General features: G+C 45.2%; 2 protein-coding genes across 2 annotated transcripts; one reads left to right on the top strand and one right to left on the bottom strand.

Moving 5' to 3' along the window:
- The first annotated feature begins 31,891 nt into the window (after positions 1-31,891).
- LOC109773654 (uncharacterized) lies at positions 31,892-35,823 on the top strand. The gene is made up of 6 exons (XM_020332364.2): positions 31,892-32,183; positions 32,601-32,815; positions 33,214-33,309; positions 33,389-33,460; positions 33,533-33,649; positions 34,885-35,823. Exons 1-6 carry the CDS (start codon positions 31,892-31,894, stop codon positions 35,491-35,493), a joined length of 1,401 nt encoding a protein of 466 aa, XP_020187953.1. The 3' UTR covers positions 35,494-35,823.
- Positions 35,824-37,416: 1,593 nt separating this feature from the next.
- LOC109773645 (heat stress transcription factor A-2b) lies at positions 37,417-41,528 on the bottom strand. The gene is given in 3 exon segments (XM_073510970.1): positions 37,417-38,527; positions 38,530-38,725; positions 40,923-41,528. Coding segments are annotated over 3 exon segments (1,287 nt in total). The 5' UTR covers positions 41,223-41,528; the 3' UTR covers positions 37,417-37,736.
- Between the last annotated feature and the right edge of the window lie 30,561 nt (positions 41,529-72,089).

The following is a 72,089-nucleotide window of genomic DNA, read 5'->3' as shown; positions in this document are numbered from 1 at the left end:
AGTGATTTTCCTTTTCTCTCCATATCAACCATTTTATATTGCGTACGTGTCATTGAAGAGTGAAATGATGGTTGCTTCTTCCGACTAACTTACTGTGTGATTTGACTGCCCCTTTAGTGCCCCCTACACGTACTCCCCCTACGTGTATGCAATAGTCACACGTACACATGGACGCAAAAACGCGTGCGACGCCCTAATGCATGCATGTCCGAGCACACGACGGAACACACACGGTGACGCTCAAGTGCTCAACCTACACGTGCATGCACACACATACTCAGCCAGGGTGAGCTAGTGACCGTATAAACACCGGAAAATGTATATATTGAGCGCAATGAGCATATTATGAAGTCCACTGACCGTATTTTTACTAATATACAGTGAAAAACAGTGTATTTATCTTGTTTGAAATTAAGCCATATTAACCGGAGAGGAGGCAGTATGGACTAGCATTACTTTGCTGTGTCCCGTCAACTTGCCGAATGAGGAGAAGCTTGCAGGATGGGAGAAGCTTGCACGCGATTGCTCACAGGACAAGGAGAAACTTTTGACTAATGCAAGCTGTCCTTCGCTCAGGCGGTGGACGTGCAACAGTTAATTCGGTGTCAGATTGCCAGAAGCATACACTATACTAGTACTATTATTGTTGCACTTCCCGAAGAGGCGAACAACCAAGCGCAAAGTTTACTAGTACTAATACTATAGTCTATAGAGGTACTATACTAGTACTAGGAACTGGATGGAGGAGCGTCTGCACTCTTATTATATTTTTAAAATGTGATAAAGCAATCTTCAACACATTTGGTTCTCTTCGAGGGTTCTCGCATGTGATAATGGAAGTTGATTGCATGGAACACTCGCCACAATTCTCGCTTAATTCTGGCTCATATCCTGTTACAAATAGGAGCGCTCGGTAATATTTCCTCTCTTTTTTGTTATTCAGCATGTAAACAGGTCAGCAAACCTTGCGGCGCATCTTTGTGCGAACCGTGCTTGCTGCACTTTGAATGTGGCCGAGAGCTGGCTTGATGAAACACCTCGCTTCCTACTTATTTTTTTGCGGGGTACCTCGCTTCCTAGTGACCAGTGTCTTGGCTGATCGTCCTAAGAATGCTTATATATGAACAAAGCTCTCTCATTTACCCGCAAAAAAGATTAAGCCATATTAACCGGAAAGGAGGGAGTATGGACTAGCACTACTTGTTGGTGTGTCCCGTCAACTCGCAGAACGAGGAGAAACTTGCAGGATAAGGTGAAGCTCGCTTACGCCTTTTGACTAATGCAACGTACCCTCGCCCAGGTGGTGGACATGCATCAATTCATTCGGTGTCAGATTGCCAGAGGCATACACTGTAGTACCGAACATGCGGAGTACCATCATTGTTCGACTTCACGAAGAGGCGAAGAGCCAAGTGCAAGGTTTAGTAGTACGAGTAGTACTACTACTAGAACCGCATGGTGGAGCCTCTGTACTCTTATTTTTCTTAATCTTTGATAAAGTACACATTTATTCCGGAGAAGGGCGGAAAACGGCAGCCCAACATGTAATGATGACATCGATCAATCATGGTCGAATATATCTTGGCCTCCGTGCGAGCCCGTCTGTGTGTTCTCGCTCCTCGTCTCTCTCAAGGAACGGCGGGTTGGCCATTTTGCCGTCAATTGAGATCGGTTTGCTCACACTCCGGTCCTACATGTCAGTGATATGCCAAGAGAAGGTGCGTTGACCGACTGTCCATACGCGTACTTGGTTTTGCACCTTCATCCTACTCCTCCCTTCGTCACAGTTTACAGGGCGCGCTTCATTATGATGTATTTCTCTCGATGCATTTCCACCACCAGAGAGACTTTAGACGCGTTTGGTTTAATGCTCAATTAATTAGGGCGTGGTAACTGCAATTTTCTCTCGATGTAGTACTACGGAGTGGAATAAGTGCATGCATGTGTCTACCCGGGGTGGAAGCACTGCATGCATGTGTGTACGCATTATTTCCTCTAGTAATAGACGCCGTGCTATAACTACCAATGCTATTTTTCAGGCCGATCGCTAGTCGCCTTGGTCCCAGAGATTTTCTCTTTTTCTGAAGCGCGCTCTATAAACAGTGACGGATGGAGTAGTATGAGCGGATTCAAAGAAGAGCATATTGATGGTTGCTTCTTCCGAGAAACTTACAGTGGGAAAGGTGGGGCTTATGATTTGACTGCTCATTACTCACTATTAATGTGGCGCAACGACCAGTCTGAGTCTCCCATGCGGCTGTGCACTACCCCCTCGGTTCTTAAATATACTCTGGAGTATTTGTCTTTCTAGAGATTTCAACGAGTGACTACTTAAATATTTGTCTTTTTAGAGATTCAAATGGACTACTACATGCGGATGTATATAGACATATTTTAGAGTGTAGATTCACTCATTTTGCTCTGTATGTATTCACTTGTTGAAATCTCTAGAAAGACAAATATTTAGGAACAGAGGGAGTACACATACGAAGCAAAATGAGTGAATCTACACTCTAAAATATGCCCATTTGAAATTTGTAAAAAGAAAAATATTTAGGAACGAAGGAGTATAATTTTGTGCATGGCACATGGACCCGGATGCCAAAGAGGCTTCTGGCAATGCTACCAAGCTTCCAGCATTTGTTTACATAATTGACGTACTATACAAATAATTTTCCAGCGAGATGAAATTGTACAATGGTGTGAGCTTTCAGGTTTTGTTTCGTGTGTCTTGCCATCGATGCACTTTCAGAAACAATAAAAAACTAACTTCCTTGCTAATCAGAGCTAATATTTACATCACAACTGAAGACAAAGTTGTGAGAAGGTGTTAAATTAAAATTGATCCATGCTTTCATTGGCAGCAACGTCCCCCCAGCTCTGTCTAAATCAACAAGGCATGTTGGGAAAAAAGTAGCTGTCTGGAGAATGCAACATTCCGATCATTTTGTGCAGTTCCACTAAAATAGAGCTGAGCGTCCCTGTTCCAAAGATATTAAGTGTGATTACGATAATAGAGGACTGCTGATGAAACAATAATCACACAAATAGAAGCCGGTCACCTTTGCGGTCTCTCTTAAGACTAACTAGTTGGAGAAGATTAGGCTCGGAGTTGGATGAGGAGGATAGAGCAAAACCAATCTCCCTTTGTGCAGTCGCAATGAAATGTAGAGACGTTGCCCGTGTGACATTTTGGCAGAACTGCACAAAACACTCTTAAGAAAAAAGTGATTTGTGCAGTTCACCAAAAGGTCGCAATAGCAACGAGGTGAAATGGATAGCCCTGTTTGCAAAAAAGAGGTAGAAAGGAAACAATTACTGGCCAATAACAGTTGATGACACATGCGATGACAAAAAACAAGCATATTCCTTGTCCTAAGGGAAGATAACAACACGGTTGTGTTTGTCTAAAACGGTGTGAGGACGAGATTGCAATATGGAAAGTACGCCGGACGAGCTACGTTTTGGGCAAAGAACTATGAAAGATCCACATGCAGCGATGTGGGAAGACGAGCAGTGGAGCAAGGCCGGAGGAGATACCTGGAGGTCATCGGGATGTAATTAGGTGAGCGGCGGCGGGCGGAATCTGCCCATACTGCGGCATGGAGCAGGTGGCGTAGGCCCTACCACGCCGGAGCTTGGTCAGAGAGAACGGCGTGTACCGCAGATCGGGACGTGCTGCCTCGGCGCCGTCGAACGGAGAAACGATGCACATCCTCCCTTTCCGCCGACAGACGGGATGCGGCCGGATCAGTGACCAACGGTGAGAGAGAAAGAGGCCACCGCAGCCTTGTGTGAGATACTCTGAAGAGAGACAAACCAGGCAGGCAGGCTCCATTGTATATAGTGGAGCGGACTACCTTTTTCTCCATCAAAATCGTTTTATATTCTGTGTACGTGCCATTGAGCGATATAACTTTATTTAAAAATAACGCGCCAACGCATCAAGTCGAACTTTATTTCGTGCACGCGTGGTACACGACCTCTGTAGGTAAACAACCGCTACACGCGTTCAAATTAGCACGTGGGCTGCCATTTCGTACAGAACTGAGCTCCACCGTGTACCCGCGCGGGTGTGGCTGGGCACGAAGCGTGACTACGTGCACGGTGCACCTATTCTCTTCTTGTATACGTACACCACCTACGTGGGGTTGTGTGAGAGAGATACAAACGTAGAGAGATATAGTGTGTGGGTTCGTGAGATTTTTTGGGGGGGGGGGTGGGGTCAATAAAAAAATGTAACATATGCAATGTGTGTGAAATAAAGTCCTGGATATATCATATATATAGAGGGGGCGATCCACGAGAAGAGAGTGGAGGTATCATCGGCTTGAGGTGTCCATAGAATCGAAGAGAGGGATGATGTGTGTGTGCGCGCGCGCGCGATCGATAAAGAGTGCCATCGAATTTGTGTGTGCCCACGTCAAAGATATAGAGTGGCTGGCCTACTGGAACGTGAGAGGGGACAGGTGCAGTTTGTCTCTGTGGCATGGATACCTACCTACAACGCTCGACTATCGGTGTGTGGTGGGGGGGAGGGAGGCCTAATTAACTATAGAGGTACAATGGCTGGTATATCTGTGGAGGAGGAGAGAGGCCTACCTCATGTATTAAGGGAGATCGATCTACCTCATGTATTAAGGGAGATCGATCGGCATCCATGCATATGTGTAGGAGAGGAATAAGGTTGGGAGAGAGACAGAGCTAGAGTGTTGGAGGGGGTGGTAGTGGAGTTGCTTCTAACAAATGGTGGGGTAGGCTTGCTAGACAACCGGAGGGCACGCCTGCAATATCAATAAGAGAGGGGATGGTTGCCTGTCTGTGCACGTGCGTGTGAGAGACGGGTCAGGAGGCATGCACGAATGATGAGGGGGGCGATATGGATGTGGTAAGCAGACATAACTACATAGGAAGATCAATCGTCCTTTGTCAGAGAAAGGAGAGACATAACTTGTGAGGTACGTCGATCGATGGGCGGGGGAATAGTTAAAGTCGACCTAGGTATATGTTGGGAGATCGATCAGTATACATGCATGTGTGTGTTAGAAGCAAATGAGGCACGGGGAGAAGGATAGAGAGAGAGGGATGCATCTAGGAGGTGGTGCGAGAGTCATACTATATCGAGGGGGAGAAGTGTGCGAGTACGAGATCGATGAAAAGAGTGGTGGGAGTGAGGCATGGACAGTGATAAGAGAAGAGGGGAAGCTTGTGTTTTGTGCTAGGCACACCTGGCTAGAGAGGCATATCGATCGATGTGTGCCGTAAAGAAGGAGCTGGGGGGCCTACACACACCGTGGGTGAACGACCTAAAGTGAAAAGATGAATTTGCGCGATGGAGCTAGAGAATGCTGAGGGAGGGTTAGAGGGATGCGGGCGTCTGCATGCACGAGAGAAAGTTAGCGCTAGCTAGCTACAAAGATAAGAGGATTGTGTGGGTGTAAAAGACGAACAGAGATCATACTTCATTATAAAAAGCGAATTCGGATATTTGAAGAATTTATCATAGTGTTTTAAACCAACGCATGTGTGAATATATATAACGGTGATACACATGGTGTGGTTATGAACATGTTATACTGCATAAAATATATTTTATCTCTACTCTTATAAAAAAACGGAGTTGTTGATGATGGTGCTATCCTGCAATATAGGCCGTCCGATTTATATCTGACGGATAGGAAGGAAACTATGGCAATTTTGAAAAAAATATACCCACACCCCTCTCCATATTTGCAAATTAGGCCTCCCCTTGATCATGTTGATGTTATGTGGAACGCATGGGCATCTTGCTAGTACTACGTATAACATGTAGAACATTGATCATAATTTGGGCTAATGTGTGGCTTTTGCAGCTGAGGTCTAAATACTTGTCATAATGTAGGGGGCGGGGCACTATACTATGTGTGATAAACACGGTGTACACGTATGGAACATGGTTTAGATTATGAATATATAGTTGGTACATCAAATGTACTATTATTTGGAATCAACATCAAGTGTATTCAAAAAATAGAATTCGAGTTCATGTAGTACACATAGTTCATATCTATCTCTATAGTAATCATGTGGTGTGTTATTAAGGTAATACACGAATGATGGTTGAAGTTGGCAACAATCATGATTGTAGATTTGTTATTGAAATAGAGAAATGAATTCAAATTCAGTTCGAATTGCAGCGGTAGTATAGACATTTGGAATGCACTAAAATGTTGGTATGAGTAGGTTACATGCATTATACAGCAAGCGAAAAAATTTAATTGGACATAACATGGATTCATACTACCGAATAGCATTTAATTGCACTAAATTGTTGGTATGAGTAGCTTTAAATAGCATTTTTATAGTAAAACGGGGCAAGACTCTCTCTTTGTGTGGTGTGAATAGTTTTATTTTTTTCGTTTTCTTTTTGGTTGAGGGAAGTGCGAATTGATTTGGTACGTACAAGTACAATATTACACGTTAGGCTTGTCCCTAAAATTCAACCCGCGCCTTGTTATATCCCGAAAATTCAGATATCGTGCTCCCAAAAATGGCGCCTTCACAACCCGCGCCTTGCTATCCCGAAATTACAACGCGCGTGAAAACTCCCTCCAGCTGCCAAATCCCGACACGCGAAATCCCCCTTCTAACCCTGAGCCGAAAGGGCCGCTAGTCCAAATCGGTGCGGGGTACTTTTGTAACACACCCTACATTTTGGACAAGCGCGTCCCTAAGTCATGGTTCACCCCCTCTCATCGCCTCCTTTTTGCCATTCGAAATCCCATGCCGCCATAACCTCTCCGCTCCAGCCGCGAAACCCCGCCCTCCTCCGCCCGCCACCTCACAGCTGCCCAGCCGGAGCCTCTTCCCCGACGACGTCGTCCACCGCAACAGCTCGACGTCCCTCGTCCGCCTCCCCGGATGAGGATCCATCGTCCATCTCGTCGTCCCGCCGGTTCAGCCGCCCCGTCCTCCACCTCCAAGGAGCTGCTCCGATGATCGCCTCGTCTATCGCGGCTGCTCCATCCCCACAGCGCCGCCTTAACCTGCTCCACCGAAACCGCAGCATCCTCACCGACTCCTCGGACGAAGCCGAGGCCTACTCGGCGCCACCAAAGAGGTTGTACACTCATCGCATCGCACCTTCTCCTTAGCTCGACCTTCCGGCGCCGACCGTGCTCCATCCCGCACCCCCATGGAGCGGCTACCTTGAAGCCGGCGCCGCGGGCGACATCTCCACGGCGGCTCTCCCCCAGTGCGAGGCCCCTTCGGCGGCGGCGGCCATACCAGCTGGATCTGCTGCTACTGCTCCGGCTCTCGCTCGCTCGCTCGCGCTGCTGCTGCTGCTCCGTCTCTCGCTCGATCGCTCGCTCACCCAGCTGCTGCTGCTCCGGCTCTCGCTCGCTCGCTCACTCGCGATGCTGCTGCTGCTCTCCCCCTCGCTCGTGCTGCTGCTCTGCTCCAATTTAGCTACACTTCAGTCAACTGAATCGACTTTTGGGTCAGTCGATTTTCAAGGGGTGGGGGGGGGGGCTCGCCGGAGTTAAGGAAGAACCACCCGCAGCGGGGACGGGGGCTCGCCGGAGAGGTACCCCACTATCTATCTTAGGGTTCAGGGTGGGGGCGGGGGGCCTATAGGGCTGGCCGGGGCGGCGGTGGGCCGGCGGTGGGGAGTTGTTTCGGGGCGGCGAGGCGGCGCTGGGGCCGGCGGTTCGGCTGGTGGTGGCTGGCGGCTCAGGGGGTGTAGGTTGAAGATGAACTGCAGGCCCTCCCTAAACTACATGTCAAGTGCCTCTCTGCTACCATTGCGTTCAGTTTCGACAGTAACATTCAGATTCCACAGTAAATTTCAGTTTCGACAGTAAGTTCAGAGTCAACAGTTTTTACCTCATCTGTTGTAGTCAGGTGGTTTTTGGTGATGTAAATTTTACATTTATTTTACATCATCTATTGGAGATGCTATTAGAATCCCACTTGAGATTGACGATGTCTGTCTTGTGCTGCTTTAGCCTTGACGTCTTACGGCCACCGGGGCTGCTTCAGCCTTGATGTCTTACGGCACATATCGAGGAAGCAATGAATAGTATCTATGTCTAATATCTGGTTCACCTAGGGTATGCCTATGTTGTTCATCTTGGGTGGGAAACAAATAGTAAAGCAATCATCATCTGTCTTTTTATTAAATTAAAGCATGCTATCATTATTTTTGGATCCATCCACTGGTTGTTACCATCACTCTAAATTTCTGCATGCTCTCCTTACATAATCTCACCATATTTTTTTCATATGCATGTCAGATATTGTACAGAGTCATGCTGAACATGTAGAGAAAAAGAGAAGAGTTTTGCGCGGCAATACAATGTCATGCAGACATCGCTTCATGGTGGGTTCAATGGCAAACCCTCCCCACCCCTCTCCAGATTGTAATCCAGAGGAAGATATCTGTTCTGAGGCGGATTCAGACGCCGGTGACCACTCCTATTTACCCCCCAAGGTGTTTGCTCTACCTTGGCATGATGATGTTAGTCATATCATGCATATGTTGCCTTGCAGTGCCTACTTTTGACATCATATATGTCATCTGCTTAGTTTAGACATGTTCTGTAATGCCACCTGTTTAGTTTCTATATCATATATGAGAATTGTGCAGTCTCATGTCTTTTAGCCAGCCATAATATACGTGAAATGTGCAATGCCATCCTGTTTAACCAGGCATCATATATTTGAATGATATCTTGCCCATCCTTTTCTTCATTACATTTTCATTTGTCGATAATGTTTGTACATTAAACTACTCTTCCTGTGAATCAGCCATTTGGGTGGGAGATTGAAAAATCTGGAGTGAAAACAAGGCCTTCAGCGCAGACAATGCTACCTGCCGAAGCAGATCTCTTGTTGGGTCCCGATAGCTCCTCAGAGATGGATTCAGAGACAGATGACCAGCCCTATTCCACCACCGAGGTGTATGCTCTAACTTGGCACGGCGTTTTAGTTATTCATCATATCTTTGAATTATTTTATGCTATGCTATCCAGTTTAGATAGACATCATATATGTGAAATTATGTCATGCTATCTGTTTTAGTTAAACAATATACATGTCAACTATTTCATGTCCTCCTTTTCCACACTATCTATTGCATCTGTCTCTCATACAATGTTTGTACATTCAACTATGTTTCCTGTTTATCAGCCATTTGAATTGGAGCGGGTGATGCCAGCATCTAGCGGACTAAAAACACGGTCTTCAAATAAAACAGTGCTACCTCTTGGTGGAGATAGCACCCCGGTTGTACATGCACGAGAACCAGCCCTACCACACATAACCCAAACTCTCGCAGATTGTACCCCTACCGCGATGGACAGAGAACCAGCTTCACCCAATCTAACCCCAACCCCAGCAGATAGTAACCCAGTTCCTGTTGACACAGCACCATCTCCACCACAGAGCTCCCAAACTAGAGCAGTTAGTAAGGCAGCTCCAGTGCCCAAAGGGCCAGTACTACCACAGCGTACCCCAACTCCACCAGTTAGTACGCCTATTCCTGTGGAGGAAGCACAACCAGCTTGTCGTAGTTTAGCATCTATCGCATTTGATGTTGTTAAATTGTATGTGGGTATCTTCCCATCTTGGAAATATTATACTGAAGATGAAGGAAAATGCCAGTTGCTGGTGTTTGTCCAGGAGTTATGTGTAAGTAATGTTATTCATGGCAATTACTTTGCTTTGTCCCATACATCCTACCTCCATGATGGTTATAATACAGCAAATTTTCCCATTTTTCTCTATAGAGAAGGATCGATTTGGAAACTCGGGATGAGGTAACCTGTGCTAATACCTCTGCTATCTTCAAGAATGCTTGGTGGCAGTATCAGAATTACCTGAAGAAAACGTACTTCACCGGCAAAGAAACTGACCAAATTCCCTTACGTTCTCCCAAGACACATTTACTGGACGATGACTAGGAACCCCTTGTTCTGTACTGGTCCCGAACCAAGAATGTGGTAAGGTCTATGAGCTCATTTTCTATTTTAAGTACTATATTCTTGCGTCTTACTGTACTCTATTCATGTAGAACAACTGCCTAAACCTGAAGAACAACTGTTCTAATTTAAGATTCCATTGCTATCATAGTTCAAAAATGCGCTAGGCGTTAATTGTGCGTTTTGCCAACGCCTTGCGCTTTACTGACCAAAGCGCATGCTTATGCGCAGTTATGCACAGATTAAGCGTAGTTATGCGCAATGCGTTTCGCCAACGCCTAGAGCCTAGGCGCGCTTAAGCGTTCGCTTAGGCGCGCCTTTTTTTAACTATGATTGCTATCGTGGATACTGCTTTGCTCTTGTATCACTGTATTTACTCATACAAACTTATTTTTAAATTGAAGGATCCAATCGAAACTCCAATGGCACAGCAGGTATGTTCACGCATGTTTCTCTAATAGGCTTGCTCTTATCAATAGCTCTGTTGATTTCAATTTCAATTGTGTGTACAGTTGACTTCTCATGTCATGCACATTACTAGCATCACAACAAAGAAAATAGTGTTGTTGTACATGTAGACTCGTGGTACCCATCTGAAATCTTGTTGTGCCGTGTAGTTTCCCACACTTTGTATTCTTTCACTGCTGCTTTGTCTTGAACTGATATGATTTGAACCGTGTCTCTATTTTGATTTGGCAAGACAATGCAGTGACCATAGGACATAGATATATGTTTGTTTGATGCTTTTATTATGTACTAGTACTTGGCAATAGAAGACTTGGTAGTTTAATCCTGTCCACCTTACTAATGAACTGGTTCACCGAAATGAGTTTCATATACTAGTACATGCTAAACTGTTATGTGTCTGCTTGTTTCTTCTTTTAGAATGCTGACAGAATATTGGGGAAGGGTGCCTTATTAAGCAATGGTAAAGGAAGTAATGCAGATAAGGTTCAGGATAGTGACAAATCCTTGTTGGTCTCCAACAAAGCTGATAAAACAGCTAAGGAAGACTATCTCGAAGACAGTGAAACAACCCCAAAGTTCTGTCTTGGTTTAGTGTTGGAGTTACTGGCCACTACCGCTTGCACAAGCTATTCAAACTCACTGTCTGAATCAGTTTGGTTTCTTGAGTCTCAACTACAAGGTGAAAGACATCGATCAGCTGTGCTGCGACAATAAGCGGAAGGACTGCGGAAGTCCCTGGAGCATTCAGATGCATACTTTCTCGTGCAACAACAAGCGTTGGAGGATTTTAGCGCCAAATAGGAAAAAGCTAATAAGCTTGCTAAGCTTATTGCCAGCATGGTGGATACCACGTTTCTTGAGCTCTTCTGAAGTTGTTTCAGTTATGCTCTTGTTTTGCTGCCGCGTTTTGCTGCTTTGTTCCCTATTTTTGCACTGGTGGCGAACTTTGATGCCCAGTGGATGTAATATGTGTAATAGCGGTAATAGGCTAGCGTTAATTGCTTGCTTATTTATTTCCTTATTGTCTTGTTTAGTTGTTTGCTTGTAGTCACTGTAGTTCTTTTTCTGTGTTTTTCTAGTGGCCACGATAACCTATCTTTGGAAAGTAGGCCAGAATAATCATGGCAACACACAGACTGTTGTAACCATGGGCCTCCTGCGGGCCGTATGATCCATGTGCCTTCTACGGGCCGTAGGATCCATTGGCCTTCTATACGGGCCGTAGGATCCATGGGCCTTCTACGAGCCGTACGATTCATGGGCCTTTTACGGGTCGTAGGATCCATGGGCCTTCTACGGGGCGTATCATCATTTCGCCAATCATGGGTCGTACTATTCATGGACAATAACGGGCCGTTAATAGGCCGTATTTGATAACTCTATGAAAACAGCCCAACGGGTTTTTTTACATGAAAACGGCCCAACGTATTATCGGGCCACAAACGGGCCGACTGTAACCACGGGCTGAATTTGGCCCACAAGCACAAAATGACAGTAACAGACCGTAAGTAAACGAATGTGGAAATGAGCCCAAGAATAAATGGGCCCCGAGAAGGCCTAAAGATAACATGGGCTGGAAACGGCCCAATGGAATAATGGGCCGTTAATGGGTATAAAGTGATACACTATTCATTATGGCCCAGTTTCACCACGTGCCGTTAATGGGTATAAAGTGATACACTGTTCATTACGGGCTAGTTTTACCATGGGCCGTTAATGGGCCGAGAGTAATAAGGGCCTCATATGGGCTGAAAGACGTCATGGGCCATACATGGGCCGGAAGTTAAAACATGCTGGAATTATATTGGACGGCCCAGATGACGCTACTGGGCCTAATTCGGATAGGCCATAAATGGGCCCTGGGTTAGCGGGCTGTAAATGGGCTATATGCGAACAGGCCGTTCACAGGCTTGCCGTGGGCCGGCCCGCCGCCTTTTGACCAAGTCAAACGGGCCGGCCTTTTCACAGGAATGGGCCTCTGTTGGGCCGTGCCACGTGTCGACGTATCATAGGCGCTTTGGGTCCAATGAGTGGATGACATCTGTCCCAACGTTGATCCGACACGTGTTTCCTCTAGCCAATGATGATTTTACACGTGGAAAATCCCCATTGGTCGGGGCTATTAACGGGTTATCGGATCCAAAACCAGACCCGATAGCTTAACGGCGTTCCGTTACGGTGGATGCCACGTGTCGGTCACCCTTGACGAAAGCACTTCTGTGATGCGCGATTTATCGTCATGGAAGTGGACACTTCCGTGATGATAATTTTGGTAATGTCATGGAACACTTCTACGACAGCACAGGTATGACTATCTTGATTCTGTCATAAATTTGTCATGGATGTACATGCATGACAGAAAACGTGACCTACTGTGACAAACACGTATCATCACGGAAGTGTATTTTTTTGTAGTGGTTTTACTTATTTGGAGCCGGCGATAACTTTTTGCCTCATCTATGTCGGTGCAACAAACCTGGGTCTATTGCCCAGACAGTGCACAGGCACGGGAACAAGATTGGAGCACCAGCCCAAGTCAGAGTGCAAGGAATCAAGAGATTCAAAGGACCAACATGCAGATCAGAGAGACCAAGATCGAGCCAGAGAAGCAGGATATCGCCAGGAGAAAGGCCTCCTTTGCTGGGCAGGCGAGCCCGGCAAAGGGCGAGGCCACCCCTAGAAGCAAGCAACCGAAGCGCCCCGGCAGGGCCTGCCGGGCCACACGAAGGCAAAACCACTTCACCACCCACTCAGCCACGACCCACGTCGTCAATCAGTGTGGTGTCAAGCCGCAAAGTTATTGAGTGGCAGTCATTCGCCACATGGCTGCCTCTCCTTACAGAAGAAACCCATAGATGACAGCCGTCCTGTAGCGTGTCAAGAGAACAGGCGCAGAGCTGGCAAGATAGCCCGGCATGCCTTGCCGGGCAACCAGTGATGTGACACTAAGCGGTGCATTTAATGCGCCCTGTCAGCCCATAGAGTTAGGTATGATAGCACTGTTTGCTATCATATCAGTGCATAATGACTACTTTGCCATTGTGGTGACCCCTTGATCTATAAAAGGAGGCCCATGGCAACCGTAGAAAGGGTTAGAAGGTTGGATAACTCACACCCCCATACACACATAGTCGATGCTGCCACAAGGCAACCCTGCCGGGCAAGTGTACTACGCCCACCACCACCTTTTCCACCATCAATCCACCAAAGGAGGAGTAGGGTTTTACGCCTCACGGCGGCCCGAACCTGGGTAAATTGCTTGTGTGATCTCTGCCGTGCTGCCCCACGGCCCCTCTGCTCTTTGTGCAACACGTCGGCCCCCTGCCAAACCAGCAAGGGGCCTCCTGGTCCCATAGGTGGCCGTGGTTTCCCGCGACATCTTTGGCGTGCCAGGTAGGGGGCTCGTTTGTGCGAACCCGAAGGCGTGCGCATCGCGTCATCTTCATCACAATTGCCATCTTTGACGACGCCATCGACCATGGCACCCAAGAAGAAGTCCAGTCCTGCAGCTCACCCATCCACCTCAAAGGCTCCGCCACCCGCGGCCTCAATGCTGCGGGGGGTGCGGAGGCGCACGAGGACGCGGACGCTGCTGGGGAAGTGGTCGGAGCAGGCGGCGCCACCACCACTTCTCCCGCCGCCGAAGCAGGAGCAAGAGGCACTGGAGGAGAGCAGCATCAGCAACACCATGACGGTCACGCTCCCCAAGGTAAGGGTGAGGGGGGTACTCCATCTATGCCCCTCTCCCCCGTCGACGGGCACAGCCATAGCTACGGCGCTCGGGCCGGGGGCGAACCGCCGCCCTCCGGCCGCCCCACCACGGGTGCGGTCGTCGCGCGTGCACCTCCCCCGGGACGGGCCGACCAAGCCGCTGGCCCTCAAGCGCCTTTGCAGCACCACGCCCAGGTGGTTGCCCCGCAGCGATAGCGGGGGTGCAGTACTACCGCTGCTGGCACTGTCAGGAGCCGCGCGACGGTACGATCGACTTCATCGACATCCATGCCAAGCACTGCTTCGGAGGCCATGGCGCGAGCTCAGCTGCTGCTGAGGTTTCCGCCAGCGGCCGAGCAGATGGCCGAATGGCATGCTACCATCCAGAGTCTGCTCGGTTGCACCAAAGCTGGGGGCTCGCGGCGAGCTGGCCTGCCTCAACCTCCCCAAGCGACAGCAATAGCTCGTGCTGCTGACCGTACGGAGGGGGCCATCCCCACGGTGCATTCCCCACCACGGCAGCCAGCGCGAGCGCAACAAAATCAAGATCACGACAACGTCTCAATGGCATCTTCTGACCCTCGAGTACGTCCAGGCCGACGTCGAGCCCCGGAGGATGGGTGGAGAGGAGACGCGCGCGTCGTCATCGAGCAGTGCCGCGACGACCTCCGCCGGACCGACGGGTGCGACGGCCTCAACGCCTATGAGCCTGCACTCGATGTTGGCGGGATCCTCCCTTTCGAGGTTGGTTGCCCTGCCTTTACACGAGAGCTGCGGCAAGTCCGTTGGCCGTCCGTTCGCACGTTCAAGCCAGAGATACCTGAGAAGTATGACGGGAGGTTGAACCTGACAGAGTTCCTGAGCATCTAAACCATCACTGTTCAGGCTGTCGGGGGAAGAGATGAGAAGGTGTTCGCCAACTACTTCCCTTTGGTCGTCAAATCCAATGTGAGGTCTTGGCTGATGCACCTACCAGAGAACTCCATTTCATCGTGGGCCAACCTATGCCACGAGTTCATTGGCGCCTTCACTGGCGGTCATCAAGAACCCGTCAAGCCCATCGATTTGCAGCTTCTCCAGCAGAAGGAAGGAGAAGCCCTCCGTAAGTATTTACAAAGATTCAGCAAAGCTCATAGAAATATCCCAAATATCCATCCGGTAGCCGTAATAGCTGCCTTCTAGTCCAATGTGCGCAACCGTCGTATTCGTTCCAAGATGAACGTGCGGTTGCCCAAGACTGTGAATGAGCTTTACACATTAGTGGATAAGTGCGCTCGGATGGAGGAGGGAAGGAGGTTGCCCGGAGAGGAAGATTGCACCAATGTTGATTCAGAGGATGAGGATGAATCAACTAGTCAGAAGAAGAGCAAGAAGCACAGTAAGAAGCGGGGAGATAAGGCAGTGATGACTGTTGAAGGATCTGGTACACCTAGTACCGGCAAGAAGGCCAAAGCTAAGGCCCCCGGCAAGGAAGTTGCCATGTGCATTGACTGCCGGGAGGCTGCGACTGCCGAGAAAGCTGGGAAAGGTGATGGGCCGTACTGCAAGATTCATCGGACCAAGGGCCACGACCTTCAAGAGTGTTACCAAGTTGAGCAACTTGTCAAGAAGCAGAAAGCAGAATACGAGAAGCGTGACAAGGAAAAAGGTCAGAATGTTACTGGCGGTAAGGGCCGAGGTGGTGAAGTAAACCACCCCGGCAAGCCCTTTTGGAACCATGGAAAGCCCGCCAGAGGTCGAGAAAAGGAAACCTGTGATGATGAGAGTGATGGGGGGATGAAGAGGAGACCAGTGAGCAAGAGTTTTAGAAGGCCACGGACGCACTGTGCATTGACGGAGGTGCATCTTTGCACACTTCTCACCGTCAGGTCAAATGGTGGGCACGAGAAGTCAATGCCGTGGAACCAGCGCTAGAGGCCCAGAAGCCGCTCAAATGGTCCCATACGCCCATCGTCTTTGACGAGGAGGACCATCCTAGCCGTACCACTGCGGTAGGACGTTTGTCGTTGTTGATCTTCCCAATAATTCGCAACCTCAAGGTCACAAAGATGTTGGTGGACGGTGGGGACGGTTTGAATCCGATTTCCCCAGCAGTCATCAACAAGCTTCAGATAGGAGAAGATGAGCTAGAGGTTACCGACACATTTCAAGGAGTTAATCCCGGCAGGAGCCATCCTAAGGGAAAGATCACGTTGCCGGTAACGTTTGGGGGAGAAGTGAACTACCGGACTGAGAGGATTGTGTTTGATGTGGTTGATTTCCCCCTGTGGTACAATGGGATTCTTGGACGCCCGGCCCTGGCTAAGTTCATGGTAGCATCCCACTATGCCTACAACACCTTGAAGATGCCCGGGCCACTGGGAGTCATCACCATCCCATCAGATGAGAAGGATGCAATTATTTGTGTGGACAAGATGTACCAGGACGATGTCATGGCAGAGGCAGCGGCAGCAGCAATTCCCGCCAAGGAAAGCAAAGGAAATAAGAGAGGTTGTAAGGCCTCTGGCAAAGAGTCCGGGAAGCGTGCCCCCACCGAGTGTACGGTACCCATTGATGACGTGCCAGAGTGTTCTAACAGCAAGAGATCCAAGGTTGCTGCACCCCAAGTGAAGAAGGTCCCAGCAGGGCTGGCTGGCGTTGATGGTACTTTCACTAGCAGCGCCACCCTCGATGACAAATAGGAAAGCGCGCTCGTTGCCTTCCTGCGGGCGAATATCGATGTGTTTGCCTGGCAACCATCTGATATCCCCGGTGTTCCTAGGGAGGTAATCGAGCACCACCTTGCTATCTGCCCACATGCCTGACCTGTCAAGCAGAAAGTCCGGAAGCAGGCCTTGGAGAGGTAACAATTCATTGCAGAAGAGATCAAGAAACTTGAGGAAGCTGGTTTGGTCAGAGGAGTATTGCACCCCACGTGGTTGGTGAATCCAGTGGTAGTCCGGAAGGCTAATGGGAAATGGACGCTTTGCATAGATTTCACAGATCTCAACAAGGCTTGCCCGAAGGACCCATTTCCCTTGCCGCGCATCGACCAGATTGTGGACTCCACTTCAGGTTGTGATTTGCTCTCCTTTCTGGACGCTTACTCTGGGTATCACCAAATCTTTATGTCCAAGGAAGATGAAGAGAAGATGTCGTTCATCACTCCGTGTGGTACATATTGCTTTGTCCACATGCCATTCGAATTAAAGAGTGCCGAGTCCACTTTTGCAAGGGCAATCTAGATTGGTTTTGAGCCACAGCTACACAGAAACTTAGAGGCCTATATGGATGATATTGTGGTCAAGACCAAGGATAAGGCCACCCTTGTTCAAGATTTGGAGGAAACGTTTGATAATCTGCGCAAGATCAATCTGAAGCTCAACCCGGAGAAGTGTGTATTTGGTGTTCCCTCCGGCAAGCTGCTTGGGTTCTTTGTATCCCACCACGGGATCGAAGCCAACCCTGACAAGATTAAAGCCATTGAGCAGATCCAAGTGCCAAGGAAAGTTAAGGATGTGAGGCACCTGACAGGTTGCCACGCTTAGCAGATTCATCTCTAAGTCTGCCGAGCGCGCCTTGCCGTTCTTCAAGATCTTCAAGAAGGCCGGCCCTATGAAGTGGACCCCAGAAGCAAATGCAGCTTTGCAGGAGTTGAAGGCCTACTTGTCCTCTGTGCCTACCTTGGTTGCTCCCAAACCCCAGGAGTCGTTGCTGCTATACTTGGCGGCAACCAACCAGGTGGTTAGTGCGGCCTTGGTAGCACAGAGAGAAGTGGATGAGGTAGAAAGTGAGCAGAGATCGGCAGAGTCAGAGAAGGATCAGGACAGCAGTGAGCACGGCAACAAGAGCAACCCCAAGGACGCGGCAAGGAAGAAAGTGGTGCAGCGCCCTAGTGTACTTCGTCAGCTCCCTATTACAGGGGGCTAGATCGAGGTACTCTGGTGTGCAGAAGTTGATCTTTGGCCTCGTTATGGCCTCAAGAAAACTTTGTCACTACTTCCAAGCCCATGAGATCACAGTTGTTACTCGTTTCCTGTTGCAAAGGATACTCCAAAACCCAGAGGCTGCCAGCAGAATAGTGGAGTGGGCTTTGGAATTATCCAGCTTTGGTTTGAAGTTTGAGAACACATCAACTATTCAGAGCAGGGCGTTGGCAGAGTTTATTGCAGAATGGACGCCAACCCCTGATGAGGAAGCAACAAAGATAGCTATCCTCGGCAAGGAATCGCCCCAAGAATGGATTATGTATTTTGATGGTGCCTTTTCCCTGCAAGGTGCGGGAGCTAGCGTGCTTCTTGTCTCCCCCTCCGGGGAGCACTTGAAGTATGTCGTCCAAATGCATTTTGCCCGGGAAGAGGCAACCAACAATACAACTGAGTATGAAGGACTCCTTGTCGGGCTCAAAATTGCAGTTGAAGTGGGAATTAAGAAGTTGATCATTCGAGGGGATTCACAACTTGTGGTGAGACAAGTCAACAAGGATTACCAAAGTCCATTGATGGAGGCATACGTCGAGGAAGTGAGGAGATTGGAGGAGCATTTTGACGGATTGCAAACAGAGCACGTACCCCGTGCGGAAAACAGCATTGTTGATCATCCGTCAAAGTGTGTTGCGCAGAAGCTTCCTGTGGAACCAGGAACTTTTGTTCTCCATCTCACTCAGCCCTCCGTATCCCCAGCAACAGTGGCCCGGAAGAGGAGAAAGTTGGACACCGGAAAGCCTCTCCCGGTAGAGACGTCTGCTCCCGGCAGATTCCCTGGCGGAAACAACTCCTCACAGCCTACCGGACCACCCCCTCCAGCCGGGTCCACGAACCCCGCGAACGAGGCTGGTGCTCCCGCCGTAGAGGAGGTGCCGCTAGTCCTCGTTGTCGAGCCCCAGGCTCCAACTTGGGCAAGGGACATTGTCCACTTTCTCCAAACCGGAGAGCTTCCCGGTGAGCAAAGATGAAGTTGAAAAAGTAGCCCGGAGGGCCAGTATGTATCAGTTTGTCGATGACACTCTGTACAAAAGGCGGCCCAGCGGTGTGAAATTGAAGTGTGTCTGCCGGGAAGAAGGAAAGGAACTGCTGGCTAAGATTCACAGAGGAATGTGCGGCTCCCACATTGGATCAAGGGCATTAGTTGGGAAAGCATTCCGGCAAGGATTCTATTGGCCCACAGCCCTCCAAGATGCGGTCGAGCTAGTCACGACATGTGAAGCCTGCCAGTTCCATTCCAAGAAAACACACCTGCCTGCCCAAGCTCTTCAAACAATCCCTTTATCATGGCCATTTTCGGTCTGGGGGCTCGATATCCTCGGCCCCTTCCCCCAAGCAATCGGGGGCTTTGAATTCTTGTTCGTTGCCATCGACAAGTTTACAAAGTGGCCGAAAGTGACTGCCGTGAGAAAGGTGGCTGCTCAGTCAGCTATCAAGTTCTTGAAAGAATTGGTGTGTCATTTTGGAGTTCCGGCAAGGATCATCACTGACAACGGCACCCAGTTCACGAGTTGCGCCTTCATGCAATATGTTCATGCCCTTGGATGCAAGATCTCATTCACCTCTGTGGCACACCCCCGGAGCAATGGACAAGCTGAGAGGGCGAACGCTGAAGTGCTGCGTGGACTCAAGATGAGAACTTTTGATACGCTGCAGAAGCACAGCAGGCGGTGGATCGAGGAGCTGTCGGTGGTTCTCTGGTCCCTCAGAACAACACCAAACCGAGCTACCGGACAGACTCCCTTCTCCCTGGTCTACGGGGCAGAAGCAGTTATCCCCACGAAACTCATTTATGGGTCGCCTCGAGTGCTTGCCTACGATGATGTAGCGCAAGATTAGCACCGGCGTGATGACGTTGTGCTACTCGAGGAGAACCGTCTCCAGGCTGCTACGCGTGTTGCACGCTATCAGCAAGCCCTGTGTCGCTATCACAGCCGCAGGGTTCACACCTGGTGTTTTGAGGAAGGTGACCTTGTCCCTAGGCGCGTTCAGTCTGCCAAGGGTACACACAAGTTGTCACCAAAGTGGGAAGGCCCTTACCGGGTAGTACGAGTCACCAGACCTGGCGCAGTCCATCTGGAGACCGGAGATGGCACTCAGTTGCAAAACTCATGGAATATTGAACATCTCCGCAAGTTCTACCCGTAAGGCGCGGTTGTCGGGCCCTGCCCGGCAGCCACCCTTTTGTATAGGCCTTGCCTCAGCTGCATGTAACCCCTTGTACAAAGTCGGGGCGATGACCCCGTGAAAGAGAAAAAAGAAGCGCTGTAGGGGGCCCCCAACTAAGATTGCATGCATGCATGAGCACACTGATAATCCACAAGTATAGGGGATCGCAACAGTTTTTGAGGGTAGAGTATTCAGCCCAAATTTATTGATTCGACACAAGGGGAGCCAAAGAATATTCTCAAGTATTAGCAGTTGAGTTGTCAATTCAACCACACCTAGATAACTTAATATCTGCAGCAAAGTATTTGGTAGCAAAGTAGTATGGAAGTAACGGTAACGGTAGCAAAAGTAACAGTAGCAGTTTTGTAGTAATTGTAACAGTGGCAACGGAAAATTAACTAAGCAAAGAGCAATATGTGAAAAGCTTGTAGGCATTGGATCGGTGATGGAGAATTATGTCGGATGCGATTCCTCATGCAATAGTTATAACATAGGGTGACACAGAACTAGCTCCAATTCATCAATGTAATGTAGGCATGTATTCCGAATATAGTCATACATGCTTATGGAAAAGAACTTGCATGACATCTTTTGTCCTACCCTCCCGTGGCAGCGGGGTCCTATCGGAAACTAAGGGATATTAAGGCCTCCTTTTAATAGAGTACCGGACCAAAGCATTAACACTTGGTGAATACATGAACTCCTCAAACTACGGTCATCACCGGGAGTGGTCCCGATTATTGTCACTTCGGGGTTGCCGGATCATAACACATAGTAGGTGACTATTGACTTGCAAGATAGGATCAAGAACTCACATACATTCATGAAAACATAGTAGGTTCAGATCTGAAATCATGGCACTCGGGCCCTAGTGACAAGCATTAAGCATAGCAAAGTCATAGCAACATCAATCTCAGAACATAGTGGATACTAGGGATCAAACCCTAACAAAACTAACTCGATTACATGGTAAATCTCATCCAACCCATCACCGTCCAGCAAGCCTACCATGGAATTACTCACGCACGGCGGTGAGCATCATGAAATTGTTGATGGAGGAAGGTTGATGATGACGACGGCGACGGATTCCCCTCTCTGGAGCCCCGAACGGACTCCAGACCAGCCCCCCCGAGAGAGATTAGGGCTTGGCGGCGGCTCCGTATCGTAAAACATGATGAATCTTTCTCTCTGATTTTTTCTCCCCGAACGTGAATATATAGAGTTGGAGTTGAGGTCGGTGGAGCACCAGGGGGCCCATGAGGCAGGGGGGCGTGCCCAGGGGGGTAGGCGTGCCCCCACCCTCGTGGACAGGGTGTGGGCCCCCTGGCCTTGATTCTTTCGCCAGTATTTTTATTAATTCCAAAAATATTCTCCGTGAAGTTTCAGGTCACTCCGAGAACTTTTATTTCTGCACAAAAATAACACCATGGCAATTCTGCTGAAAACAGCGTCAGTCCGGGTTAGTTTCATTCAAATCATGCAAGTTAGAGTCCAAAACAAGGGCAAAAGTGTTTGGAAAAGTAGATACGATGGAGACGTATCAACTCCCCCAAGCTTAAACCTTTGCTTGTCCTCAAGCAATTCAGTTGACAAACTGAAAGTGATAAAGAAAAAAAATTACAAACTCTGTTTGCTCTTGTTGTTGTAAATATGTAAAGCCAGCATTCAAGTCTTCAGCAAAGATTATGAACTAACCATATTCACAATAACACTTAGGTCCCATATTTACTCATATCAATGGCATAATCAACTAGCGAGCAATAATAATAAATCTCGGATGACAACACTTTCTCAAAATAATCATAATATGATATAACAAGATGGTATCTCGCTAGCCCTTTCTGAGACCGCAAAACATAAATGCAGAGCACCTTTGAAGATCAAGGACTGACTAAACATTGTAATTCATGGTAAAAGAGATCCAGTCATAGTCATACCCAATATAAATTAATAGTAATGGATGCAAATGACAGCGGTGCTCTCCAACTGGTGCTTTTTAATAAGAGGATGATGACTCAACATAAAAGTAAATAGATAGGCCCTTCGCAGAGGGAAGCAAGGATTTGTAGAGGTGCTAGAGCTCGATTTTGAAATAGAGATAAATAATATTTTAAGCGGCATACTTTCATTGTCAACATAACAACCGAGAGATCTCGATATCTTCCATGCTACACACATTATAGGCGGTTCCCAAGCAGAATGGTAAAGTTTATACTCCCCCACCACCAACAAGCATCAATCCATGGCTTGCTCGAAACAACGAGTGCCTCCAACTAGCAACAGCCCTGGGGGAGTTTTATTTGCAATTATTTCGATTTGATTTGTTTAGAGCATGGGACTGGGCATCCCGATGACCAGCCATTTTCTCGTGAGTGAGGAGCGGAGTCCACTCCTCTTGAGAATAACCCGCCTAGCATGGAAGATACAGACAACCCTAGTTGATACATGAGCTATTCGAGCATGCAAAACAGAATTTCATTTGAAGGTTTAGAGTTTGGCACATACAAATTTACTTGGAACGACAGGTAGATACCGCATATAGGAAGGTATAGTGGACTCATATGGAATAACTTTGGGGTTTATGGAAGTGGATGCACAAGCAATATTCCCACTTAGTACAAGTGAAGGCTAGAAATAGACTGGGAAGCGACCAACTAGAGAGCGACAACAGTAATGAACATGCATTAAAATTAATAAACATGGAGTGCAAGCATGAGTAGGATATAATCCACCATGAACATAAATATCGTGAAGGATATGTTGATTTTATTTCAACTACATCCGTGAACATGTGCCAAGTCAAGTCACTCGAATCGTTCAAAGGAGGATATCACCCTATCATACCACATCACAACCATTTTAATAGCATGTTGGCACGCAAGGTAAACCATTATAAACTCCTAGCAAATTAAGCATGGCATGAGCAACTATAATCTCTAATTGTCATTGCAAACATGTTTCATTCATAATAGGCTGAATCAGGAACGATGAACTAATCATATTTACAAAAACAAGAGAGGTCGAGTTCATACTAGCTTCTCTCATCTCAATCAGTCCATCATATATCGTCATTATTGCCTTTCACGTGCACGACCGAACGGTATGAATAATAATAATAGTGCACGTGCATTGGACTAAGCTGGAATCTGCAAGCATCTGATACAAAGGAGAAGACAAGGTAATATTGGCTCTTTGTTAAATCAACAATAATGCATATATATAAGAACCATTTCAACATTTTCATCATGGTCTTCTCCTCTCGACCCCCAAAGAAAAGAAAGGAAATAAAACTATTTACACGGGAAAGCTCCCAACAAGCAAAAGAAGAACAAGAAATCTTTTTGGATTTTCTTTTAATTATTACTAATACAAGCATGGAAAGTAAACTAACTAAAAGCTACAACTAATTTTTGTTTTGTTTTTCTTATGGTTTTTCAAACACACAAGAAGAAGGCTAGAAAAAGGAAAATAAACTAGCATGGATATTACAATGGAAAAGTATGAGCACCGACAACTAGCATGAGTGTGTGAACATGAATGTAATGTTGGTGAGAAATACGTACTCCCCCAAGCTTAGGCTTTTGGCCTAAGTTGGTTTATGCCCATGGATCAAAGTTGTAGTTGGGGTCGTACTAAGATGCAGCAGCTATTGCCTCATGAGCTGCCTCTTGGAGGCGAGCCGCCTCCGTCCTCCTCTTATACTCGTTCGCCTCCTCCTTGGTTATAGTATATCTCCCTTTTCCTAAAAGTCAAAGAAAGTAGGAGCAGGGAGAGCAACATGGAAAGTGCGGCGCCTGTCAAACATTAGTCGGTATTGGAGAGGCTGTTCATTCCTCTCAATAAACTGATGGCGAACCATAACATCATAATCTAGATAAGCGGGAGGCAATTCCATATCATTTTCATGTATGGGTATCTCAGGAAAATTGCATAAATCCCACCAAACAAGTCTCCACTTAAACCATTATTATGCAACCTTCGTGCAACAATGGCCCCCCCAAGTTATATTGTTTATCTCCTAAAACAGCACTCTTGAGAACATTAAGATCTGGAACACACATGTGACATGCCTCATCCTTACCGTTTATACATCTACCTATAAAGAGAGCAAAATAATGTATAGCAGGAAAATGAATGCTCCCTATGGTAGCTTGTGTTATTTCCCTAGATTCCCCCACAGTGATACTAGCAAGAAAATCCTTAAACTCAGATTTGCGAGGTTCACTAACACTACCCCACTGCGGAAGTTTACAAGCAGTATTAAAATCTTCTAAGTCCATAACACATAGTAGGTGACTATTGACTTGCAAGATAGGATCAAGAACTCACATATATTCATGAAAACATGATAGGTTCAGATCTGAAATCATGGCACTCGGGCCCTAGTGACAAGCATTAAGCATAGCAAAGTCATAGCAACATCAATCTCAGAACATAGTGGATACTAGGGATCAAACCCTAACAAAACTGACTCGATTACATGGTAAATCTCATCCAACCCATCACCGTCCAGCAAGCCTACGATGGAATTACTCACGCACGATGGTGAGCATCATGAAATTGGTGATGGAGGAAGGTTGATGACGACGACGACGACTGATTCCTCTCTCCGGAGCCCCGAACGGACTCCAGATCAGCCCTCCCAAGAGAGATTAGGGCTTGGCGGCGGCTCCGTCGTAAAACGCGATGAATCCTTCTCTCTGATTTTTTTCTCTCCCCGAACATGAATATATAGAGTTGGAGTTGAGGTCGGTGGTGCACCAGGGGGCCCACGAGGCAGGGCGCGCGCCCCCACCCTCGTGGACAGGGTGTGGGCCCCCTGGCCTTGATTCTTTTGCCAGTATTTTTTATTAATGCCAAAAATATTCTCCGTGAAGTTTTAGGTCATTCCGAGAACTTTTATTTTTGCACAAAAATAACACCATGGCAATTCTGCTAAAAACATCGTCAGTCCGGGTTAGTTCCATTCAAATCATGCAAGTTAGAGTCCAAAACAAGGGCAAAAGTGTTTGGATAAGTAGATACGATGGAGACGTATCACACACCAAGATCACTGCATAAGCATTTCATGAGCATTTGCATATGCATATAGATATGATCGCATCTTGCATTCATTCTCATCTATATGAAGGTGCAGGTTCCTACCGTGAACTTGGCTTCGACAAGGAGTTGAGAAGATTGCCCGGCACAGCGATCCCCGGCAAGCCAAACAGATAAGTTTTACCTCCTGTCCATTAGTGTTCTGTAAGGCTATAACTTAAGCATGAGAAAGCCCCGCCACTCTTTTGAGACTTAGGTGCTCCCATCCACGATTCGAACGTTGCTTCGGTCAGAATGGTCGCGGTAGCCTTTGGGAAAAAGAAGTTGGCGGGGGGCTGGTCCCTCTGTCTGTTCCTCGGCAGACGATGCTCTCCAGCAGACAAAGGGGGCGCCGGTAGGATAGCCTACCGGGGAAAACTCGTTTATTTACATTAAAGAGGCATTTCGCCTCTGCATGGACGTACACATGCACGAGTTCCCGGCAAGGTTCATCTTTTTCATTCATATGCTAATACAAGTACAAGCATTACAGAACACAAAGATGGACATGAAAGATTACATTATTTGAATTAAAATTTGGCGATTGCCTACAAGTTTAAGATTGAAAAAAGATAAGTGCTCTGTAATGCCCTTTCTTGTCCCTCTCCTCCTAGGCACGACCGTCGAAGGCGAGGAGGGCAAAAGGAGCGCCTGAGCGGGAACCCAGCCCGCTCCCATCGGGATCCAGGAGAGGTAGCCCGGCGGGAGCGGGAGTGCGAGGGAACGCCTCGATGGAGAGCATGGCGGAAGGCGGCCGCGTCAACCACCGTTACCAGGGCCAGCAGGACTCGGCAGGGCTAACGGAGCTGCAGCCCGAGAGGAAGCCTGCCGGAGTCCAACTGGAAGACTGCTGGAGGAGCCCGGCAGCACCATCCGCACCTCTACATCCAACTCCCCGGCAAATCGCACTGTCGGGGAGGAGACGCAGATGCAGATGATGGTGTTGCCGCCTGATGAAGATGGTGCGGGCGACGATCAGCCGGAGTCAGAGTCGTCGCTCCCCCGCCCGCTGCCGTTGTCATCGCCGTCACTGTCCTCCTCGTCGCTTTCGCTCCAGGAGGAGCTTTCGTCGTCGGTCGAGCTCTTCGTGCAGCACCCTAAGCGACCTCCCGAGCGCCCGAAAATCTTGACGGAGAGCAGGCCATTCTCCATTAATTTGACTGGAGAACGTGCCCCTCTGAGAAGCCGTGGGCACGGGCAAAGGTCTTCCAGCCACGACGGAGATACATCACATGAGGGGCGGGGAAGTCGACGTCAACCCTCATACCTCCGTTCCCACAGCCCCTAATGTGCAGCCGCAGAGCGCGCGGTTTCTCGAGCTCCATCTCCCGCGCAAAGGGAGTTGGGAGGCGAAGATGACCACACAAAGGCTTGTATAGCCTGATGATGAACTCCCGAGGTTGGTCACTGACGTGGCCTTCCATCGGGGGAGGAGCCGCCGGCGGGGGCGCCACCAAGGCACCGCCACACCCTCCTCCTCGAGCGCCATGGTGACCGCGGCCTCGTCCCCTTCCTCCCCTCCTCACGGGCAATTCCGCTGCCTCAGGATCCAGGGGAGGAGGGGCGCACTGTCGAGTAGAAGCCCTCGTCGCCGCCACCGGGGCACTGCCACGCCCTCGCCCTCGCACCATGACGAGAAGAGAAGGATAACAGAGAGGAAGGAGAAGTGTGTGCATGGAAGCACTGCCCCGACTCCTTTTTTTAGGGAAATGTGGCCGGGGCTGGCTCCTAATACAGGAAACGGCCGCCCCTCTCCTCCAATGCGGCCTCTCTGCACCCGCTGTGACTCAAGGACCGAGGCCGATCCTCTGCTCCAACCATCGGCGCTCGGTTTTCAGCCATGGCACTCCTTCCGTGACCTCCGCATCCACCACCTACCACGCCTACTGCATGCGGAACATGTGGCAGGTGCGTGCGGAACAGGAGGCAAGTGTGAAGGCAGTTTCCGCCCCGTGATCATGGGACGAGGAGAATCCATGGGACACGATCGAAGTTTTTCCACGACATCGCACACGACGCGCGGAGAAACCGGAAATCGGCCCGGAATCAAGGCTAATGAAGAAGCAAAAGAGACCTTAAGAGATTAGCCTCTTCAAGCAACCCTTGCCTGTGCACTTACTAGGCCCTACCCCGACGACGCTCGGCAGCGTGTTCGGGGCAGGCCCGGGGGCTTTTGTCGGTGCAACAAACCCTGGTTCTGTTGCCCAGACTATGCACAAGCATGGGAACAAGATTGGAGCACCAGCCCAAGTCAGAGTGCAAGGAATCAAGAGATTCAAAGGACCAACATGCAGATCAGAGAGACCAAGATCGAGCCAGAGAAGCAGGATATCGCCAAGAGAAAGGCCTCCTTTGCTGGGCACGCGAGCCCGGCAAAGGGCGAGGCCACCCCTAGAAGAAACAAGCAACCGAAGCGCCCCGGCAAGGCCTGCCGGGGCACACGGAGGCAAAACCACCTCACCACCCACTCAACCATGACCCGCGTCGTCAATTCGTGCGGTGTCAAGCCGCAAAGTTACTGAGTGGCAGTCATTCGCCACATGGATGCCTCTCCTTATAGAAGAAACCCATATATGACACCCGTCCTGCGATGTGTCAAGAGAACAGGCGTGGAGCTGTCAAGATAGGCAGGCCTTGCCGGGCAACCAGTGATGTGACACTAAGCGGTGCATTTAATGCGCCCTGTCAGCCCGCAGAGTTAGGTATGATAGCACTGTTTGCTATCATATCAGTGCATAATAACTACTTTGCCATTGTGGTGACCCCTTGATCTATAAAAGGAGGCCCATGTCAACCGTAGAAAGGGTTAGAAGGTTGGATAACTCACACCCCCATACACGCGTAGTCGCTGCTGCCCCAAGGCAACCCCTGCCGGGCAAGTGTACTACGCCCACCACCACCTTTTCCACCATCAAATCACCAAAGCAGGAGTAGGGTTTTACGCCTCACGGCGGATCGAACCTGGGTAAATTGCATGTGTGATCTCTGTCGTGCTGCCCCATGCCCCTCTGCTCTTTGTGCAACGCGTCGCCCCCTGCCGAACCAGCAAGGGGCCTCCTGGTCCCATAGGTGACCGTGGTTTCCTGTGGCAATCTATTAGTTAAGAAGAAGAGATTTGTCTAGTTAATTAACAAAAATCTGGGCAAAAACTGTCATAACCCGCTGATTTGGCATACTTAAAATACAACACACACACACACACACAACACTATGAAGAAGTCTTGTTGAGGTTGCACATTGATGTCATCGTCAACACTTCTCCATGAGCAAGCGACTCCAACTTCGTGCAAACGACCGTCGACCAAACCCACATCGCAAGTGTAGGATCAAAATTATCGACCAAAGGAGTGGCGATGAATGAGAGATTTTAATTAATTCTTTCTAAATACAAAATAATTCGGTAAAAGAAAAGAATAACATGATACAAATATAGCAATTCTAGAAAAATCTACTAGTAGAATTAGATAAACTTAGAGGCATGCAACAAAACTACTAAGTAAGCATAACAACAAAACTAGTAGTAGGACTAGAGAAACTTGCTCTCGCCCTCCCTTGTTTCATATAGTGAGCATGACGATGAGAGCTCTGACGACATCCCGGTGGGTACATGCGCTGCAAAAGGATGAGGACGACTAGAATCAGAGGTGGTTCTAGACGTGGCGGGGGCTTTGTGGAGGACAAACACATAGGTTGTGCTGCAAGTTAATTTGAGCGGTTTTTTGGTGGCTTATAGCCGGTTTCCTTGAAAAAATGTGTCACGGTAAGAGTTTTCGAAACATGACTTTGATCATCATACCGGAAGAGAACACGTATGCCACAAAATAACACAACATGCCGACCCATGTCACACCATCTTTTCCTAAGATCGACTGTCCTTGGGCAACCGTGTCAATACTTGAGGCCAAAAATGTTCAAAGGGGAAGCTAGGTCCAATCAACGAGCACACTGGCCATGCATGCATGCCCTTTCCATCGTTCAAAGCATCTAAAGCGAAGGAAAGTTGCCCAGGTCACGGCCAATCCACAATCATCCTCACTAGCAAAGTTGTGTGCATGCCAAGGGGGGAACTGCCCCTTCCTCAAGATTTGGAAACAAATGTAAATGGTAAATATATTAGGGTGGCCTAAATGGGAAAATGCATCTCCTCGTCAGATCCTCATATTTCCTTTAGCCCCCCGGGCCCCGAAAGTATTTATCTAGCTCAACCGCTCCCCACAAATCCTCGGCTGTCTATTGTGCTTTGTTCACTTTCATAATCTAGAAAAAAAATCTTGATTGGGTTGTTTCAACACTATTCCTCTTTCCTCCCACTAATTATACCGAACATATCCTGTCAAAACTACGCAAATGGTACCGACAAAGCTCTATGCCTCTTACTCCCTCCGTCTCCCCAATGGGGATCATTAAATTTTGTTTGAAGTAAAATGGCTCAAAATTTGACTAAGCTTGTTACAAAAACAACCAATAACTATAATACTACAAGCTATTTTTTGGCTAAATATACATAATATAAAGTTTTACTATGCTACTAACTATATGTAATATAAACATTTACTTTATTAGTGTATTTAGTGATACCATTTTTATAGTAGTTTTTGCCTCTTTTTGTTATAAACTTTGTCAAACATTGCACCATTCGACTTTAAACATAATTTATACTAGATGGTACCCCGTGCATTATTGAGGATATTGTCAGCAATATTTCAATGACATTTGATTGTACTAGCAAGATGCCCGTGCGTTGCACGGAACATCAAGATCTTGTGGGAGAAAATGATGAACTAGAGAAGGCCTTATCCGTAAATGTGGAGAGGAATGCGGGTAAATTGTCATAGTTTCCTTCCTATCCGTTAGATATAGATCGGACGGCCTATATTGTAGGATGGCAAGCACACCATCATCACCAACTCTGCTTTTTATAAGAGTAGATAGATTAGCATGAATATATGGATCAATAATATATAAACTAAATATTAAAATACTTATTATATATTGTATTTGATTATTCGTATAGGTAGCATAATGATGGAAACATTTCCATGCATGTTGTGGTGGCCCTTTTATGAGTTGGCATGTGTGAAGAAGTGGAATGTGTGCATATTGAGAGAAGTAGTGGGATCAACTAATAATGAAAAAACTTTCCACATGTATGTTGAGATGGGCCTTTGATGATATGACATGTGTGCATATTGAGATAAAATAGAACTTAGTGAGGATCAACTACTTAGGTATACTATAAGATACTCCATACGTTATTGCGGAAATATTTTCAGTATTTTGAATGGGATTTAATTATATGGAACATGAATAATACGAGAATAGAATCTAGAAAATACAAATGATTTATTGTGTTTGATTTTGTATATTCGTCAATATTTGTTAAGTATAAATAGCATAATAGAATGAAAAATTTAATGCATGTTTTCATGTTGAGGTGAGCTTTTTCCTATTTATGATTGCATGTTAAAGTGTGCCTTTTTATATGGATGATGCATGATGAGGTGCCATGCTTTATTTTTTGCGAACGATGAGGTGACATGCTCGCAAATTAAGAAAATAGGTCATTAGCAACTGCTCCCTTAGTCCCATAATATAAGAGGATTTTTTACACTACAACCATTTAGATATAGAAATTTGGATCACCACCATTTTAGGGTGGTATCAAATTAAGTTTTTTTAGACAATGGTATCAAATTAAGTTTTTTTTCAAAGGCCACGTTAAGGCCGTCATATACTAGGCCTAAAGTAAACTGGACCCAGATGTCCAGGATACGTTTAGTTGCGTCCCAGTCCAACTTTGTGTAATAAAAGCCCAGTTCTGCCGCCGTCAACTTGTTCATGACCCAAAACCCACCGTCTCTTCCGAGCTCGCAATTGTTTCGCCTCACGAGCGCTATTTCTCGCTTTACGCGAGTTCGAAGGGATAGTTTATGGCGACGCTAGCCACTGCGCTACGTGTGGAGTTCGTGATGAACTGTAGGGCGCAACCTACTTGAGGTCAAAGAGGTTTTTTTCTCTCCTCCGTTTTTTTCTCTTTTATTCAGTTTTCTTTGGGTTTTCTTCATTTTTTGTTTGCTTTTCTTTTTTCTTCTCCATTTTCTTCCCCATTTTCTGTTTGGTTTTCTTTTTTCTTCTCTATTTTTTGGTTTTTCTTTGTTTCTTTTTCTTTTTTATTCTACATTCTTATATACATGATCAAACTTTTTTCAAATACTTGTTCAAAAAAATTTAAATGCATGATTGACATTTTTCTAAATATTATGTAAAGTATATTTTTGTAATATATATGTTTATACTATTTTAAAGTGTAAACAAACTTAAAAAATGGAATCAAAAAACGAAAAAAAGGTGAAAAAACAGAAAAGAAAACGAGGCAGTGTAGTACACGCGAACCTGGGCCGGCCCATATGCTCGCGCGCTTCAGCGCGACATAGCGATGCCCGTCTCGCCTCGCCTCCCTCTTCCAGAGTCCCGTCTTCCCCGCTACACGACCCCCCCGCGCCCTCGCGCCAAAACCAAAACCCTAGCCCACCCCCACCAATGGCGGAGACCGACGCTAGCGCCAGGACAAGCGAGCCCGCGCAAGCGACAGCGCCGGTCATGGCTACGGAAACGGCGGCTGGGACCGTGCCGACGCCGATGGCGGAGGAGGGGGCGGTGCCTACACCTGGTCTCGATTATAAGAGGAAGCTTGGCGGGAAAGAAGGGGAGGAGGCGATGCTGCCGATGGACGCGGAGCAGGGTCGGGCGGGGGTGGGAGGAGAAGGGGAGGAGGAGACGGCGGAGACAGGGTCCAGGCGGCCGCACGGGGACGGCGAGGGCAACGGGTCAGGTATATTATTCGCCGTTCTCGTGTCTTACCTTACATCGTCTCGGTTCGACGCGCGGAGTGGCACCCTTTTCGTGTTTGTGTAATATATGTCTAGGCGTGCTATATTTTGCGTGATCTCTACGCTGATTCGTGATTTTTTCCGAGCAATGCCAGTCACCCCTTGCGATATCTGTTTCCTCGGGAGGGAGATGACATATATAAAATGACCAAATGAGGGTCGAGTTGGTATGAAGGATTGCGTATGGTGCTCTTGCTCAATTTCACAAGCAATCAAAAGGGTTAAAGAATTGATGTCGTCATTGAGTTATTTGTGTAATTGTCGTAATTGTTGACTTAGAGTGAATGAGTTGAATTGTCGTAATATATCACATTGTTGTCATGAATAAGATTTTTTTTATTTTTTCTTGTCTGCACTAGGTATTACTCAAACTGAAGTGCATGAACCTGAAACATCAGAAGTGGTGAACGGGGAGGTTCCTGTCGATGAAAGCATGCTGTGCAGCTCTGAGGTAGATGGTCCAAAAGAATGTTCAGAACTTCCTCAAGAAGATGATGTGCCCTCACCAGAACAGCAGAGTGATGAGGCGCTTACCCAAGAAGTGACGCGAAAAACTGAAATTCCTCAAAGCAAGGTACTGTATACTTATCCTTGTTATGCTGTTTCAGTGCTTATTTCTGTGTGAATATACATATTTTAGTTGCTGCCTTGGGCCCAAAATATTCGAAACATATTTTAGTTGCTGCATTGGGCCCAAAATTTCTGAAATAAATCATTTAACGGGCATTGGGTCCAATAGGCAAGAATTAGGTCATATAAGTTGAGATGGTATTTCTATGCATGTATTCCCGAGAAGCTTTAATTGACATTCACTTTCAGACCAGTTCTGCATTTTGTTAAGCTAAGCTGGTAGCTGAATGTGGAAGATAAATCTGCGGAAACTATCAGATGCCTGCAGATCACCTCAAATGCTAAAATCCAGATTGTGTAGTATGACGAAGCTGATCCAAATTAAATTATATCCTGTCTCAGGTTGATGTAGGTGATTCATCTACACTCGCTGCTAGAAGTTTTGGGACTCCACAATCTGGTGCTGAGCAAGTGGACATCCATGTCCCAAATGACAAGGTGAGCCTTAACAGAATATATCTCGGCTATAAAATTTACTTAAGTGCTCTGATATATTTCCTTTTATCATAATATGCAGGCTGAGTTGGTCATTGGGGAGGGAGGTGAGACCATTAAGGCTCTAAAAACTAAGTCCGGGGCTGACACTCAGGTCAGTGCTATGACTATATGCATGGATGTTTTTTATTCACTTCAAAATGAAAACTAATCTCGTCTTTTGTAGTTAATCCCGGGACATCTCCCTGAAGGTGATCTTTGCACAGAAAGAAAAATACGACTTACTGGGAATTGGAATCAAATAGAGATTGCAAGAACAATGGTCCTGGAACTCATCAGTCAGGTGCTTCTGATACTTATCTGTATCTAATCTGTTACATTGCTCTATGCTATTTGAAGATTTTAAGGGGAACTATATTTGTTTTTTTGGTCTTATACATGTAGGATCTGCATGAAGTTAAAAACCATGTTTGCTAGATGCACTTTATGTTTTGAAATGTTGCTTGCACTTTTTATGTTACCATGATTGAGCAAGTATTTGAGTTTTACTAGACTGCTGGCATTAGCTATCCATCTTGATTGTAAGGCATAATAAGTTGTTGATCGTACGATATCTCCATTACAGTTTTGCATCGGACTGTTGTAACCTTCATTGATAGCCCTGGTAGCTATGAACCATATGATAGGTATTATTTGTTTTTTCCATCCATCGGTGCAGAAAGTTGTATGCTCTTCAACTATGTGATCACAATGTCAAGGCCTTATTGTTTTTGGTTGTTCATGACCCCTGGGATCTTAGAAAGATAAATTCAAAAACTAAATTGCTTTATTTTAAGAGTTCTTTTTTGGCTAGATGATGGTTCACAGTGCTGATACAGCTCTATAATATGTTAATATGTTTGGGTTCAGTAATTCATTATTCTCCATCAGACCATCACCCACTGTTGTACAGAAGATGGGTAGTCGGGCTTTGTTCTTCAGCAGTGGTAAGACGTAAGCCACTTACGTCTGTGATATATGCCTTGTGATATTAGTGGCATATCACTCTGATAATCATTTTTCCCCCGACAATTGGCATCCTTATGTTTGCAGAGTTCTGTGTCATGTTTGGAAGTATACATGATATTATACGTGTCTCCATTATGCATCAGATAAAGTGAATCTAAGCCAACCTTCTTTTTTCCTGTGTAAACTTCTTGCCTTTTGGAGTATTCACCATGGAAACTTTACATGCCCATCTATTGCGTTTTCTATATTGGCTTATTATTTATTTATTCTTTTTTAGAGGAATGATATATATTCTGTCAGCTCAGTAACACTTCATGTTTTATCGTGGTTTTACTACATCTCTTGAGTTTGTCATGCATGATAACTTGTTGTGTTCATCTTGTAAATGTCTGTTCATTTAATCTTTGCAAGTTATCGAAGTAGATTCATGTAGTCTATAGTCGCGAGTCCTGCCCATCATTCAAGTATATCCTTCTAGTTACAGCAGACTAGTTTGGTGTATTTCAGTTCCCTTGCTTATGTTTAAATCTGTTTTCTCTATCTGATAGTCTTGTGGTTTTGTGTGTTCAGTTTCCAAGATCCAGTTCACAGATGGGTGGGCACAAGCCTGGTAGAGCGCCTCAATGGGGTTCTAACAATGGTCATGACTACCCGGGAGGTATGTATTATCAGAACCCACAGTACCTTCTTGATGGTGTATATTCTGAGCAGACTGCATCAAGAGGTGGCATGGATACTGGCTGGAACCAAATGTCAGGCGGCGGTACAGGTCAGGCACCTTATCAGGGTGGTTGTTATGACTATTATGCCTCTTACAACACATACTCAGCTAGAGGTCCTCCCAGTGGCGTTCAAGCTCCAATGTATGACTCAGTTAGAGGTCCTACTGGTGCTCAAGCTCCAATACACTACGGCAACTGGAGCCCGCAAGCACCTGTTGGTTATACTAGCAGTTACCGACACTCTGCCCCGGGCCAACTTACATGTGCGCAAGGGTATAATGGGCAGTTCCATGGGCAGCAGTCAGTGAATTCTCAGACAGCATACCAGTCTTACCCTCCACAGCAAGATCCCTACGGAAAGTCTGCTTTTGGTGGAGCTCAGCAAGGCAATGGCATTCCTATGCCAGGCACAAACTACCGAGGACCAACTCCAGCCCAGCAGCCATATGCATTATAGAGCTCAACCGTGCCACCTCAACCAGGACTTGGTTATGGTCAGCCCTATGGAGCAACTGCGGGTGCTACTCATGGGTACATGCAATCTTCAAGTGGTTATCAGCAGCCAACGAGCCAGGCCACTTCGGTCTACCCCCAGCAAGTAATGCAGCCCGACGTCTATGGGCAGTATCCACCGACTCAGCCAGGTTACACTGATCAGGCGTTTGCTAACAATGCAAACTATCCGCAGCATCCAGCTAGTCATGTTGCATCGGCTTACCCGCAGCAAGGAATGCAGCCCGGTGTCTATTGCCAGTATCCATCGACTCAGCCTGCGTGTACTGATCATGTGGTTGCTAACAATGTAAACTATCAACAGCCAGCGAGTCATGTCGCTTTGGCCTGCCCACAGCAAGGAATGCTGCCTGCCGTGTGTGCCGTCTATGGGCAGTATCATCGACTCAGCCAGCGTATACCAATCCGGCAGCTGCTAACAATGCAAACTATCAGCGGCCAGCGAGCCATGGCGGTTCGGGCTACCTGCAGCAAGGAACGCAGCCTGCTGTATATGGGCAGTATCCATTGACTCGGCCAACGTACACAGGTCAGACGGTTGCTAACAATGCGAACTATCAGCAGCTAGCAAGCCATGCCGCTGCGGCCTACCCACAGCAAGGGTTGCAGCCCGGAGTTTATGGGCAGCATCCATTGTCACTGGTCAGGCGGTCGCTAACAATCCAAGGAATGCAGCCCGGTCCGTCGACCCAGCCAGGGCACACTGATCTAGACGGGTGCAACGGGTGCTCAACTGAAGCTACTGCATGCAAGTGTCAACAAGCCTGCGGCAGGACACGATGCAGTTCCAGAAGGCGATGCTGTTAAACCTGGTACTTGCCAGGCACAGCCTCATGAAACTGGCGATGAGCATGCAGCCTGATGCATCTTCCACCTCGCAAGCCAGTTGAGTGAGCTAGGTTGGACTCTGTTAGCTGTATAGGGTTTTTGGCACGGGAAATATTTTTGGACGGAGAAACTGGCGATGAGCAGCCTGATGCAGCTTCCACCTCGCAGGCCAGTTGAGTTAGCTAGATAAGACTCTGATTAGCTCTATAGGGTTTTTGGCACAGGGGGAAATGTTTTTCTGACGGAGAAACAAGTTGGGTCGTCTGAATTTTGGTCGCGGTGTATTGACTGGATGATCTGTTTAGCATCTGTCTTGTAATGTTTTTGCCGTTTGGATCCCTCACATCTCCCATGATTTAGTTCGTACTGTTCATGGATGGGTGCGGTTGTGATTGGTTGACGCTAGGTCGTGTGGTTTATGCTTCCTACTCCCTCCGTTCCTAAATATTTGTCTTTCTAGAGATTTCAAATGGTCACCACATACGGATGTATATAAACATATTTTAGAGTGTAGATTCACTCATTTTGTTCCGTATGTAGTCACCATTTGAAACCTCTAGAAAGACAAATATTTAGGAACGGAGGGAGTAGATGGTAAGCAGCTCTACGATTTTATAGATAATAAAAGCAGTAAATTTCATCCATAGAACATTTTTTTTTCAAACCAACCATGCAAGAGGACTGCATGTTATACATACAACATGAGATAATGAAAAGCATTTTGGTCCACACAAGATCCAATTTATATACATCCAAACCAAGGACACGTCTGGACCATTCGATCACCGGAGAATGGCGCCGCCTTGCTTGCACAACTACAACCATGAGCACTGCAGGAAGCTAGAATGCTCCCCCTTGAAGAAATATAAAAGCGTTTAGATCACCATATATTTCTTTACAGAGGGGGCAGTTGGTAACCTGTCGAAAGCTAAAATAATGGGTCGGATAGCCAGACGCCCAGACCAAATCAGGTCTCGTCACCATTTTGTCGCAACGCCCAAGGATCGTGAGCAGCAAACACAACCAATGTACACAAATCTACATCTACAATACTACACCTTTTTTAACCCCAGAAAACTGTCTTACACCGTACAGATCAGAACATGCGTCATTCAATCGCTAGCACTACCCGCATTACAGACTGACAGTCTATGTTGCCTGAAAAACGAACAGATCTCTAAGCTCAATCGGAGGAAACACTCGTAAGGGTTTCATGGAAATATGTCCCGCTGCAGAGTTTAGACGACAGACACGAAGGGGAATCACCATCGACACAGCAGAATTCCCTGCGTACAGACTGCAGGGTGGACAGACGAAACAGGGCGGAAGTCACGGCGATATAACAGAATGAAATTGGAACTAGGTTGCGCGGGTCGGACTGTTTGGGACGAGAAAATCCATCTTCTCAGACAGCGCATCCATGTCGTCCAAGTTAACCGGGCTGTCATCCTCCTCGCTGAGTGCTCTGCTCATCAGCTCCTCCCAGAAATCATCATGCAACACCCCCTGGGCTCTGTTCTGCTGCACTTCACAGGTACCAAGACCAAAATCCTGTGGCTTTACACCGTCAGTGTCGATGCCTGAGTCGTTGAGATCAGATGGAATCACATCAACAAGGAGTTCTGCCGCACCTTCCAGGTCAGGTGGGATCCCATCAGCAAGGAGTGCCACTGAACTTTCCAGCTCAGGTGGGACGCCGTCAGCAAGGAGTTCCACCGACACCTCTCCAAGAAGTTCCACTGACTCATAGGGATCAGACAGAACAGGTGATTCTTGCTCCAGGCTGCCACTAGCACCCATGTCATCAGCTTCAGGACCCTGATCGATGTTACGCCTCCTTTTCTTTGACATAGCGTCATGGAGCTCCTTCCTCACCCCATTCAGGGAAATCAGTTGCTTCAATAATTCAGGGTTCCGGAAGACACGTGCCAGGAATGCTGTCATTTGCTGCTGCTTCCGCTCGGTTCCACGTAGCCTCTCCTCCATGCCTTTCAGGTGCGTTTTCATGCTCTGCTGTTCCTGCCTTAGCTTCACCACTTCTGCCATCAATAGTTGCTTGTCCCACGTAGCCTCTCCTCCATGCCTTTCAGGTGCGTTTTCATGCTCTGCTGTTCCTGCCTTAGCTTCACCACTTCTGCCATCAATAGTTGCTTGTCCCTTTTCAGCTGGTCGGTATCTGTATGATTTCCAAAGTGTCCCACCTCAAGGTATGATCCAAGAGATTGCTGATTTGGAGCAGTATTAGCGGGAGGTCTTCGACGTCTGATGTTCTTCAGAAGGTGCCTCTGTCCACGTAAAAAACCCTCGTTGGCAAACTCCCATCGATCAGGATCCACCTTTCTGAAACCCTGGCAAGCGAACAAACAGCATATCAGGGAAAAGTTACTTCCAGGAGACTTCTAATGCAAGTGTGTAGCAAAATGTTAATTCTTTCTCAACATGGAAAAAACAACACGCTATATTTACATTTTACTTCTTTCTGGACCATAAGCCGCAACAGTACGAAGAGATGGAACTGCAACAGGGTATCTTCTGGTTACCTCTTTAGAACATGTTTAAGTAAACCGTTTCAGTTGTTTCTTCCTTACATTTGTTCAGAACTCTTCTTTCATCTTCATCCTTTTTTCTTTTGAGGGAAAAAAATGAAAAATGTAGTAAAAAAGAAGAGAACTATCGACTCTCATAGAAGAATAAAGATGTTGATGGATAAAATGTTGAAGTAATTTTAGAATACAGCCTTTATTCGGTGAAAAGGTCCCAAAATTGAGAGGGGGAATGCACATTAACCACTAAACAGGGAGCGCGGGTAATAACAGTGCAACAAGCATCAGTTTACCTAACGTTAAGTGAATTTACTCATAAATATAACACTAGCAGGGCAAAGAAAAATGAATGCAAACACACGGATTTAACATTTTGCTCACAATGCTGATTTCCTTTTTATGGTAACATGAGAAAAAAGGAACTTAGGAAAGTAATTCACGAGAAATTCTTACAATACAGCTTTTACTTATATCTCACCGAAGTTCTATTCAACTAAAGTGTGTCAATATGCTTCTTTATTAACTTCAGTTTTTCTGCTTGGGATTCCCTATGCTTTTCTAAAGAATAATACTGTAATAGGACATTATATCATTCCTATTCACCTTTGGGAGTTAGCTCTGCTTGTTTTAGTGTACTACCAACATGTTCTTAAATAGTAAACAAATCACCCTAAACATAAAGAAGGAGAGCTGATATCTGCAGTATTCACCAGACTAGTTAATACTCCCTCCATATCACAAATAAGTGACACTAGACACTGACACGCTATTCAATGTAACTTTGACCACTGATTTATAATACAATATATGTGCAAGCCTTACAAAATATAATATTCCAGAAATACCTTCCGAGACAACTATATAACATATCAATTTCAAATTTACAAACGGAATAATTAGAATCTATTCATAGTTAAAGTTTTAAAAGTTTGACAGAAGGTGTGTCTAAAACGTCACTTATTTATGGTATGGAGGAAGTAACATATAGCAACCTTCAACATCCAACATTTTTATGTACTTCGCCAAGTTGGCAAAAAAGGGAAGGAGACTGCAACCATAACCGCTGCATTGTGAAAGTAGGTAACAGCACAGTGCAACAGCCATATGAATTATGAAGATAAACATTTCACAGTGACATATGACCTACGATGGCACCATGCACATGCTCACAAATAAGTCCAAATAATGTGGTACTCCACGAATGTATTCCAACTGCTATTAATTCAGCAAGAGGAGGCTCTAATACGAAGGCATGAAATACGCAACTGTACAACACATGCAAGACAATGTTGCAGTTCATTATCTTATGAAAAAAATATGACACTAGCAGGGTAAGGATAAATGCGTGTGAAGGCAGAATGATCTTTTTTCTCAACAAGTTCTTTTCTCTTGATGATGACATAAGATATATAGTACGTTGGAGCAGTAGTCCGCAAGAACAGGTAAAGTCCAAGGTTTTACCAGCACATCCAGCCCAACAGGCAAAACTTTGAGAATGTGTTGCCTTCTTATTAACTGAAGTTTACTAGCGAGGGGTTCCTGTGCACTTCTCTACATAAATACTCCCTCTGTCTCAAAATGTAAGGCGTTTAGTATTATGTAACTGGGTACATAAAGTCCTATGCACTTCTAGGATTTCTTTTGTTTTGAAGCCGTTATGCACTTATAGGATTCAGGTCTGCTTGTTTAGTTTAATACCACCAATTTTCGGAAGTGCAAGATGTCCTGCTCATAGTAAACAAGAGATGACATCCCCACTGTTGAACCAGAATAGTCAATAGTATTCTGCAGTTGTAACTGACTCTTTTTCTGTACTTCTCTTCACCAAATTTGGCAACACAATCTCAATGGCAAAAATCACATCAATTTCACAGGTAACAATCACAGCATTGCATTTGGGAGCATCAAGAACATGCAAACATTTACTCGCATCGAGGCATAACAAATCAGTTGCATCGCAAATTTGCAAGAGGGGTCAAGGGAATCGGGCTTGGTAGCTTACATAGGTGTTGAGCTGCTTGACAAAGCTGGAGAAGTTGCTGTGCTTGAAGTGCCTCGGCAGCAGCACTGTGGAGAAGTGGTGCAGATCCCAGACGACGAGGCTGTTATTGCCGGCGCTCCACGACACGACGTCGTCGGTGCTCCGGTCATCGACCATGTCGTACGTCTTTGTCAGGAAAAGCGACGGCTTGGCACCGCGCAGCCCCTCCAGCGGCCTCGGTGCCGCCGTGGCCCCCGGCGAGTCGCCTGTCCCGTCGCCATCCTCCTCCTCCTCCTTGACCAGACTCAGCATTGGGTCCATACACCCAAACCCCAAGAACCCTCCCAACCAAGCGACCACACCAAAACCCTCCTCCCCGTACCTCCGTCGCCGGCCCTAATGGAGAAGATTGTGGTGGAGCGTCTGCCGTGACGGGACCGAACTCTCCTCTCGGCGGCTGGAGCGGCGGCGAGGGAGCGAGGAGCGGTGGGGAGCGGGGAGGAGAGAGACGGCCATTTGGGGAATGGAAGGTTCTGGAAGGCGTGGAGGGTTTGGAGGAGGATGAACGGCGGGGCGGGCCCGTGTCGGGAACTGGGCCTCGTATGGGCCGGCGCGACAAGTGCCAGGCGTAGCTGCTGGCTGTGCACCTTGTGAAGATTGAGAGGGTCTCCTTAAAAAAAAAAAAAATTCTAAGTCACCCTTCTGCGCCGTCCGATGGCGATCCCATCGTCCATGTGCCGCACGGCTGGGCTCGAGACAGTTCGCGACACGCTTCGGGTGCCACGCGGTCGGGGTGGAGTACGGTTGGTGCGCGCACCAATTTCAGAGGAAGCAGTTGACTAAGAGCCCGCCACTTCTCTTCTCCGTCGCTCTACCCCACCGTTCCCATTTTGAAACTGCACTTCGTTCTCGCCCATTTGCTCTGAAAGTTCCTTCTCCACCATCTCAAATCTCCGCAGTTCGTGCTAGTCCCCCAAATCCGGCAAGGAGTCGTCGTGTTCGTCGAATCCGCGGCCGATTCCACCGAGTGCATAAGGGAAAAGGGGGACAGGGTCACAAATACTCAGCGAAAGTTTTCTCGAACAAAACATTTTGAGGAAGAATCAGATATAGATTTTGAGAGATGATTCGAAGGAATGGAACATATAGAGCGAGCTAGTAGGTCTGAATCAGATTACTAGACAACGAGCTAGTCATTTCATTTGAACGAAGCATAACGCAAACGACAAATCCTAGATCTGATTGATTCAGATGCGAGGAAAATACTACAAACCAAATCCGCACTAGGAAGATAAAAACTTAGATCTAATAAATGCGGTAAAATCGAAGATAATTAACCGCAGATAAACTCGAAACATGAAGAATGGAAGTTCGAGTTCGAACTACATGTACCCTAACTCGGTGACGTGCAGCAACTACGGCGGCGCGAGGAAGAAGATGTCCCGCGGCGGCGTGGAATGACTCTGGTGACCTCTTTCTGGCAACTAAGCGGCGAAGGGGTCGTCGGCATCAAGCTCAAGATGGAGCACTGCGGCGAGGGTTTCGGTGGAGAGAGAGCGAGGAGAAGGAGAGAAGATAAAGAAGATAGCGGCGCGGTTTATATAGGCGAATGGAATTAACCGTACGTTGAGGTTTTTGATCGAATGGTCTCAACTCAGAGACGATTGCGATTCAACAGATAGGATGAACTGGTAGTTTATGTGTTGCGCGTGGTAGTGGTCCTGACTTGGCGGGAAATCCCAAATTTTGGACAGCTTTCGCAAAGTAGATAAAAGTTCGGACCGAATCTTAATCGTGGTCAAGGACACTAGATAAGTTTCGTTCCGGATGAAATTTGAGCACTTGTAATGGAACAACATAGACCGGAAAAGATAAACCAAAGGGGAAAAACATGGTCCTAGACATTTTACTCAGACGGAAACACAAGCATAAGAGCAAATAGCTATGAGAGAAAAGCATTCGGACAGAAACCAAATCCAACGAACGAAGAGAAGCTAGAAGTAAAATGGTGGTGGCGTAACCCACCATATAAGAACTGTATGACCCCGAGCATCACACAATTATCGTGGCACTCGGTTAGTCTAGTTCTTCGTTAATGTATTCACTCTCAGAAAGAAACATTCACTTTGTTAAAAGTTTCAAACTCTTCAAGTGTTATGCACCCATTCCTTCAAAGATGTGAAAGTGTTAGCACGGGTGCCGAGTCCAGCTTACTGCACGTTAGCGAAGTCTAGGATATTTAGCTCACACCATAACGCACAGAATCTTTTCTCATCGAGAGGCTTGGTGAAAATATCAGCGAGACTGTCTTCGGTCTTGACGTGACTGACGATAATATCCTCCCGAGCAACATGATCATGAAAAAAATGCTGTCTGATGGCAATATGCTCAGTGCGAGAATGTTGCACAAGATTGTGTGCAATTGTGATGGCACTCTCATTATCACGATCTAGAGGAATATGTTTGACCTTGATGCCATAATCCTTCAGAGTCTGCTTCATCCACAATAACTGAGTGCAACAAGTGCCAGCAGCAATATATTCGGCTTCAGCCGTAGAGAGATCGAGATACACAATTCTGCTTCCTTGAAGACCAACAGACCAAAGATCTACCGAGGAAATGATGTGTACCTAAGGTAGATTTTCTATCAATCAAGTCACCAGCCCAATCTGAGTCTGAATATCCAAAAAGATCAAACTATGCTTCCTTAGGATACCATAAGCCTAAGGTGGGGGTGTGAGCCAAATATCTCAGAATGCGCTTAACCGCTTGGTGATGCGATTCTTTTGGTGCAGCTTGATAGTGGGCACACATGCAAACACTCAACATAAGGTCTGGATGCACAGAGGTAAAGAAGAGATCCAATCATCGAACGATAGGCTTTCTGATCGTAGTCCTTACCATACACATCTGCATCTAGATTACCATTCGTGGGCATAGGAGTCTTATAGCCCTTCATTTTGGAATCTTGCATTTTGAACTTCTTCAGGCATTTCTTCAGATATTTCTCCTGAGAAATGAAAATTCCATTTGCTTGTTGACAAATTTGCAGTCCGAGAAAGAATCTGAGTTCACCCATCATGGACATTTGATATTTATCGGACATCATCTTCCCGAATTCTAAGTTGCAAGCATTGTTAGTACAGTCGAAGATAATATCATCCACATAGATTTGACAAACGAATAAATCATTTTCAACTGCACGAGTGAAAAGTGTGGGATCTGTGGATCCTGGCTTGAACCCTTTGTCGAGCAAAAACTTCTTCAGGGTGTCATACCATGCTCGAGGAGCTTGCTTTAGCCAGCTTTCTTCAACCTGAAAACTTTGTTAGGAAACTCAGGATGTTCAAAGCCAGGTGGCTGTCTAACATAAACTTCCTCATCAATTTCACCATTGAGGAAGGCACTTTTCACATCCATTTGATACAGTAAGATATCATTGCAATTTGCATAAGCGAGAAGAATGCAAATTGCCTCAAGGCGTGCAACAGGAGCATATGTTTCACCAAAATCAATACATTATACCTGTGTGTATCCTTGAGCAACAAGACGTGCTTTGTTTCTCACCACAATACCATTTTCATCTTGCTTATTGCGAAATATCCATTTTGTGCCGATGATATTGTGCTTCTTGGGATTCGGTTTGTCAACCAGTTCCCACACATCATTTAATTTGAATTGCACCAACTCCTCTTGCATGGCATTCATCCAATCTGGATCATTCATGGCTTCTTCATACTTGGTAGGTTCTGCCAGTGAAACAAAGGAGAAACTTCCACAATAGTTAGCCAAATGAGTGCGTGAACGAGTTGTAGGTCGATAACCTGGATTCTCAATTTCGTCGAGAATTAAGGAGGGATCAACTCGATTTGCCACACGAGGATGAGCATTTTCTTCGTGATTGTCATTATCATCAACATCAGCATTTGAGTCATCATTTCCTTCAGGATTACCATTTTGATCGGCATTTTGATCTTGATTTCCATTTCCATTCGTAGGAGCATTTGCTTCGGCGGTGGCTTGACGAGTTCTTCCTCTAGTCATAGGAGCATCATCATCAGATGACCCTGGTGCATTTCCTTCAACGGGCTTGACACTCTCAATGGCCATTTGCTGAATAGCATCCGATATCAGCGGTTCATCTAGCACATTTGGCAGGTGCTCCTTTTGAGAGCCGTTAGATTCATCAAACCGCATATTTACCGTTTCCATAACTTTCATGTGGTGAGAGTTATAGACCCGATACGTATGCCAGTTTGAGCCATAGCCAAGAAGAAAACCTTCATGTGCCTTAGGTGCAAACTTGGAGGAATGATTCATATCAAGAATGTAACAAGGTGCACCAAAAACACGTAGATAAGAAACATTTGGTTTCTTTCCAGTGATAAGCTCATATCAAGTTTTCTTAAGGAACTTGTGAAGATAAACACGATTAATAATACGACAAGCAGTGTTAATAGCATCAGCCCAGAAACGGATGGGAGTTTTATACTCATTGAGCATAGTTCTTGCCATTTCAATGAGAGTTACGTTCTTCCGTTCAACAACTCCATTTTGTTGAGGAGTGTATGCAGCAGAGAACTCATGAGTGATACCATGATCATTAAGAAATTCATTGATACGAGTATTTTTAAACTTGGTTCCATTATCACTTCTGACATGCTTAATTCGCACATCATATTCATTCTGGGCCTTCTTGGCGAAGCCTTTGAAGATATCATAAGTATAGGTTTTGTCTTCGGGAAAGAATACCCAAGTGTATCGAGAGAAATCATCAACAATAACCAAACCATAATGACTGCCATCGAAACTTGCATAATTCTATGGACCAAATAAATCCATGTGAAGAATTTCCAGTGGTCTTGTAGTGGTCATGATTGTCTTGGAGGAGTGATGCTTCTTAGCAAATTTACCAGCTTCACAAGCAGCACAGAGACAATCATTGTCGAATTTTACATCAGGAATTCCACGGAGATGATTTTTCTTCACAAGGGTATGCAAATTTCTCATACCTGCATGACCAAGTCTTCGGTGCCACAGCCAACCTTCGGTTGCTTTTGCAAGCAAACAAGTTTGAACTGAGGGATCCTTAGAAAAATCCACAATATACAGATAATCTTTTCTATATCCCTCAAAGACGAAGGAATTGTTAGTGGCCATGGAGATAATGCATTTGGATATCGAAAATAAAACTAGCATGCCTAGGTCACATAGCTTGCCAAGATACATAAGATTGTATCCAAGAGACTGGACAAGCAAAACTTCATCACTGGATTTGTCCTTGGATATAGCAATGTTACCTAGCCCAATTACCTTTCCTTTGTTGTTGTCGCTAAAAGTGATATCCTTCAGAGGAGAAGCAGTTAAGTTGGGGTCGACAAACAACGACTTGTCTCCGGTCATGTGATTAGTGCATCCACTATCCATTACCCATTTTGTACACCAGGAGACAGAGCCCTGCAGAATAATTAGGCTTTCTTAACCACCCACATCATGGGAGGTGGCTTCGAAACAGTAGGGCAAGCAGGATATGATTTCTTTGTTGTTCGATGAGGTAGGACCATAATTGAAGGAATAAGCATTGAAATTCCTTCCCGAGACATGAGTGAAATGATTGAATGAAGTATGCATGTACTCATTTTGTCGAACTTTTTCCGCCTGCATAGTTAGATGAGGAGAAATAGGCAAAGCATCAACAGTTTTCTTAGGCACCCAAATAACCTTCTTTGGAGGGCCATTCCTGCTGTTTGGTCCAACATAGCGAGCAATAACCTCACCATGCTAATTTTTGAACAACTTATAGTTGCTCAGAGAATCATCATCAGGATATTCAGGGATAGGAGAGTCATATCCTGAGAGTAATGTTGGATCGAGCGTTGTGCTCTTTGCGGGAACCCACACTGTTTGAGGGTATTGATGAGGTTCCCAGTAAGTGTGTCATTGTCATTCAGTTTCCTTTCGAAACTGATACCTTCTTTCCTGGGATTTTTGTGAAGGATGGACTTCTTCAAGACATCACAAAGGGTTTGATGCCCTTTGAGTGACTTGAACATTCCAATCTGAAGAAGATCCTTTAACCTGGCATTCTCATCAGAAACATAACCATTTTCCTCGATCGAGGGATTAGCATTCACAGATGATTCAGCATTGGTTCGTTCAAGGCATTTTAAATGGCTCAAACACCTCAGGTTTCTCTTTAAGTTGTTGGATCAGAAGATAATTTTCTCTCATCAAATACTCACGAGCCTCTCTCAGCGCCTCGAGTTCCTGTTTCCTTTTCAGGTAATCATAGGTCAATCTTTCGTGGTCTGCTGAGAGAAAATCATGACGAGTTGAGAGTTCATCCATTCATGACTTGAGAGTGATATACTCTTCGGTCAGTGACTGGCTTTTCTCCATCTCCTCAACCAACGACCCTTCAGATTTCCTGAGGGTTTTCTCATTTTTCTCAAGAGAATTTTGTTGAATATTAGCAATTTTTATCAACTTAGCATGGTCATCCTCATCAGAAGAATATTGATCACTGGACTGAACCTTGTGATGTTTCGACGATACCTTTTGAAAGAACATGTGGTGCCCCCATGTTTGGTTTTGGTAATTAATGACAATCTCTATGGACTAATGGTTGCCTTGAGTTATATTTGAAGGATTTTTCCATAGGCTTTTCTTGGAGTCCATTTGTTGGTTTCAAGGAGAGTTTGTGATGACCAAGGTGCTATTCAAGGAATTACCTAAAGATTGGTCATGTGAGAGGTTGATCAAGACTAAGTCAAAGGGTGAATCAAGTTGATCAACACACAAAGCGTAGAAGATGTACTGAGAGGGACCAAGTGAGAGTTCTTTGTGGGGTTAGGTTGCGGTGTGCACGTTCAAGTGATGCATCACAAAGAGATCAAGTGCTTGAAGATTGCCGTCCATTGTGGTGACAATGGACTTGTGAAGATGTGCCAAAGAGGGGCTCACCCATAGTGGAGTATGGGGGACCAATCTACTAGTCTTCACCGAGCCAACGCAATCAAGAAAAGGTGGTCCAACTTGAGGAAGTCAAGATCGTCTACATCTAGCTCAAGTGGACTTTGTGGAAGGCAAGGGATTGGCCTTGATAGGTTCTCTATTTTACCAGTCTCATGGTGGTAGTTTGGAGACCGGGTTATAGGATCGATTGTCGTACTATCAAGGGGGCTCTCAAGTGAGTATCTTGATCGTATCGTTCGTAGAGAGCTCAAACCATTGCATGCTTGCATCATATTTCTTGGTTCTTGTTTGGTTTTCTCCTTGTGAGATTTGGAGCTTATGTTCATCTTCTTCACAAGCTCGAGTTCATCGAAAATGGAGTTCACATGCTTCTTCTATTGCGTTTTCGGTGTTGGAGGTTTTACCGGTCTTATTCGAGGAAGGGTTCTCACCATTTTCTTATGGGACTTTTCTATTTTCCTTCTTATTGTTATTTCTATCAAGATTGTGTTAGCCCTTGTCGCTAGCTTTCGAACAAACTTCGTTGAATTCGGAGTCCGTTTGCAGAAGTTGTGTCAGTTTTGGTGTCCTTAAAAAGGCTGCAGCGGTACTACCACTCATGGGAGCGGTACTACCGCTTGGAGGGGATGTAATTTTTCACTACGGCTCTTGGGAGCGGTACTACCGCTTGGAGCGGATGTAATTTTTTACTACCGCTCCAGAGCGGTACTACCGCAGCTACTTCCGCGGCTACTTCCGCTCCGGAGCAAAAACTCGTCTTAAGTCCAGTGGTGGTAGGCACGGATGTAATTTTTTAGTACCGCTCGCAAGCAGTAGTACGCTACCCTTAGCATTAGTACCGCTACCCCTAGCGGTAGTATCGTGGGGACGAGCGGTAGTACCGCTCTGGCCTTTTGCCTCCTCACTGCTGTTTTTCAAAGGGCTTCCACCACCCTAGCGGTAGTACCGCTCCCATGAGCTGTAGTACCGCTCTGTGCGGGCTGTGAGCATAACGGTTGGATTTTTCCCCACCTATAAAAGGGGGTCTTCTTCCCCAATGAACCTTATCTCTTGAGCTCGTGTTCTTCCCCCATTGTCGACCCTCTTCGAGCTTGCTATCTCTCCATCCATGGATTCTTGCTAGTTTTGGGGGGAAAAGAGAGAGGAGATCTAGATCTACATTGCCACCAATCACTTTCTCCTCTATTTGAGGGGAACAATTTGGATCTAGATCTTGGAGTTCTTCATGTTATCTTCTTCGTTCTTCCTCGCATTTCCCTCTCTACCATTAGTTGCTTTGGTGGGATTTGGGAGAGAAGGACTTGGGCACTCCGTGTGCCCTTGCCATTGCATTTGGTGCATAGGTTTGAGTTAGAAGTTACAAGTTGAGAAGCTTATTACTCTTGGGTGCTTGGTACCCTTGAGCTTGTTCCTCTTGGGTGATTGGGCGCCCTAGATGGTTGGTGGTGTTCGGAGCTCAATCATTATGGTGTAAAGCTTCGGGTAAGCGTCGGGGTCTCCAATTAGGTTGTGGGGATCACCCCAAGCAATTTGACGGGTTCCGGTGACCGCCCCCAAGGGTTGCCAAAGTGTACGGGTTCGGTGACCGCCCCCAAGGGTTGCCATTTGTACGGGTTCGGTGACCGCCCTCAAGGGTCCCTTAGTGGAATCACGACATCTTGCATTGTGCGAGGGCGTGAGGAGATTACGGTGGCCCTAGTGGCTTCTTAGGGAGCATTGTGCCTCCACACCACACCAAATGGAGATTAGCATCTGCAAGGGTGTGAACTTCGGGATACATTGTCGTCTCCGCGTGCCTCGGTTATCTCTTACCCGAGCCCTTTACTTATGCACTTTACTTTGTGATAGCCATATTGTTTCTTGTTATATATCTTGCTATCACTTAGTTGTTTATCTTGCTTAGCATAAGTTGTTGGTGCACATAGGTGAGCCTAGTTGTTGTAGGTTTTGTGCTTGACAAATTAACCTCTAGGTTTATTCTGCATTTGTTCAAGCCTGAACCGTAATTGTTTTAAAGCGCATAGTCACCCCCTCTAGGCGAAATCCTCTATCTTTCAATTGGTATCAGAGCCTCGTCTCTCTTTGTCAGGCTTAACCGCCTAGAGAGTAAGGATGTCGACTAGGGGCTTTGGATTCTCTGACACTCTTAGTTTTGATGGCACAAATTTTGATGTTTGGGTAATTCACATGCTTAATCTCTTTAGGGTCATGGACCCAAATTTAGAGCGAATTGTAGATATGGGTTTTTATCCTCCAAAGGATCCCCAAAGATTATATTTAGAGGATGAGAAAAACTCTTATCTCAATGCTCAAGCTTCTAATGTGCTTTTCGATGCTTTGAGCAATGTAGTTATTTTTCAACTCATGCCGTTTTAGGATGCTCATGAGTTGTGGACAAAGCTTCAAGATAAATATGGCATGTCCAAGTTTTGTGGGGATGATTGTTCTCCCTCCACCTCCGGCCATGTTGCTTTCTCAACTTCTTCTACTTCACCTACAGGTGGATTGCCACAAGGTAATGATATGGTGATTAGTGGTCTTCATTGCAATGATAGTGTGCTTATCTTGATGATTCCTCATCTCTATCTTATTGCAATGCTCCATCTTTGGACTTCAACACTTCGAGCTCTCTAAATGTTTCACATGCTTGTGTTGATAGTCCTTGCATATCATGTAGAAATTGCTTTACTAAATCTCATGATGATATGCTTGCTATGTCTTGTTGCCATGATAAAAATGCATCTATTTCCTCAAATTGTTGTGCTAACAATGTAGAGGAAACCCAACACCCCATGGAACAAGATGTGGTCTTGAATGGTGCCTCAAGGGATCCTACATCATCATCGATTGCGTTTTGCCTTATGGCTAAGGCTTCAAAGGTATCTCCCACTTTGAATCCCAATATATCTTGTGATGATATTGATGATGACAAGAATGATGATGACGATGTTGATAGTGATGAAGAGAATGATAATGTTGCCTCCTTAAAAATTAAGGGGGAAATGATTTTTAAAGCTCTTCATAAGAATAAAATTGCTCGTTCCAACTTCATGGAAATCATGTCTATTGCTATTGAGGGCAAGAAATATATTGATGAGTTGGAATCTCGTCTTGAGGAGCATGATGTCACCATTGAGAAAATGGAAGGTCATGAGCGTGATTACGCTAATGAGATTGCGGACCTCTCCCAAGCTCCTGAACTTGAACAAACCACCAAGGAATCTCTTGAGGAGACTTTTGCTCTAGAATTATCTAGAGTGAGGGAATCTCATGATAGAGCTCTTGAGGTGGCCAATGTTTTTGAAACTAAAAATGAGAAGCTTGAAGTTGCGCATGCGAAACTCCTTGAGGACTTTGGGCACCTCGAAAATGGCTCAAGGGTCATTAAGAGTGAGCTCATCAAACTCACCGAGTCTCATGCACAACTTAAAGCTTCATTCAAAAGAGCATGTAAAGTTGCCTTCTCCTCTTGCTATTATTGATGATGCTTGTGCTACTAACTCTATTACTTGTGAAGCATCCATTTTGAAGGAGAATGTTGAGCTACGGGATCAACTTGAGTTTCTATCTAGCAATTATGGGGAATTTGAAGAAAGCCATGAAAAGCTCTCAAGATCTCATGATGATCTTCTAGTATCCCATAATGTGCTAAAGATAGCTCATGAGGCCATGATTTCTAAGGTAACATCTAGTGAGCCTCATGTGGATACTAGCACTACTTTTAGTCAAAATGCTATATTGCCTTGTGCCAGTCCTCATAATTCATCCATGCATAACATTGGTACATCTTGTGATGAATTGCTTTCCCTACCTTGTTGCTCTAACGATGAAGCTTATACTTCCTCTAGTTCTTGTGTTGAGACTAACCATGTAGAGGAAATTAAATAGCTCAAGGCCCAAGTCACTTCTTTGAAGAAAGACTTGGAAAAGTGGCATGAAGGGAAGGCCACACTCAACAATATCTTGAGTGTGCAAAAATCCCCCAATGACAAAGGTGGACTTGGATTCAACTCCTATAAGAAGAAGAAGTCCAAGAGCAACAAGAAGAAGGGCCAAAAACAAGTCAAGAATTCGTCCAAGATCATTTGCTTCAAGTGCAAAATTGAAGGGCATCGTGTTAGATCTTGCCCTTTGAAGAAGAAGGCCATTAGTGACAAGCAACAAGGGAAGCGGCTACAAGTTCATTCTCATGCTCAATCTCAAGTTGAAGAAAGGCCTCTTCCCAAGAAAACTCAAGATAATGCTTCTCAAGGTGAGAAATCAAGTGAGAAGAAAGTGAAGAGTAGACGTTGCTACCTATGTCGTGAGAAAGTCACCTCGCTTCTTCATGCACTAGAGGTAACTTATCGAACCCAATTATTATTGATGATATCTATTCTCTTGGGAAGGATAAGGTTGGCAATGTGTTTGCCAAGTTTGTTGGTACTCAAAGTGGTTTCAAGCAAAGAACCATTTGGGTTGCCAAGCCTATTGTGACTAACCTCTTAGGACCCAACTTCGTTGGGGACCAACTAGCTCAAACTTGATCAATAGGTGTCTTCGGAGGGCATTGGAGACTTGGCTACATTATGAAGAATTAAGGGGATTTTCATCACTCATATTGTCTCAAGCCAAGTCATTCGGATTATCAAGTTTCTATCTTATATCCAATGTTCCTCCTTGTGGTAACTCGTGCTTAAATTGTTTACATTGAAAGTTACTTGCCCCTTTGCATGTTTTGGTTTTGTTCCTTGCATGTGTTTGTATATGTTGTGCCTCCAATTCTCTTATATTGATAAATCAAGTATGTGTATGTTGGTTTGCACATCATGTACGTGTGTGTGGTGCGTTGAGCCTTTATGCCTCGTGTTTGTATCTTAGTTGGATCATGTGAGAGATTAATGGAATATCCCATTATGGGGGAGTGATGTGCCTTGTGCACCTCACAATCCTATAAATGTGTGTACATGAGGACTACCATCTAGTATTGATATTACAAGATTATCTAGTCGCTATTTGGTATGTCTTCTGTAGCGACCAGACCCGAAATTGGTCAAGTCTCTGTGTAGCTGTACCATCCCAAGATCATGCTGGCACACACAGTACATTGATGCAAAGATTCAAAGTTCAATCACACCTGAATTTATTACACGATTCTCATATCGAGTCTTTATTACATCATAATAAATTCGGCTGAAGGCCAACTCATGAGAAATAAACTAAATAAAGCTGCGGAAGCGTAGACGAATAGCGAGTCCATCCGACTCCATAGGGCAATCGCCAAGCGTGGATCGTAGCCTCACTCCTGATCGGAAAATTCCTCTGCAACATAAGACGTTGCAGCCGTGTAGGTCAGCATTTTGAATATGCCGGCAAGTCATGAAGAGAGAACAACAATAAAATTACTAATACTATATGCAATTTGGCTGTGGGGCTCCAAGTTTCATTGTTTTGCGAAAAAGCTGGTTTTTCCCTACAACAAGGACTTGTTTGCAATTACTACAAAATGTTGGTAGTTATTGAGATGGTTCCGCCAACCAATGTCTCATTCCCAAATATTAAATAACCCCTCAATTAATTAATTATGTTCGGTGTTGAGATTTCCGAAATACTCCAATTCCAGAGGCTCATTTGTCCGTAACCGGGGACACGGCTAATCGATTAGGTTGTTACTCTGCAGAGTCTTGTGCACTTTACCCGCAAGAATCGTTCCCTCCTTTATGTCCTCGCACTGCCTGGTGTTTGAAGACGGGACGAACGAAAAAGGGTCTTCCGTAGAGTTTCTCTGGGCCACTGCCGGTGCCCATCCAATCCTACCGTTCTTCTACATCTCGTAGCACCGTCCGGCCAGAGTCATGCCTAGGGTCAACCCATCCATAGCCCATAATGGCTTGCGGCTGCACAGGTAAGCTTCCGGTCAAGGTGTATCCATCCGTCTCTTCGTGGCTGGGTGAAGCTTTCCGCAAGATGTCATGGCGCTTCTCCATGCATCCCGGCCATCCGCTGGTTTCTCCAGGGTGCCCGTCAACCGTCCTCCACCCAGTAGTGAATTTTGAAGTCCATCTTGAGCTTGACATCATGGGGTTGTCATCATCTTGACTCTCGCATCTCCCTTATGAATCACTCAACCAACCCCGTCTACTAAAGTATAGCAATCAACTACATCGTCCCGGGCATCGGTAACAAGGGAGAAGGGTTCATCCTACCTCATGATACTACTCAAGAACATAACTTAACAAAATTCTCCTACTGCATGCATGGTGGGGAGGTATAACTCTAATGCAATAAAATCATAGGTATTGTAAAAACATGATCAAATGACTTGCCTGGCTGACGGTCTTCGAAAGCTAGCGACTCGTAATAGCAGGCTTCGCACTCCGGGAATTCTATTCGTAGCAAACAATAACCACATAAGCATACAACTATATTAACATAACAGCAAGCTAACGTAATTCACACATAAACAATCAAACCAAACCAAAGAGAACTCAAAGAACTCCAAGCCAACAACTAGCAAGAAAAAAAACATTTTATTTTTCTGTAAATAAAATTTCACGTTCTAAAACTACAGAAACTAATCTAAAATAAATTATAACAGAGTTAAAATAAAATTTTAAAATAACTAGAACAGCAGAAAACAGCAACAAGCTAAATAAAACTAGAAAGGCTTGATTTCGACAAAAAATAATTTTAATAAAGACAAAAAGATACCCAGATAAATTCCTACTGCTAGGCAAGGTCAAAACAAAGCAGTGACAAAAAGAATCACTAAAAAAGAATAATCCTAGCTCAATCCATAGCAGAAATACTAATCTGACTAAAACTAATGTAAACCAATTTTTAAAAACTAAAACATGGCCGAATCTATTTTCTACAGAAACTATAGGAAATTTGCAAACTAGAGCAAAAAGAATCAACTAAAAATATTAAATAACCTAAAAGATATAGATTTTACAAGAACAGAACTATTCTGTTTTTAAAAACAGAAACTAAAATAACAGAGAAAAAAAACTAACGGGCGCTACCGGGCTTATGGGGTGTGCGATCTGAAACTAAACAGCGCCCAGGTGCAACTTAACAGGACGTACACGTGCGTTTGTTTTTTTAGACTAAAACCGATCTACTGGTTTGATCTGAACCGCACTAAACCGCTAAAAAAACCCATAACTAAAACCAATCTGATGAAAATAAAATGATCTACTAATCGATCTAATCTAACTTAATGGTTTGATAAAAAGAATGAGCGAACAGAGGAGGTGCGCTCGTGCTTACAGAGAAGAGCCTGGCGTGGGAGGGAAGAAGAGGCCAGTGGGCGGCGGGGCTCCGGTCGTCGGCGGCATCGGCGAGGATGTCCAGGTGATGCAGGTGTTCGGGGGCATCCGATTTTCTGTGGACGGTGAGCTGAGGGGATGTCGGGGACGGCGGAGACGACGAAGACGAGGCGGTGGAGCTCGGTGCTCCGGTGGAGCGTGCGGGGTCGGGAGTGGCCTCTGTAGATGACGAAGACGAACAAAAACATGTCAAAAAGGTTTGTGAGGTCGGGCTAGACCGATAGCAGAGGTTAGAGAGGTTGGGGATGCTCACCAGTGAAACCAAACGACGGTGAACTGCGGTGGCTGGGGCGAGATCGGGACGGCGAGTGCGCGAGCTATGGTGGGAGTTGGGGTAGGGTTTTTGGGGGGTTCGGAAGAGGAGGCCGAGGGGTTTATATAGGGCATAAGCATGGGTGAGGGGTCAACTCGGGATCGTGATCCCGTGGAACTCGGACGCGGCGGCGGCGGCGAACGCGCTCTGGCGCGGTGTCGTGGGTGAGGGGTTAGGGATAGGGTGGGGCCGACGGGTCAGTGAGGGAGAGAGAGATCGAGAGAGAGGGAGAGCGATCGGGCGGCCGATCGGAACGGGGTCGGCGCGGTGCGGCGGGAGCAGGCCGGCTCGGCGCTGGTGGGCTGCGGCTCGGGCGTCGGCTGGGCCGGTTGGCCTGGCTCACGCCTGGGTCTTTTTCCTTTTTTTTCCACAGAGAGAGAAAACTAAATATAGAAAAACCTATAGTATTTTTATATAGGACATATATATATATCAATAAAATCGGAAAAATAAATCCTACAACGTGAACATTTTTCAGAGGCGAACAAGAAACTTTATACATTTTTTTGGAAATTCAAATAAAACTCAAATTTGAATTCGAAACTTTTGGCATTAATTTCTTCTGACATTTTGGAGTGTCATGTTTACTCCTCTCATACTTTTGCTCAAGTATTTGTCAGGCATTGTTTGAAATAAATTCAACTGCCAATTTGAATCCAAATTCCAACAAACTCAAAAGCCTCTGAAATAATTCAAATGTCACTCAATTCAAGCAATATGCATAGATGCTTAGCTATAATTGTAAAACATTCCAAATGGGAAATTTGGGATGTTACATCTTCCCATGAGAAATTCAAATTCTAAATAGGCCATTAATTATCTATTGTTGGGTTGTTATTGCCTCTTGTGAAGTTTTCTTTGGTATCACATTATGGGGGGAGTAATGTGCTATGTGCAAATTACTAGCCTAGAAAATGTGTACATTTGAGATATTGTCACCTAGAATTGATATTGTAAATTATCTTGTTCCTAGGTGGCATGTTAGCTCTACAAGTTGCAATTTGCTTTTGTATTTGGTGTGAAGATGATTATGGATATCTTTGAAATCTACCACCGGGAATCATTTCCAAATACTTCTTGTCTCTTGACAATTGGTAATCATTTGTGTGGTAGAAATTATTGATCATCTTTACATTGGTCTTTGCTTTTATTTGCCTTATCTCTTGCCTAGGATTGTGTCAACTCCCATTGTATTCCATACCACTTGTGGATCTTGTTATTTCCTTGAACTTGTCTAGTGCTTGTATAGATATAGTGAAAGTGGTGATCCCATCTTGTGCTTTTTGTATTCAAATGCATATTCTCTATAATGCACAATGCTTGGGGGAGCTATCCTTTTTCTTAGAACGCTCACCTTGTGATCCTTATCAAGTGTGTGTTGGCGGAATGCAAACTGTTTCTTTTTGGTACTTTGTGCCATCATGAGACTTTGTAGAGCACTTGGTTTGTTTGGAACCATTCTCTCTTTTGGGAGTTTGACATCTTTCTTTTTGCGTGTATCAATGGATATCTCATTCCTTGATGTATCTTTCAGTTGATATCCTCCAAGTGATGATTTATTCATTTGGTATATTTTCTTCACTTGGTATTTCTTTGTCAATTGTATCGATTCTTGAGAGTCTTGAACATGCATATTAACTTCATGTAGTCTCTTTGGCATGCTTTCTTTCTTTGACCCAATATATAGGGGAAACTCCACCAAGTCTCAAATTGGATGAGATGTGCATGAAACTCATTTTCATATCTATATGCACATATTTATGTGGAGTTTGTCCTATGTATTGTTGGTTCTCTAACTCTTTGGTCCCAATGAGTTTGGGTACCATTTTGTTTGTGTTGTTGTTCTAGGAACAATTGGAGATACATTGGATGCTCGACTTACTCACAAGGAAGGTGGTGTCACCATGTGCTTATTGGAGTCAAGCTAGGATGTTCGATGAACTACTATCTAATACCTTCAATTGGTATCTTCTGCATCCTTAAAATGCTATCTCGGTAACAAGTATCTACTCATGCTTTCCTCTCTTGCATTCAACCTTGTGTAGGTTGCATCTTGGCATGATATTCATTTCATATATTGTGATACTTGCTTCCTTTCTCAAAGCATCCCAACGATGATCTCTTGTTGCTAGTTGTGATGTCTTTGATGGATGTGTGGTTGGACTTCATTTATATACAATAAGACCATATCTAGCCAAGTGCTATGCTTTCAAGGAAATATCTTATTGGTATATTTATGACTTCCTTGTGGATATCTTGTTCTTTCCTTTTTGTAACTATTTCGTGTGTACATCCTTCTTTGTGGATTGATATCATCATGATCTTCATCTACCTAGAATCTTATACACTTGAGAGAAGTTGCATATCTAGTTGATATCCCCTTCTTTCACGTTCACCGTTTCTTTCCCATGTTATTTCTTTGGTGGCTCCGTGAAGCCTTGAGTGCGGGTCATATCTCGTTGCATCTTGATGCACTCTTGTGTGGTGAAGATCATTTTCTCTTTCTTGTCTTGATGAGGCTTTTGCCATTTCAATTGGTATCCCTCCTCTTGACAAAGCTATCATTTTCTTTATTCACCATGGGTTGTCACAAGTGTTGGTTATTCATTTTGCATATTTAGTGTGCTTGTGAACCCATTTGCCTGGTGTGTGTGGGAAGGACATGTGTCATGCACCTTATATCTCCACTATTCAAGACTATGTTGATGCTTAATGCTCACCCTTACATTAGTATTCTCAAGTGCTTTGCCATGACTCACACACATCATTTTGGTTGAGCCTACTCTTAAGTTGCCTCTTTTTATATGTTGCTCAACCATTTGTTTGTTGCAAGTGCTAGGCTTTGTTTCCTACATGCTCACTTGCACTTGTTGTGAGTTTCTATTGATTTTCGGGGAGTGATGATCCTATTTTGTGCACTTGGCATCCTAATGCAAATTTTCTAAGGAGTGCACAAATCATGGGGAGCTTCACTAGTGTCTTTAGAACACTCCGTTGCTCTCTTGCACTTGTCATGAGGTTCTATTGATCTTGGGGGAGTGATGATCCTATTTTGTGCTCGTTGTATCCAATTACTAAATTGTGCACAAATCATGGGGAGCTTCTCTAGTTTCTCTAGAACACTCCTTTGCTCATATCATAATATCTTTTATTCATGTGGCACGTAGGATCATTGGTCTAGTTGGTTCAATTGGTATCTTTTGATTGCTTGATTGCTTGTTTCTCTCTTTGTTATGTCTTTGTGGCATATCATTCTTTTGCAATCTTTGGGCCTCAATATAGTTTGTCTTCCTCCAAGTATTTACCATTGGATATATGTATTGCATTCCACTCTCTTGTTGAGAAATACACAATTTATGGAGGAACACAATTTATATTGGTCTTCTAAGCTTTTCTCCCATTTTGGCAATCGATGTCAATGGGGGAGAAGTTTCATAGAGTTTTTGTGGAGAAGATTAGAGAGTTGTTTCTTCTTGCTTTGCATTGCATGGTGATGCATATTCCTTATATAAACTCTCTTGAAAGTGATTGTCATAAATTACCAAAATGGGGAGATTGAAAGAACATGCGGTGCCCCCATGTTTGGTTTTGGTAATTAATGACAAACTCTATGGACTAATGGTTGCCTTGAGTTATATTTGAAGGATTTGTCCATAGGCTTTTCTTGGAGTCCATTTGTTGGTTTCAAGGAGAGTTTGTGATGACCAAGGTGCTATTCAAGGAATTACCTAAAGATTGGTCATGTGAGAGGTTGATCAAGACTAAGTCAAAGAGTGAATCAAGTTGATCAACACACAAAGCATAGAAGATGTACCGTGAGGGATCAAGTGAGAGTTCTTTGTGGGGTTAGGTTGCGGTGTGCACATTCAAGTGATGCATCACAAAGAGATCAAGTGCTTGAAGATTGCCGTCCATTGTGGTGACAATGGACTTGTGAAGATGTGCCAAAGAGGGGCTCACCCATAGTGGAGTATGGGGGACCAATCTACTAGTCTTCACCGAGCCAACGCAATCAAGAAAGGTGGTCCAACTTGAGGAAGTCAAGATCGTCTACATCTAGCTCAAGTGGACTTTGTGCAAGGCAAAGGTTTGGCCTTGATAGGTTCTCTATTTTCCCGGTCTCATGGTGGTAGTTTGGAGACCGGGTTATAGGACCGATTGCCGTAGTATCAAGGGGGGCTCTCAAGTGACTAGCTTGATCGTATCGTTCGTAGAGAGCTCAAACTATTGCATGCTTGCATCATCTTTCTTGGTTATTGTTTGGCTTTCTCCTTGTGAGATTTGGAGCTTATGTTCATCTTCTTCACAAGCTCGAGTTCATCAAAAACGGAGTTCACATGCTTCTTCTATTGCGTTTTCGGTGTTAGAGGTTTTACTGGTCTTATTCGAGGAAGAGTTCTCACCATTTTCTTATGGGCCTTTCTATTTTCCTTCTTATTGGTATTTCTATCAATATTGTGTTATCCCTTGTCTCTAGCTTTCCAACAAACTTGGTTTCATTGAATTCGGAGTCCGTTTGTAGAAGTTGTGTTAGTTTTGGTGTCCTTAAAAAGGCTGCAGCGGTACTACCGCTCATGGGAGCGGTTCTACCGCTTGGAGGGGATGTAATTTTTTACTACCGCTCTTGGGAGTGGTACTACCGCTTGGAGCGGATGTAATTTTTTACTACCGCTCTAGAGCGGTACTACCGCGGCTACTTCTGTGGCTACTTCCGCTCTGGACCAAAAACTCGTCTTAAGTCCGGCGGTGGTAGGCACAAATGTATTTTTTGTACCACTCGCAAGCAGTAGTACCGCTACCCTTAGCGGTAGTACCACTATCCCTAGCGGTATTACCGTGAGGACGAGCGGTACTACTGCTCCGGCGGTTCTACCAGCCTTTTGCCTCCTCACTGTTGTTTTTCAAAGGGCTTCCACCGCCCTAGCGGTAGTACCGCTCCCATGAGCTGTAGAACCGCTCTGTGCGGGCTGTGAGCATAACGATTGGATTTTTTCCCCACCTATAAAAGGGTCTCTTCCCCAATGAACCTTATCTCTTGAGCTCATGTTCTTCCCCCATTGTTGATCCTCTTCGAGCTTGCTATCTCTCCATCCCTCCATGAATTCTTGCTAGTTTTTGGGGGAAAAGAGAGACGAGATCTAGATCTACGTTTCCACCAATCACTTTCTCCTCTATGTGAGGGGAACCCTTTGGATCTAGATCTTGGAGTTCTTTGTGTTCTCTTCTTCGTTCTTCCTCGCATTTCCCTCTCTAGCATTAGTTGCTTTGGTGGGATTTGGGAGAGAAGGACTTGGGCACTCCGTGTGCCCTTGCCATTGCATTTGGTGCATAGGTTTGAGTTCTCCACGGTGATACGTGGAAGTTACAAGTTGAGAAGCTTGTTACTCTTGGGTGCTTGGGCGCCCTAGACGGTTGGTGGTGTTCGGAGCTCAATCATTGTGGTGTAAAGCTCCGGGCAAGCGTCGGGGTCTCCAATTAGGTTGTGCAGATCACCCCAAGCAATGTGACGGGTTCCGGTGACCGCCCCCAAGGGTTGCCAAAGTGTACGGGTTCGGTGACTGCCCCCAAGGGTTGCCATTTGTACGGGTTCGGTGACCGCCCTCAAGGGTCCCTTAGTGGAATCATGGCATCATGCATTGTGCGAGGGCGTGAGGAGATTACGGTGGCCCTAGTGGCTTCTTGGGGAGCATTGTGCCTCCACACCGCTCCAAATTGGGATTAGCATCTGCAAGGGTGTGAACTTCGGGATACATTGTCGTCTCCGCGTGCCTCGGTTATCTCTTACCCGAGCCCTTTACTTATGCACTTTACTTTGTGATAGCCATATTGTTTCTTGTTATATATCTTGCTATCACTTAGTTGTTTATCTTGCTTAGCATAAGTTGTTGGTGCACATAGGTGAGCCTAGTTGTTGTAGGTTTTGTGCTTGACAAATTAACCGCTAGGTTTATTCCGCATTTGTTCAAGCCTAAACCGTAATTATTTTAAAGCGCCTATTCACCCCCCTCTAGGCGACATCCTCGATCTTTTACCTTTTCTTTCGAAGCCTTGGCCATGAAGCAGTAAGCAGGAGATTCATCGTCGCTTGATGGATTTCGGAAGAAGTTTGTCGATGGAGATGGGGCAGATGCTATGCCTGCCATACCGGAGTCGGAATCGTCGCCGGATTCTTCTTCTTCTTCGGTACCTGATGATTCTTCTTCCTCAGAGTCCATTTCCTTGCCGATGTATGCCTTGGCCTTGCGAGAGGTATTCTTGCGGTTGGAGGAGGACTTGGAAGGGTTTCCTAATGAAGATTTTGACGAGGAGTTGTCCTTCTTCTTGAAGAATTTCTTCGTTTTCTTCTCATCATCGGAGTCGTAGTTCTTGCTCTTGCTTTTGCCTCGATGGTTACCCGAATCATATCTCCCACTTGCACGGATTTCAACTTCCCAGAGAGGGCAGTCCTAAATGAATTTACCTAGCCTTTTGCACTTGAAACAGGTGTATTCTCTGGCAGGTTTTGAAGATTTTGAACCCCAGAGTTGCTTGAACTTCTTTTCTGGAACTGGCTCTTCTTGTGGAAACATTGAAATCATTTTGTGATTAGTGCAAGATCTTTGCTGAGTCATTCTGGATCATCTGAATCTTCTTCAGCATTTCCTTCCGATGAGGAATCAGCTACAACTTTGAGAGCATGATTTTTGCATTGAGTAGAGCCATACGGATCTCACTTCTCTTCTTCCTGCTCTTCATGAGTGTTCAATCTTTCCATGACATCAGCAGAGTTAAGGCTTTTGAAATCAGGACGCTCGCGAATCATCAGAACAAGCATGTCAAATGAAGTGTCAAGAGATCGAAGTAGTTTCTTCACAACTCATGGTCAATGATATCCTTTGCGCCGAGACCTTGAAGTTCATTAGCAATGTCACTGAGGCAGCCGAAAGTTTGCTGATAACTCTCATTTCCAATGCGCTTGAAGCGATTGAACTTCGCCCGAAGAGTATCAATTCGAGCTTCTTTCTGAGTTGAAACTCCTTCACTGATCTTTTCGAGGACATCCCACAACTCCTTTGCAGTCTCACACTGGTGATACCGAAGGAATTGAGCTCGAGAGAGATGGCCACCAATTTCATCTTTGGCTTGAGCATCCAGTTGAATAAGCTTCTTTCTTCATCGGTAGGAGCTTGAGTAATAAGAACCTTGAACCCGATATGCACCACGTTCCACATACCATCATCTATAGCCCGAAGACGGATCTTCATCTTCTCCTTCCAGAAGGGATAGCCCATCCCATCGAATATGGAAATTTTGAGATGTGACTTGTAGTTCACTGAAGACATATTTAAACTCCAAAGTCGTTAGACTAAAATGAGCAGAGTCAAGGAGTACCTTGCTCTGCTACAAATTGTAGGAACGAAGTATGTCTACCAGAGGGGGGGGGGTGAATGGGAGTTTTAAATTTTCTTCGGAAAACTTAAATCTCTCAGAACCCAGCAGTGGAATAAGTGAAGAACAAACTACAGTGAACTAGAACAGGGTACCGAAGGGAAACTACAACATGCATCGAAGTAAATCAGACGAATGAAAATGCATCGAAGGTAAACATGAGTGATAGAAATGACCGATGATGCTTGATGGTGACAAGATATTTGTTCGACCAGTTCATCCTTCTGCACAAGGACTACGTCTGGTTGGAGGGGCTGTGAATTAACACGAAAGATAAACTCTCTTCACCCTATTCTCCTCGACAACCGATTCGTTAATCGATGCCGATCACTCGTGGTAGATACTTGAAGGTAATCTCCAAACCTTTACAGACTTCTTCTTCGAGAACCACAACCACTCTTGGTCTCTCAAGAAATTGACACCTACTCGTCTAGAGAGTTTGCAGCTCTCAAGAGTAATAGGCGGGGCGTACTAAACTTAGATTCCAGTGATGTTGAACCACTATCTAATTCTTTGGCTCTAGGGTTTTTTCTCTTGGTGGATTTTGAACTCAAATCGCTCGGAGAGTGGGGTTGCTCAAAAAAAAAAACTTCTCAGAATCAAACGGAGCAGCCACGAGACAAAGCCGGCGCGGGGTGGCTATTTATAGCCCCAACCTTCCTAGATGGGAAATGACCATTTTGGACACTCGGTCCAGCCAATGGCCAACCGACACGTTCACAACAGTCAGATTTTGGAGCAATGGTAACACTACTTGAGGAACAAGTAATGCTAACTCCTCGGTCCAAGGCAAATCTCTCGCAACGAAGAAGATCACAGTCTCTTGCTGGCAAGTATTTGCTCGGAGCACAAAGTTTTCTCTCACAGCTTTCATAGGATTTGGGTTTAGCATCAGAGAACCAAAGCTTCGAATGCTACACCCCTCTTAATAGTACGGTGGTCCTATGACTCAATGAAAGAAGAAGAACAACGAAATAAATACTACATCTTCATCTCGCCTTCATTCTTCTTCGAGCGCAGTCATTTGCTTCGAACATGCACCGAACCAATTGCTTAAACTTCAGCAATTTTTAGGGGTCACTCTTGTTAGCTTTATCTTTGGTGATAACCTTCACTGCTGCGCAGGGAGATTATCTTTGTCGTTTGCATCAAACTCCTCGATACACCAGGGACTTGTTACTCTGTGTGCACTATCAAACACATAAATCCCAAACTGTTTATGTCAACAAACTCCAAAACATAAGGGGCCTATCATTTTTTTTGACCTGGATAAGGGGCCTATCATTTTTTTTGACCTGGATAAGGGGCCTATCATTGCACCAACATTCGCGATACTTCATAAAACCCGAGGTGAGATGTATCAATATCCTCTTGAGTCATACACATGCTCACTATACCGGTCTCCTCGTTGCTGATTTTGTTCTTCTTTCTCGTTGACATATTCTGGCAACCCCGTGACGTAGTCACCTATGTCTGGCCAGATGATGATGGATGCCGTCACACCGAGTGGGCCCTAAGAATATCGCTGTATCGTCGGAGCAACAAATTCCACTCGCGAGCTATCATGTCCTTGTCAAACTTTCCGATGAGCTTGTAAGTTACCGTTATGATCACCGTATTACAAATGACGTTTGAGCAACCCCAAAGTTCATCGTATGATAATAAGTGACTAGGATACTCTCATGGTCTAAGGAACTAAATCACGCATTAACACTCCGTGTTATAACAATTGACTTGTGACGATTTCATCTCAAAGTATAACAAACAAGTTTGGGTCAATTCAATATGGTCGTTCTTCTAACGTCATACTCTCAATGTTGTTTTAGGACTAACACTAGTACAATGAGGTGCTAAACAGACGGTTTTTACCCCTTTCTGCGACGGCATTTGGAACCGTCGCCAAGTGAGTGTGGGCGATAAGAAGGTCCTTCCCACACGACCCAGAAACCGTCGGGGATATGCCCTCCTGGCACACATGCTCGGCAAAATGAGGTCGTTTGCGATTGGCGAGCACTCAAATACAGAAATACGTATAGTAGTGCTAAAAAACTACAATTATACAGGCGAAATCATTTCCGGTCGTAAGTACATCTCACACAGTCAGCCAGCGCTAAACATTTCCGTTCGTATATACATCCCACACAGTTGCTCCAAGGAAAACGTTTCTGTTCGCAAGTACATCACACACAATTTTCCCGGTTAAATCGTTTGTGATAGCGTTTCCATTGCACACGGTATTGACAATCTTATCATTTGCGCTATTGAATTCATCACACACGGTGCCTAGAAGAAACTATGTGTCAAGGGTTGTCCATCACACATAATTTTTATGTGGTAAACATTTGCGCCAGGTGGCCTAACGCAAACATTTTTCAAGATGATGTCGTGTGTAATTGTTCATTAATCTAAAACGGTTTATTCCTAGAAACTGTGTGCGTTATTGAATGCATCGCACACGGTGTTTTCTCAATAACCGTTTGCAATAGAAAAACCCAATTAGCAGGCTAATTATCTGATTATTCATAATCCATTTATTAATCTAATTGACATTTCATATTAAGCACACAATATATTTCATTTTCATAATTGAAATACATCAGAGTACAACATCATATAGCTTCAGCACTCAGCTACCCCATTACACAACTACTCCAGGACCAAGTTTCACATGCAACATCTATAACCTTTCGAAATTAGCATCATAGACGGTACATAGACAGATGTATCTCATCTGGAAAACTGCTGAAGCAGAAGGCGGATATTGAGCCTTCATTGATGTTGAAGGTCTTGTTGGAAATATGCCCTAGAGGCAATAATAAAATGGTTATTATTGTATTTCCTTGTTCATGATAATTGTCTGTTGTTCATGCTATAATTGTATTAACTGGAAACCGTAATACATGTGTGAATACATAGACCACAACATGTCCCTAGTAAGCCTCTAGTTGACTAGCTCGTTGATCAATAGATGGTTATGGTTCCCTGACCATGGACATTGGATGTCATTGATAACGGGATCACATCATTAGGAGAATGATGTGATGGACAAGACCCAATCCTAAGCATAGCACAAGATCGTGTAGTTCGTTTGCTAGAGCTTTTCTAATGTCAAGTATCATTTCCTTAGACCATGAGATTGTGCAACTCCCGGATACCGTAGGAATTCTTTGGGTGTACCAAACGTCACAACGTAACTGGGTGGCTATAAAGGTGCACTACAGGTATCTCCGAAAGTGTCTGTTGGGTTGACACGAATCGAGACTGGGATTTGTCACTCCGTATGACGGAGAGGTATCTCTGGGTCCACTCGGTAATGCATCATCATAATGAGCTCAATGTGACTAAGGAGTTAGCCACGGGATCATGCGTTATGGTACGAGTAAAGTGACTTGCCGGTAACGAGATTGAACAAGGTATTGGGATACCGACGATCGAATCTCGGGCAAGTAACGTACCGATTAACAAAGGGAATTGTATACGGGATTGATTGAATCCTCGACATCGTGGCTCATCCGATGAGATCATCGTGGAACATGTGGGAGCCAACATGGGTATCCAGATCCCGCTGTTGGTTATTGACCGGAGAGTTGTCTCGGTCATGTCTGCATGTCTCCCGAACCCGTAGGGTCTACACACTTAAGGTTCAGTGACGCTAGAGTTGTAGAGATATTAGTATGCGGTTAACCGAAAGTTTTTCGGAGTCCCGGATGAGATCCCGGACGTCACGAGGAGTTCCGGAATGGTCCGGAGGTAAAGATTTATATATGGGAAGTCCTATTTTGGCCACCGGAAAATGTTCAGGATTTTTCGGTATTGTACCGGGAAGGTTCTTGAAGGTTCCGAAGTGGGGCCCACCTGCATGGGGGGACCCACATGAACGTGGGTAGTGGGGGCAAGGCCCCACACCCCTGGTCAAGGCGCACCAAGATCCCACCTTAGAAGGAATAAGATCATATCCCGAAGGGATAAGATCAAGATCCCTAAAAAAAGGGGATAACAATCGGTGGGGAAGGGAAATGATGGGATTTCTTTCCCCCACCTTTGCCAACGCCCCAATGGACTTGGAGGGCAAAAAACCAGCCCCCTCCACCCCTATATATAGTGGGGAGGCGCATGGGAGCAGCACCCCAAGCCCTGGCGCCTCCCTCCCTCCCGTGACACCTCTTCCTCCCCGCTTGCACTTGGTGAAGCCCTGCCGGGATCCCGCTACTTCCACCACCACGCCGTCGTGCTGCTGGATCTCCATCAACTTCTCCTCCCCCTTGCTGGATCAAGAAGGAGGAGACGTCCCCGCTCCGTACGTGTGTTGAACGCGGAGGTGCCGTCCGTTCGGCGCTAGGATCATCGGTGATTTGGATCACGACGAGTACGACTCCATCAACCCCGTTCTCTTGAACGCTTCCACTCGCGATCTACAAGGGTATGTAGATGCACTCCTCCCCTCTCGTTGCTAGCATCTCCTAGATTGATCTTGGTGACACGTAGGAAAATTTTGAATTTCTGCTACGTTCCCCAATAGTGGCATCATGAGCCAGGTCTATGCATAGATTCTATGCACGAGTAGAACACAAAGTAGTTGTGGGCGATGATTTGTTCAATTTGCTTGCCGTTACTAGTCTTATCTTGATTCGCCGGCATTGTGGGATGAAGTGGCCCAGACCGACCTTACACGTACTCTTATGTGAGACAGGTTCCACCGACTGACATGCACTTGATGCATAAGGTGGCTAGCGGGTGTCTGTCTCTCCCACTTTAGTTGGATCAGATTCGATGAAAAGGGTCCTTATGAAGGTTAAATAGCAATTGGCATATCACCGTTGTGGCTTTTGCGTAGGTAAGAAACGTTCTTGCTAGAAACCCATAGCAGCCACGTAAAACATGCAACAACAATTAGAAGACGTCTAACTTGTTTTTGCAGGGTATGCTATGTGATGTGATATGGCCAAAAGGATGTGATGAATTATATATGTGATGTATGAGATTGATCATGTTCTTGTAATAGGAATCACGACTTGCATGTCGATGAGTATGACAACCGGCAGGAGCCATAGGAGTTGTCTTAATTTATTGTATGACCTGCGTGTCAATGAAAATGCCATGTAATTACTTTACTTTATTGCTAACCGTTAGCCATAGTAGTAGAAGTAATAGTTGGCGAGACAACTTCATGAAGACACGATGATGGAGATCATGGTGTCATGCCGGTGACGAAGGTGATCATGCCGCGCCTCGAAGATGGAGATCAAAGGCGCAAGATGATATTGGCCATATCATGTCACTTTATGATTTGCATGTGATGTTTGTCATGTTTACATCTTATTTGCTTAGAATGATGGTAGCATAAGTAAGATGATCCCTCACTAAAATTTCAAGAGATGTGTTCCCCCTAACTGTGCACCGTTGCGAAGGTTCGTTGTTTCGAAGCACCACGTGATGATCGGGTGTGATAGATTCTAACGTTCGCATACAACATGTGTTGATGAGCCTAGCATGTACAGACATGGCCTCGGAACACAAGCAAAACACTTAGGTTGACTTGACGAGCCTAGCATGTACAGACATGGCCTCGGAACACAAGAGACCGAAAGGTCGAACATGAGTCGTATAGTAGATACGATCAACATGGAGATGTTCACCGATGATGACTAGTCCGTCTCACGTGATGATCGGACACGGCCTAGTCGATTCGGATCATGTATCACTTAGATGACTAGAGGGATGTCTATCTAAGTGGGAGTTCATTAAATAATCAGATGAACTTAATTATCATGAACATAGTCAAAAGGTCTTTGCAAATAATGTCGTAGCTTACGCTTTAGTTCTACTAAGATATGTTCCTAGAGAAAATTTAGTTGAAAGTTGATAGTAGCAATTATGCGGACTGGGTCCGTAAACTGAGGATTGTCCTCATTGCTGCACAGAAGGCTTATGTCCTTAATGCACCGCTCGGTGTGCTGAACCTTGAGCGTCGTTTGTGGATGTTGCGAACATCTGACATACACGTTTTGATGACTACGTGATAGTTCAGTGCGTAATGTTGAACGGTTTAAAATTGTGGCACCAAAGACAGTTTTGAAACGTCGCAGAACATATGAGATGTTCCAAAGACTGAAATTGGGATTTCAGACTAGTGCCCACGTCAAGAGGTATGAGACCTCTGACAAGTTTCTTAAGCCTGCAAACTAAGGGAGAAAAGCTCAATCGTTGAGCATGTGCTCAGATTGTCTGAGTACTACAATCACTTGAATCGAGTGGGAGTTAATCTTCCAGATGAGATAGTGATGGTTCTCCATAGTCACTGCCACCAAGCTATTAGAGCTTCGTGATGAACTATAACATATCAGGGATAGACATGATGATCCTTGAGCAACTCGCGATGTTTGACACCGCGAAAGTAGAAATCAAGTAGGAGCATCAATTGTTGATGGTTAGTAAAACCACTAGTTTCTAGAAGGGCAAGGGCAAGAAGGGATACTTCATGAAACGGCAAATCAGTTGCTGCTCTAGTGAAGAAACCCAAGGTTGAACCCAAACCCGAGACTAAGTGCTTCTGAAATGAGGGGAACGGTCACTGAAGCAGAACTACCCTAGATACTTCGTAGATGAGAAGGCTGGCAAGGTCGACAGAAGTATATTGGATATACATTATATTAATGTGTACTTTACTAGTACTCCTAGTAGCACCAGGGTATTAGATACCGGTTCGGTTGCTAAGTGTTAGTAACTCGAAATAAAAGCTGCGGAATAAACGGAGACTAGCTAAAGGTGAGATGACGATATGTGTTTCCAAGGTTGATGTGATCAAGCATCGCATGCTCCCTCTACCATCGAGATTGGGGTTAAACCTGAATAATTGTTATTTGGTGTTTGCGTTAAGCATAGACATGATTGGATTATGTTTATCGCAATACGGTTATTCATTAAAGGAGAATAATGGTTACTCTGTCTATTTGAATAATACCTTCAATGGTCTTGCACCTAAAATGAATGGTTTATTGAATCTCGATCGTAGTGATACACATGTTCATGCCAAAAGATATAAGATAGTAATGATAGTACCACATACTTGTGGCACTGCCACTTGAGTCATATTGGTATAAAACGCATGAAGAAGCTCCATGTTGATGGATCTTTGGACTCACTCGTTTTTGAAAAGATTGAGACATGCGAACCATGTCTATTAGTATATATGCATGAAGAAAGTCCATACAGATGGATCATTTGGACTCACTTGATTTTGAATCACTTGAGACATGCAAATCATACCACATGGGCAAGATGACTGAAATGCCTCGTTTTCAGTAAGATGGAACAAGAGAGCAACTTGTTGGAAGTAATACATTTGTGTGTGCAGTCCAATGAGTGCTGAGGCACGCAGTGGATATCGTTATGTTCTTACTTCACAGATGATTTGAGTAGATGCTGAGAATATTTACTTGATGAAACACAAGTCTGAATTATTGAAAGGTTCAAGTAATTTCAGAGTGAAGTTGAAGATCGTCGTGACAAGAGGATAAAATATCTGTGATATGATCATAGAGATGAATATCTGAGTTACGAGTTTGGCACACAATTAAGAAATTGTGGAAATTGTTTCACGACTAATACCGCCTGGAACACCATATTGTGATGGTGTGCCCGAACATCATAACTGCACCCTATTGGATATGGTGCATACCATGATGTCTCTTATCGAATTACAACTATCGTTTATGGGTTAGGAATTAGAGACAACCGCATTCACTTTAAATAGGGCACCACGCAATTCCGTTGAGACGACACCGTATGAACTATTGTTTAGAGAAACCTAAGCTGTCGTCTCTTAAAAGTTTGGGGCTGCGACGCTTATGTGAAAAAGTTTCAGGCTGATAAGCTCGAACCCAAATCGGATAAATGCATCTTCGTAGAATACCCAAAACAGTTGGGTATACCTCCTATTTCAGATCTGGAAGCAAAAGTGATTGTTTCTAGAAACGGGTCCTTTCTCGAGGAAAAGTTTCTCTCGAAAGAATTGAGTGGGAGGATGGTGGAGACTGGATGAGGTCATTGAAAAGTCACTTCAACTAATCTGTAGCAGGGCACAGGAAGTTGTTCCTGTGGCACCTACACCAATTGAAGTGGAAGCTTATGATAGTGATCATGAAACTTCAGATCAAGTCACTACCAAACCTCATAGGACGACAAGGATGCGTACTACTTCAGAGTGGTACGTAATCCTGTCTTGGAAGTCATGTTGCTATACAACAATGAACCTACGAGCTATGGAGAAGCGATGGTGGGCCCGGATTCCGACGAATGGCTCGAGACCATAAAATCCGAGAGGATCCATGTATGAAAACAAAGTATAGACTTTGAAAGAACTACTTGATGGTCGTAAGGCTGTTGGGTACAGATGGATTTTAAAGGGAAGACAGACAATGATGGTATGTGTCACCATTAAGAAAGCTCGACTTGTCGTTAAGATGTTTTCCGGAAAGTTCAAGGAGTTGACTGCGATGAGACTTTCTCACTCGTAGCGATGCTAAGAGTCTGTTAGAATTATATTAGCAGTTACTGCATTATTTATGAAATCTTGCAGATAGGATGTCAAAACATTGTTTCCTCGACGATTTTCTTGAGGAAAGGTTGTATGTGATACAACCAGAAGGTTTTGTCAATCCTGAAAGATGCTAACAAGTATGCAAAGCTCCAGCAATCCTTCTAAGGATTGGAGTAAGCATCTCGGAGTTGGAATGAACGCTTTGATGAGATGATCAAAGATTTTGGGTTTATACAAAGTTCATGAGAAACTTGTATTTCCAAAGAAGTGAGTGGGAGCACTATAGAATTTTTGATGAGTATATGTTGTTAACATATTGTTGATCAGAAATGATGTAGAATTTCTGGAAAGCATCCAGGGTTATTTGAAAAGTTTTTTTAATGGAAAACCTGGATTAAGCTACTTGAACATTGAGCATCAAGATCTATAAGGATAGATCAAAAAACGCTTAATAGTACTTTCAAATGAATACATACTGTGACAAGATTTTGAAGGAGTTCAAAATAGATCAGCAAAGAAGGAGTTCTTGGCTGTGTTACAAGGTGTGAGTATTGAGTAAGACTCAAGACCTGACCACGGCAGAAGAAAGAGAAAGGACGAAGGTCGTCCCCTATGCTTTAGAC

Source organism: Aegilops tauschii, chromosome 3, assembly GCF_002575655.3.
Source record: "Aegilops tauschii subsp. strangulata cultivar AL8/78 chromosome 3, Aet v6.0, whole genome shotgun sequence".
Classification (NCBI taxonomy): domain Eukaryota; kingdom Viridiplantae; phylum Streptophyta; class Magnoliopsida; order Poales; family Poaceae; genus Aegilops; species Aegilops tauschii.
Note: the sequence above shows the minus strand (reverse complement) of the source record. Positions and strands in the feature narration are given on the sequence as shown.

Coding starts and splice junctions, on each gene's coding strand:
- LOC109773654 (XM_020332364.2), top strand. CDS start 31,892: ATGGCGGAGACCGACGCTAGCGCCAGGACAAGCGAGCCCGCGCAAGCG. Junction 33,310..33,388: donor TCCATGTCCCAAATGACAAG/GTGAGCCTTAAC, acceptor CATAATATGCAG/GCTGAGTTGGTCATTGGGGA. Junction 33,461..33,532: donor AGTCCGGGGCTGACACTCAG/GTCAGTGCTATG, acceptor CGTCTTTTGTAG/TTAATCCCGGGACATCTCCC.